Source organism: Sceloporus occidentalis, unplaced genomic scaffold (assembly GCF_023333645.1).
Source record: "Sceloporus occidentalis isolate IW3139 unplaced genomic scaffold, rSceOcc1.0.p SCAF_111, whole genome shotgun sequence".
Lineage (NCBI taxonomy): Eukaryota > Metazoa > Chordata > Lepidosauria > Squamata > Phrynosomatidae > Sceloporus > Sceloporus occidentalis.
The window spans coordinates 439133-511221 of NW_028317091.1; the positions used below are offsets into that span (position 1 = coordinate 439133).

Consider the following 72089-nt stretch of genomic DNA (forward strand, 5'->3'; position numbering starts at 1 on the left):
GGTAGAATAATGATGAATCATGGAAGGTCAGTTTAGGGATTCTTTCACAGAGACCAAACGTTCCAAGAACCACATTTCTCAAAATCGAGACTAGCAGGAAATACCGTTTCAAAAGAAATACGAAACCTTAATGTAGTGACCACAACCCACAAGATTCTCATATTTTACCGAAAGCTACGACCATGTGCCGATTCATTCACGGGACGGACATTAAGATGTCTCCCATCATAAAAGTTGAGAAAAAGGATGAAAACCGTTCAGTGCAGGAATGTATAAGAGTCTATCTGAGCCCGGATAGAGAAGTAATTTAATTATTCATTTAAGAATCCTGTTGTATTAAAGTCACACATGCAAAGGCCTTAAAGGATCTGTCATTCTGCCTGCCATGGACAGACAAGAAGTTGTGACATGAGAATAAAAGGTCTTCAATACGTCTCTTTTTGGTTCTCAAGGACTCAGGTGCTGCCCGTACTCAGGGCCGGCGCTACCTATAGGCAAAGTAGGCACCCGCGACCCGCCGGCTCGTGGTCACTTGATGGGAGGCAGCCGCACGGGCAGTGCAGGCTGCAGCCGCGAGCCGCTATGGGGAGGAGTGGGAGCAAGTCAGCCAGTTAGGAGTGGGTGGGTGTGACAAAATGGGAGGAGTTTGTTGAGGTGGAGTCATGGGGCGGCAAAATTATGTTTTGCCTAGGATGGCAAAAATCCTTGCACGAGCCCTGCCCGTACTTTAACTGCTAACAAGCGTTTTAGACACTAGTTATTAAACGAAGCTAAACAGTTATCATTGAATAGATAATTGTCAAAGCACTTAATACAGGTATTATTGTCACACCTATACAGGGGTATCTGATCACCGATTGACTTCAACCGGCCTATAGGACAACAATTTTTGATGGGTTTTTCTGAGTAGACTTTGGTGTAAATGAAGGCCCTGTTGTTATATCTGCTAAAGACATTTAGCCTCTTGGCAATATTAAAAGGTCCACCAGGCTTGGTACAGAACGCATTACATGGTGAGTAATACGTGTAGAATAAGACACATCCGGCAGCGGGTGGCTTGTTCAGTAGGTCTTCCACTGGTGAGACGTTAGACCCTTCAGGTGGATAAAGAAGACGATGTTCTGCGTGTTCTCGTTTGTTATCACCCAGGTCTCTGTACTTGGCCATTGCCATCTGTGTTCCGCTGTATATAGTCTGGGTATTCATGGCATTCTGAACGGCGTTGATGTCTTCACCATTCAGAGCCGTGGATATATCTTCGTCAGTGAGCTGGGCGCATTGGGTTGACGTGAACTTGATCACATAGGCGTGCTGTCCACTAGTTCTGTATGTTGAGATGGAATTATGTTAAAAAAAAAAAAAGTGGAAAAAAATAAAAAAGCTGAGCATAAAAATTCATCAGATGGTCTCCTATAACATTGGTGAGCCAGAAATGAGGGAAAAAATAGACTATTTAATAAAAACACACAACCCAACTCAGAATTATTCAAGTAGCAGCCATTACATACAAAGCAAAACTTTTAGTTCGAGCTAGAATATTCCTTGTTGTACATAATACCAAATTGTTAGAATTAAAAAAGTGATGCCAACCATAAAATATTTTAAAGGTATGTCCAAATAATATGAAAGCAAAAATTAAATGAAATCAGTTTTTTGTTCATTCTTTTTGCTTTTATATTGTTTTCATATTTCTCTAGAGACAATTTGATATGTGAAAATATGATAATGATAATTGTGACAGGAATCCGGTGCTGAGATTAGTCTCTGGCCATTGAAGAGACTGGTCAGAGTAGCCGCTACAGTCCAACCCAGGAATCTTGGGGGATCTGAATCAAAAGTGAGTTTTTAGACTATCCACAGGCAGTTTCATGGGACTTACTTTTATTAGGGCTAAAACAAGGTCTTTTATATATAGAGAGACAATTAAACAATGGAAAGCGATTTAAAGTAGGGGTTGGAACACTTTAAACAGTAAACAAGGGAAGTTATACAAAGAACAACCAATAATAACAACCTTAGAGTGGGGATAAGGTGGCTCATGGGAGAATTTCATCCCCTCTCCAGGGAAGAGGGTGACCAATAGGAGAAGCACATATTATTCTATAGGGAATGGTGACCAATGGGAGAAGTGCCTACCTTAACTGTGTTATACAATGGAGATCAGCACAGGAAGCCTGGTTGAACCATTATTGAATGTGGCCACCCTGAGGGACCTCTTCCTCTGTTGAGCACACCACGTCCACCAAGGCTCCTCTACACGTCACAATAACATATTAAACAGCTGATCGAGGTCCAAACATAGGCCTTTACCAACCTAACCAGAACAAGTTATTCTTTGCCAGACCCCCGCCTATGGATAAACAACCATTATCAGAAATATGAATCATTGGGGTGAACACTGATAATTAGAGCTGAGAGGACAACTTTCACGCTCATCAATGCCTCCATGGAAACACGAAAAGGTCTGCTTCTGATGATTGTTTTAAGTATGTTGCTTAGCTCTACTGATAATGTATCCTTACCTAAATATTGTTTGGACTTGGTTGGTTGCCCTTTGTAGTTGGTTTGTTGTAAAGCCCGATACTGTCGGAGGGCCACTCCAGTAACAGACCAACAGCAAAAAGATGACTACCTTCTGCCCCTATAATGACAAGATGTTTCATTTACGCAGTACTCAGAAAAGAACAAATCCACCAAAACGCAATATTGTCCTTTCTTTTAGAAGTTTTCTAATAACATGTGCTTCAAATTTATTTACATAGAGGAAGGGTATGAAAAGGCAAAGAGGTGAAAAAGTGGTGAAAGGGTTGAAAGCTTTGATGGCTACCTAGTGTCCTAGATTGTCCTTGAGAGGCCCGACCAAGCATGCAACCCTTGCAACTTTTAAAAAGTCTTACACGGTCTAATGCAAGGCTTCTCTCCCAATATATTAAAGAGACCCCTGGAGACGTATAGGCAGAAGGGGTTGCATGACTCAGCCATGCACTCGGGAAGGAACTGGGGGAGGATTTGGGGTCAAACATTTGTCAGCTACTCAGTATCACCTGGGTGGGATTTATTTTGGAGGGAAAATATACTGTATAAATTATTATTTCAACTGATATACAGAGGAGAGAAGATTAACGCCCTCCCTCCCCGAGTCTAGGAGTTCAGCGGAGGGATGCTGCATTGGATGTTGGGATCTTGCGGAGTGATCCAGAGGTTTTTAGACCTTGATCTAGTTTGTGGTATGGGCATACATTCATGTTGTAGGTTACACAGCCTCTATGATGGAAGTCCTTAGCATGACTTCCATTGGAAGTCAAGGAGAAGTTGGCTGTCTCCCCTATACCACAGAAAGTGTTTCTTCGCAACTGCTTGCATGAGATATGTAGTTGGCTCCTGGGGACTGCTTTGCCCCTAAAATGGGGTACCGTTGTTTGTTGAACGTTGAATTTCATGTCATTGCTAAAATATCTGATGACCAATGCTGGACAGACATGTGTCCTACAGGGAGAACTGTTTTTAAGATTCTTTCTGCTCCTGAACCGCGTGACATTCTCTAGAGAAAGCTCAGTGTTATGGTTTCCCATAAATTCTTATCTAACCAGAACTTATCAGTCTTGAAGCGTATTAATAACCGTAAATGCTCAACATACCGATTACTAACAGCTGGGAAGCACCAAGAGTGAGATTAGCTCGGTAAATGTTCTTTGTTTTCAGTTATAGATATGATACAAATACTTTTAACAGGCATGTGGTGGGGAACATTTTTCTATAAAGTATTTTTTGGTATAAAGTTCGAAAACAGGTCTTATCACCATAGCAACCAATGGTATGTTTATGAATTTTTAAAAGTTTTCTGGCATAAGTTACTAAGGACACAATGTGTTCCCATGTACATAAAGTTACATATGATTACAGCAGAGACTGTCTCAATATAAAAATAGGGGAGAGTGAAGATGAGCAATAAAAATTAAAGTTGACAATACACAAAATGTACAATACTATTAACACAGACTATTACGGAAGGGTAAAGAGACCCTGTGCCAGGAAGCTTACAATCTATTAGTAGATTAAAGAGAATATATGCTGACTGAACTTCTGAACACGGTAACACATTGTGCCAAAGGGGTACTTTACATGTGATGCACCTATGCTCCAGAGAATACACTTGTGGATTCATTTTTGTTCGAACTTATTTTTAACGAAAGTTGCCTATTTCGTGCATTCACACAAATCAACTGACGAAAACAAACTGCAAAAGTTCTGAAAATGTCTCAGGATTCGTCTGTTCGTAGCCACGTGTAGCCGTGGCTACGAACATGTAGGTAAAGTGGGAGGGGCTGCGTGTGGGAGGGTACATATCAATGACTGATAGGGAGAAGTAGCCCAAAAAAAAGGCGGGGATCTCATTGATTGTTATGGCTGTGATTGATGAGTCCAACAACCTTTGGGGGTTTTCCTTTCTCTCTGACCAATCAGCATTTACAAGGGGCGAGGACAAGTATTAGATATATAAGTGAGTGGACACGATTTTAACTTGTCAGCAGCAGCAGTTACACACTGGTGAGAGTTGGAGTGTGAGACAGTGACTACTGTAGTGTATTACAGGAACTGCAGCAGACATTTTCCCCCTGTTCCTGAGTAGAGTTTAGTTGATTAATGCAGTTGCCCATTTATGTTGCCAGCTTTCTATCATATCATCGATTATTCTTCATTGATAAATATTTGAATTTTACATCCCTGTTCACTATAGAATACGTCTTGAAGATAAAAAATCGTAGCACACTAAAATGGATGCAATGCATTACTGGGCACCCAGTAACTGAGGCTCCTAGCGGGATCATGTAGGTGAGTGTCAGCAGTAAGGTAGCCTACACAGAAAGTGTGAGCCGCAGTGAAGATAGTGTACAATGTGATGAGAGGTCAGGAAGAGCTGGCAAGTAGCCTTGATGATAGTGAGAATGTGTGTGTGTATGTATGTATGCATGTGTCTTTTAAAACCTTGGCGAAGAAACTTGTCATGGGTCTGATGTAAAGCAGAGTTTGGGGCATATTTTGACTAAATAGCTAATTTTTGTGTCACAGCTTTACACGGTTCCATCTTAGCAGCACTTTCTCATACAGGGTATTGCCGTGCAACCGGCAGCACACACGCAGCGTTTAGTTTCTGTAGTGTAGCGGTCATCACATTTGCCTAACACGCAAAAGGTTTCTGCTTCGAAACCATGCAGATACAATGTCTTGTGCAGGATTATCTTTCCCGTCCATGCTTCCATTGGCGGACTTGATTTCAGTCAGAACCTTTGATTGTGTAAAATCTGTTTTCCTGTCTTAACTCAAAGATGACTACTTCTTAGCGAGATTCTAGGAAATAAGAGATTCTAAAACCTCAGCACTAGAGGACACAGATACTGACGCAGCTCCCTTGCGAGAAGTGAATTTGCCTGAAAGTGTAAAGGCTTGGCGTGGTTTTATGCTCCAGGAGAGATTGGTACATCTCTGGGCTTGCCAAATTGAAAACGTGAGGCGGTTGAGGGTTTCCAGCACCTTCACATGGAAGATACTGTATGACAGCTTGTGGAATGTGCACCTCAGTGGGGCAATGGTTATGATGGCAGATTTCCACACAAATATTTCCTGTTTTAAATTGGGGCTGAAACAGGTTTTTTCTTTCAAATTCTAAACTGCATCCCCAATTCAATGAGAAAGTCCCATCAATTGGACCAATACATGTGCCTTGTGAGAGGATCCAGTCACCTTATGATTTAAAAAGGGGAAAAAATAGTCACTTTCTAATTATGCCTAAATTGTGAGATATTCTTGCTGTCATCCATTTGTAAAAAAAACTTTAATTTTCCAAGTTCCGAGTCTCATGGAGGGCCTGACAAGGCAGAGTTTTAGTTTCCGTTTGATTAGACAGCTCTTTTTTTGTCATAACTTTATACAGTTCACTCACACAGACACAGTGAACGTGAACCTTCAGCACATTGAGGTTATTGGTGGAGAACTGAGATCCCAGCTGCAGCATGGCTTTTCTGCAGTGTAGATGATCAGCCCTTTGAATCAGCACAACCATGTTTTTATAGAGGGGGAAGGAACATATTAATGAGACAGAACTATGGATGAGAGATGGCCTCACAGAACAGGCAGAACTTGGAAGTGGAATACTATTTGGGTTAGAGAAGGATTTCTAGAGAATAGGAATTATTTGGGTGCCAGGAAGAGGATCATATGCGTACCTGGGAACCCTCTGGGTCACTGCAGAGAATCTCTGGGTCGCATGAGCGGTGATGAGGCACACCCCACTCCTCGACTCTTGCCCTCTTACCATTTACAATATTTATGCATTTGGGCCTAGCCCCATGCACATGAATGGCCCTGCTAACTGATGCCAGCAGACCTGCCTCTGATGTTAGTAGACCTGCCGCCGATGTCCGTAGACCTGCCGCCGATGTCAGTACACCTGCCAACTTGTATCCCGAAAAGGGAGGGCTCCTGGTAGCCGAAGCCTTGATGTTCCCCAGTTATGATGATATGTGACAGAGAGAGATGAGTGGAAGCAAACCATGTGGAATTGAGTGCTGGAATGAGAAGAAGGAGAGAAAGAGGAGGAAGGACTATGCTGGACAGAAGTACGGGCCATGCTGGGAAAGGAATTATGACCACATAATAATTAAATATTCCTATCCACCCATAAACAATGTTCTCTGGAAGGCTAATTTTAACCCCTGGGATGCCAGCGACATCAATGGCTTTCCTATTTACTATGCACTCATAATGCTGTGCAGAACTTAGCAGCACTCTGAGGGTTCCAGCTATTTTCAGCTTTGTTCTTAAATATGAGGATATCAGGAAGGTTGATAATGATTTAGGAAATAAAGAGTTAAAAAAGTAAAGACAGATAGGTCAAAAAGAAGAAAGTCAAAAGAGTAGGGGCAACGCGACAGACAGTAGGATTAAAGGAGAAAGCAGAAAGGCATAAGAGTAGGTTAACTCCTTAGGGTCCATATGCTGATTAACAATGTTGAAACATTCTTCCAGTGCTTTTCCCACTAATGAATTTGGTGCCCCCCCCATCCATGCCATCAGGAATTGTCCGTCTTCTTTTTGTATGTGGCACCCTGTGTCCCATCCCCCAAAACACAATTCATGAAGAATTAGTATTATTTAAGGATACACTTAATCTGGACACCTGCATTCAAGCAGAGATAGTAACCATAACATACTGATGGCAAAAGCTCCAATCATCAGTGCACTGTAGAATATGAAGGAGTCAGTTCCAGACTCTGTGACCCTGAGAATCACGCCGTGCTTGGGATTGCTTCAGTTCACTACACCTACGCAATGGAGGAAAAACTATGTCCTATTGTCAAGACTGTCCCGACCAAAGAGGTAAAGTAGACAGATATAGGTTTGATGATTTATACATTTGCAATTTCTTTAATAGTATATAATCATTATAGGACTTATGGCTCTCTATCTTAAGGAAATGTTAATATATATCGAAGAACAAAACCCCACTGACCTTGTCTTCTAAATTGCGTTTTCTCAGGATATTTAAAGCAGGTTTATAGAGTATTAAGAGTATCACAACACAACAGAAGACCTCTAACAGCAAGATTATCTCACTCACTAAAATATTGCATAGCTATGGAGGATGATAATTTATCTGAAAATCATAACCCACGTCTTTCCTTACAATTATTCTAATTATTGGTGGTTTGTGTTTACAAACAGTGATTTCTTTCATCTGTTATGGGATCAACGAACAGGCTTTTTTGGAGATTTCCATGGCTAATCGTTGCTTCTTAGGCTCAGGTTCACCATTAATTAGTAACCTAGAGAAGAAGAAAAAATATTATGTTATCTTGCAGTAGGGGCCGATCATGTAAAACAACATAACCTGAAACAATAGATACCAGTGCACCCCCTAGTGTTCAGGATGGGTAACACAAAGTGCGTCCAGGCCTGTAATGTTACTACGAAAAGGAGAGAGACGCCTTAGCCCAAGAGAAAATAAAGTTTTCAGTTGAAGTTGATACCTTTTATTGGGCTAAAATTACAAACCTCTGAGCTCCCAAAAGATGAAGAAGTTTTTTGGGGGTGGGGCAAAAAGAAGGACTTCTAGATTGTAAGCTCAATTGAGCAGGGCCCTCCTAACCTCTTGTTTCCTTAACTTAAATTATGTTTTTTCTACTTGTTATGTAGTGTTTACTAGACTTTGTATTCGTCTTCGTGGGGGAAAAAATCTTCTTATTCCGCGAATATTCACCCGTTCCTGTTTTTTGTTCGGGCGAGTATTCGTGTGCATTCTACGTGTTAATTTTTTTCTTCATTTTTCCCCCTGTTTTTTTTTAGAAGGGGTTAATACGGGGTTAACACGGTACGGACTAAGCAGCAGCTTTGGCGCCAGGAGTTTAAATGTCCGTAGGTGCAACTCTATTGGTCGCCTGCAGGGGCCTCCTCTGCCATCAACCAATGAAGTATACCTGTACCAATAGAGTCCCTCGTACAGACTTTTAATATCCTGGCCAAGCAACTTGGCCGGCAGAGCTAGATCTCAAACTTGCACCCAGCCTTGTTTCAAAGCAGTGCTTCATTATGTTATAATTACAACCAATAAAGTCGCTTGTACAGACCTTTAACTGTTATAGCAGGGAGACCAGCCACTGCCGGCCAAGTTAACCCCTGATGGCGAGCCTACGGATTTCCGATCCCGTTATCTCTGCAGCATCGCAGGGGTTAACGGGAGTAGAAATCCATAGGTTCGCCGTCAGGAGTTAAAAAGGCAGTGCGAGTGAGCCTATTGGTCGCCTGCAGGGTCCTCCTCTGGCATCAATCAATTGGTTGATGCCAGAGGAGGACCCTGCAGGCGACCAATAGAGTCGTTTGCACAAACCTACGGCGAACCTATGGATTTCCTCTTCCGTCAACCCCTGCAATGCTGCGGAGATAAGGTAGGCTAGATGGGGAAGGGACCGGGGAGATTAGTAGATGAAGATGCCGCTATCTTCGCTTCTTCGTTTCTTCGGGACGAACATAAAAACGCACTCTTCGTCTTCATTTTCATTTTCGCCCGAAGACAAATGCACAAGTCTAGTGTTTACCCATTATACAGTGCTGCAGAATATGACGGTGCCACCTAAAATAAATACGAATAATAATTGATTGAGAATCCGCTATAGCTTTACACCGTAAGTGTTTGAATGTCTTTTTGTTCTAATGCGTGATTATTAGAGAGGCAAAATATTGGCTCCACCCCTTTTTTAGGCCCCACCCATGTTTCATAGTAATGTGTATACAGCTGCAGTATTTGAAATCCGTCGTTATTGCTAATGATCGCTCAAACATATAAAGCAGCTACAATTCCAAGCACCAGTCCTGGTTCACTTACTGCGTCGACGCACTTTCTTTCGCAGCCGTAGTTGCAGCATTTTTGTTTCCCTTCGCAATCAGCATCAGTGCTGCATTGAGGGGGAAGCCTCTCGGTACAGCCACCAAGTGTCAAAGCTATGGGGCAATTGGCATCTGCGCATGAAGAAATCCCAGTATTAGCGGAATTGCGATCAACACGTGCTGTGTGCATATCGAGCCTAAATGTAGCTTATATCTGTTAATTTAATATTGTGGATAGTGTGGATCTTGGGGGTCGTAGGGTTAAGGTGGTTATAGAAACTGCAGCACTGCAATCACATGATTTTCAGACCTCACCTCGAGAATTGGGGACAGTTCTGGAAACCTCATCTCCAGGTGGAGGGCAACTAAAATGGGCACTGGTTTGCAGAATAAAAATGATCAGGAAAGACTAAGGGATCTCAATATGTCTGCCTTGGGGGAGAGAAGAGAGAAAGCGGATTGGAGCGAAAAGAGAGAGAGATGGGGAGAGAAGAGAGAGAAGGGGGTGGGAAAAGAGAGAGGGGATGGGAGAGAAGAGAGGGAATGGGAGTGGAGAGAGGGAATGGGAGAGAAGAGAGAGAGAGGGGAGAGAAGAAGGAGAGGGGATGGGAAAGAGAGAAACATGGGGAGAGAAGAGAGACGGGGGTGGGAAAAGAGAGAGGGAATGGGAGAGAAGAGAGAGAGAGAGAGAGAGGAGAGAAGTAGGAGAGGGGATGGGAAAGAGGGAAAGATGGGGAAAGAAGAGAGAGAGGATGAGAGACATTTAAATACGTAAAGGGATTTAACAATGGGCAGGAGGGAAGTTTATTTCAAAGGAGGAGAAAAGTTACCAAAAGAGACCAGAATCTAACCCTGAAGGGATCAGAGACTGAGATGAAGTTGATAGAAGTTTTACTTTCCAGCCCATGTAGTCGCCCGTTGGACAGTTGGTCACCCGTCTTAGATTGAGGAGCCCAACGCCTATCCCATGCATGTTTAAATTCCCTTATTACATTTTACGACTTCTGCTGGGACGCTGTTCCATTTATCTACCGCCCACTAAGTAAAAGTGAAAAATATAATTTATGACAGTTTCCATATTATTTTTCATAATTATAATCTGTATGCCACATCGCAAAATATTCATTCCCTGCATCGAATAATCTAGTTAGCACATGCAATAAAGGCAGAGTTAGCACACACATGTATATATTGATCATTTTGTTTCTACCTGGATCATTTGGGTTGTTGTCGCCGGCCCCAAATCTCCAAGCACACACAGCAATCCCCAGAAGGAGAAGGCTTCTTGCTGCAGCCATTGGAATCCTTAAGATCGCGGGCGAGTGTCAGCGAGTGCCCCACACACCGAACCTTATAACGCCAGCTGAAGGAGCGCCGGGGCAGAACGTTTCGTGCGTTATTCATATTAATCTCTCATATGCATGACACTGAAACAATGTCCCGACTCGTGACATCCATTTAACCCCGTATGGAGCGGTCATCTGTAAATCACTGCAAATCCTTGCACCTGCAAATAATGCAGGGAATTGATATCAAATGATGGGATCAGACCGGTGTTAGGGGAATTACACGTTATTTCTGGACTTTAGGGCTGGAAATAGATATTTTCTGTAAAATGGTAGAGGTGGCCTTGCATTAGCTGAAGGATATCTTCCAGTTGAAGATAGAGGATGTGAGTTCCCCACCTGGCTTAATGCATATGAAAGCTGTAAGGTCCCTTTAAACTTTCGTGGAGTCCCCCTTGCAAATGCATGGGTGGTTCTGCATCCCTCCATATTCATTTGCCCGTCACTTGCCCCCCAACTCTTTTTTGCATAGAGGAAATGTGTCTGGCCAAACATACCTCCTCGCACGTGATATATATACAACCAGCAGTGGCTCGGGGAAGGTCACGGAGTGGGTGGGGGATCTAATGAGACTTGCAAAGTACTTTCATATAGACTGATTGTTTAGGAGGCTCCCGGGAGACCGGATTTAGCCTTTAAGTTGGTGTCTCATGGGGGAAAATGTCTAATATAACTTAACCCCTGGCCTTGGACTGTGACTTAGTTTTAAAAACTAAGATCAAATTCCCAGCTTAAGTCCAAACCTACAAATGAATGCTTTTATTAATTTAGGTGAGGCTTTAGTTCTCTCTCTATATATCTTACTATATAAAGGTTCTTTAATTACTCCCCACTTGTCATATATACAGCGATCAGCCATACCATTATGAGCACCGACAGATAATCTTCTTATCATGGCGCCTGTCAGTGGGTCGCATATATGAGCCAGCAAGTGAACATTTTGTCCTCAAAGTTGATGTGTTAGAAACAGGAAAAAACGGGGAGCATAAGGATCTGAGCGACTTTGACAAGGACCAAAGTGTGATGGCGACTGGGTCAGAGCATCTCCAAAACTGCAGGTCTTGTGAGAGTCCCGGTCTGCAGGGGTTGGTACCTATCCAAAGGGGTCCAAGGAAGAAAAGCCATGGACCAGCGACAGGGTCATGGGCAGCCAAGGCTCATTGAGTCACGGGGGGGGGGCAAAGGCCGGCCCGTGTGGTCAAATCCAACAGATTAGTTCTAGACGTTCAAATTGCTGAAAAACTTACTGTTGGTTCTGATATAAAGGTGTCAGAACACGCAGAGTATCGCAGTTTGTTGCGTATGGGCCTGAGCAGACCTGTCAGGGTGGCCATGCTAACCCCTGTACCCCTACAATGGGCACGTGAGCAAAAGAACCAGACCACCGAGCAACGGAAGAATATGGCTGGTCGCTTACCTGGAGAACACATGGCAGCGGGACGCATCCATGGGAAGAAAGCAAGCCGGCAGAGGCAGTGTGATCGAATGTTACTTTGGCACATACCACCTACCTAAGCATTGTTGCAGACCATGTACAACCTTTCATGGACACCGTATTCCCTGGTGGCATTGACCTCTTTCTTGTCACAAAGCAAATTTGAGGAACACAACACACACACATTATATATATATATATATTAGTCTTGTCATGTATTAGTCATAACCATATGCCTATCCCATATATATTTAAACTCCATAACATTATTAGCCTTCACTTCTATTGGGAGGCTGTTTTCTATTTTTTCCCCCACCATCTTTCACCATCTGTAAAACTCCCTTCCAGCCTCTGAATGTTAGATTCCGGCCTCTTTTTGGAACTTTTCTCCATCTTAGAAATAAACTTCCCTCCTGCTGGATTATTTTATGCATTGAAATGTTTCTAGAACTCTCTCTCACTTCTCTCGTCATTTTGTCTTTTCTGGCTACTGGCAAACCATTTACCATTTTGGAATGTTTGAAACATCTATATTCATCTGTAGATGAAGTTAAAATCCCACCACAGAGTCCTTCCTCCAAATACAGATGGGAACTCCACAAGAGATCATGATGCATGAGCCAGTGGTACCCAAATCATTGGTCTACTGAAGCTTCAAGATTTGGCCCATGAGGGGTAGTCAAGATACAGTTTTTGGTGGTCTACAGATGCTTGGGGCTTGGTACGTATGAGGCGGTCTATTACTTAGTATATTATTAGTATATTACTAAGATCGAATAGAAGTCCCATTAGCCCAACTCTAATATGACTGATTATCCCTTTGTTCTGCGGACTTTATTTGTATTTGATGCTTGGTGTACAATGGAGTCCTATTGAGGGCAGCCTGTCCTGTGCTTTTGTAATTGTTAATGCAGTTAATTATTAATTCTACCCACAACTCTTCAGCAGAAGAACAATTACAGATATTTCAAAATGTTCCTTTTTGATATTTCTTTATGATTTCAGTAAATACATGGAAACAAAATATCAGAATTTGGCCATCAACGTGGGCTCGATAGCCCTTCTCCGTTGTCAGATGCTTCGACTATTCCGTGGGTGCTGTCACTATAGTTTTATTATTTGCATTACGCGTGGTCTTCTATAACCAAAGGTGTCAGCGATGCAGGCCTACCATCCCATTTAGTTAGGGATTTGTCACAAACTCTTGAGATGTGTTGTTAACTTACAAGACTTGGGACCTATGAGAAGCCGGTGGGTACAAAATTGAGCAAAAGTAAACAAAAATCCTTCTGAGCACTTGACAAACATGTTTTAATTCTTAATATAAATTCTGTTTAAAATGTGGGGCTTATTCACTAAAGGGAGAGTTGGCTGTAGAGCTGGAACGTCAATATTTATTACGAACAGCCAACAAGCTTTTCCTGCAAGGAGAGCTGAGCTGGCCCTATATTATGGATAACTCAACGTTTAAGGAGACTTTGAAGAAATCTTAGTGAGTTCATTATACAGGGCCAGCCAACTGAAAACTCTCTCGTCAACTCTCCGTTTAGTGAAAAAATCCAAATGTATTCTTCGAAAGCTCAGGCGTCACGTACTCTCTGGCACAGAGATTTTATTAATTTATTATTAATTAACACCATAGATGGGGACATGGTCTTGGATCAGACAATGTAATTGTGAGGTCTCTATAGGATATATAAGAGCTGCATAGGATCATGGAGCTCTCAGGTGTTAATATAAAGTGTCTAGCTTTGTTTATTAAGATCCCGACGAAGTTCCCCGAGTAAATGAGTTTTTATGACACGGGTTATGCATTTGCCTTAGCGCACCACTATTACAGGTCACGTAACATTTGTAACACAAATAGTATGTTATTGGTTATTTTTTATTATTAGTTTGAAATTTTATTATTTACTCTGATGGTTTCTTCAAATAAAACAAAGAGGAAACGTTGTTTTTAAAAATTATATTATAGCATTCTTCGCGGGGGCCTTCCTAGAGCATTTGGCACTTGGGGCAGTTCCTGTCTTCTGTCAAATTCTATGTTTTGTAAACACCACAGGTAACAAGTATAAACTTTTTCCAGCCCCCATAATTTAAATACTATGATGCCCCACCAAAAAAATATGGAATGACACAGAACATAGAAACTGTATGCCTTATACAAATTCTGAAAAAAATGATTGTGTTGGAAACCCAAAATCTTCTCAATAATACCTAAACGTCTCAGAAATGTGAAGGTTGAAATTTGTATTTATTATAATTAAGAAAGAAAAAAAAGGGGCCCTTGAGCTGGAATCAAACCAGCAACCTAAAGATGCCTGATTATATTTTACAACCCTCCGCTCTACCAGCTGAGATATTGAAGGCCATTTTGAAACGTTTAGCAGAATTTAGTTTTATGTAGAATATGGAATGTTTCATCAGATACTTTCAAGAAGTGTTAAAAATTGTAATCTTCTGCCTTGGTAAGGTCTTCTGCTCTGGCCTGGCAGGCATTTACATTCAGGTTTCTGTAGTGTAGTGGTTATCACGTTCGCCTAACACGCGAAAGGTCCCCGGTTCGAGACCGGGCAGAAACACTATTTTGATTTTATGAGAATATTTTTTTTTCACTATTCCCATTTGAAATACAGAACCAACCAGCCAGACTGGGGATAACTAAGCAGCACTCACAGTTTTAAGAATTCCACTCTTCCTCCAGCAATCATCAGAAATAATATTTGATGCCCTTTATGCCCATCCAATGCTGATCAGGTTTTACCATTAATTTTGGCCAGGGTAATTCACTTTTCCCGCAGTGACAGTTTCTATTACATAAATAGAATTTTCTGAAGGGACAAATTGCACATATTACATATAAAACATATACACTATATGTATCGGTAAGCGCTTGAGATGTTGGGGTATACGAATAATGTCATTTAGTTTGACCAGCTGACAAATGCATAGCAACACAGGGTTGAAATAAAAACTAAGCTCCCATACCAGGAGACAAACCCAGACCAACTAGGTGAAAACCAGGAATCCTAACCGCTAGACAATACGGAAAGTGACTTTAGAGGCTGCATCAACCACATGGGACGCCATATGTGATGGAGCTGCCACACATCACTTTTCTGTTCACCTGATCAGATTGCCGCTTTGTGGTACAGGTGAGGTGTATGGACACCTAACAACACCTGTGCCCTGGAGCAATTGGCCTGTTTCTTATGGCTGAAAACTGAACTAACACTAAGCCCAAAAATAAAGTTAGGTTGCAGGGTCAAATAAAAAGCTCTGCTTTCATGTCCTCTAACCACACCCCCTGGAAGAGTATCCCTGTTTTTCACGTGTTGGGAGGTATACTTTATATGAGACAGGCCTACATAACACCATTTTTTCCTCATTAAACAGTGTAAGTAAATTCCTTTTAGATGAAGTAAGACCTCTGCTGTCTAGTATGTTATCGGTTATTTTTTATTATTACCGTATTGGCTCGAATATAGGCCGCCCCCGTATATAGGCCGCACCCTAAAAGTTTGGTGCTTTTTAAAAGAAAAGGTTTTTTTAATAGACATGCTGCCACTCTCCCCCCCCCGAGATATGCTGCCACTGCCCCCCCCGAGATGAAGGTTGAAATTTGTATTTATTATAATTAAGAAAGAAAAAAAAGGGGTCCTTGAGCTGGAATCAAACCAGCAACCTAAAGATGCCTGATTATATTTTACAACCCTCTGCTCTACCAGCTGAGATATTGAAGGCCATTTTGAAATGTTTAGCAGAATTTAGTTTTATGTGGAATATGGAATGTTTCATCAGATACTTTGGAAAGCTCACGGACCTTCAAGAAGTGTTAAAAATTGTCATCTTCTGCCTTGGTAAGGTCTTCTGCTCTGGCCTGGCAGCCTTTCACATGCAGGTTTCTGTAGTGTAGTGGTTATCACGTTCGCCTAACACGCGAAAGGTCCCCGGTTCGAAACCGGGCAGAAACACTATTTTGATTTTATGAGAATATTTTTTTTTCACTATTCCCATTTGAAATACAGAACCAACCAGCCAGACTGGGGATAACTAAGCAGCACTCACAGTTTTAAGAATTCCACTCTTCCTCCAGCAATCATCAGAAATAATATTTGATGCCCTTTATGCCCATCCAATGCTGATCAGGTTTTACCATTAATTTTGGCCAGGGTAATTCACTTTTCCGGCAGTGACAGTTTCTATTACATAAATTGAATTTTCTGAAGGGACAAATTGCACATATTACATATAAAACATATACACTATATGTATCGGTAAGCGCTTGAGATGTTGGGGTATACGAATAATGTCATTTAGTTTGACCAGCTGACAAATGCATAGCAACACAGGGTTGAAATAAAAACTAAGCTCCCATACCAGGAGACAAACCCAGACCAACTAGGTGAAAACCAGGAATCCTAACCGCTAGACAATACGGAAAGTGACTTTAGAGGCTGCATCAACCACATGGGATGCCATATGTGATGGAGCTGCCACACATCACTTTTCTGTTCACCTGATCAGATTGCCGCTTTGTGGTACAGGTGAGGTGTATGGACACCTAACAACACCTGTGCCCTGGAGCAATTGGCCTGTTGCTTATGGCTGAAAACTGAACTAACACTAAGCCCTAAAATAAAGTTAGGTTGCAGGGTCAAATAAAAAGCTCTGCTTTCATGTCCCCGCCTCTAACCACACCCCCTGGAAGAGTATCCCTGTTTTTCACGTGTTGGGAGGTATACTTTATATGAGACAGGCCTACATAACACCATTTTTTCCTCATTAAAGAGTGTAAGTAAATTCCTTTTAGATGAAGTAAGACCTCTGCTGTCTAGTATGTTATCGGTTATTTTTTATTATTACCGTATTGGCTCGGATATAGGCCGCCCCCGTATATAGGCCGCACCCTAAAAGTTTGGTGCTTTTTAAAAGAAAAAGTTTTTTTAATAGACATGCTGCCACTCTGTCCCCCCTCCCCGAGATATGCTGCCACTCCCCTCCCCCCCGAGATATGCTGCCACTGTCCCCCCCGAGATATGCTGCCACTGCCCCCCCGAGATATACTGCCACTGTCCTCCTCCCCACCGAGATATGCTGCCACTGTCCCCCCCCCCCGAGATATGCTGCCACTCTGCCCCCCCCCCCCGACTTACCAGAGCAGACTCCCGGGTGTCTTGCGGGGCCGGCGGGGGACATCTACGCAATACTCGTATACAACTTCCGGTGCCGGCACTCAGCGGATGTGCCGGCACCGGAAGTTGTATATGCGTATTGCGTAGATGTCCCCCGCCGGCCCCGCAAGACACCCGGGAGTCTGCTCTGGTAAGTCTTGGGGGCAGAGGTAAAACGCATCGTGTGGACGTTCACCGGCTGCGGCAATGCGCTTAAACAACCTCCGCTGCCGGCACGTCTGCACAATGTGCTTTAACAATCTATTGTTAATAGACATGCTGCCACTCTGTCCCCCCTCCCCCGAGATATGCTGCCACTCTCCTCCCCCCCGAGATATGCTGCCACTCTGTCCCCCCCGGGATATGCTGCCACTCTGTCCCCCCCGAGATATTTACTCTGATGGTATTAAAATAAAACAATGAGGAAACTTTTTTAATTTGAATTAATGTATTATGCATTTCTTCTTAGCGTTGAAAAAAGAAACAGTACAATATCAGTAACATTTTTGGGGACTCAGGAAATAGAGGCAATAAAGAACATCATGGCTATAGTGTGTAAGTAACATGGGGTTCACGTACATGCAATATAGGTAAAAACTCTAATTAACTAAGTTTTACTTGATAATGGACCAAAAGTCAAAGCAAATCAGAAAAGATTTTCATACCCAAATTTGTCAAATGCAATATAAAGACAGAATATTCTGATACCCAGGAAAGACAAGACGTTTAGCCAAAAAGTTTAACAAAGGCCGAAGGGTCTGCTACATATAGATGTTATTGTGGCATTTTATTACAAATTTGTTAACTTTAGCTTTATGTGGAACTTTACATGAATATATTTTTTTCAAAGGACAAATTACACATTACAAATTACATATACCGTATTTGCTCGATTATAAGACGAGGTTTTTTTCAGAGCAAATGCTCTGAAAAATACTCCTCGTCTTATAATCGAGGTAGTCTTCTTATCAGACCTCAAATAGCTGGAAAAAATGTCCGCTGGGGCCAGGCTGCTTACCGGTGTTTTGGACGTCAGCAGCGTCTCTTGTACTAGCCAGGAGAACAGGAACCCAGCAGTGTCGTCACATGAGTCTGCCCCCCTCCTTCTTCCTCTGGGGGCGGGACAAGAGAAGTTGCAGAGGGAAGAAGCCGGGCCCCTGCAGAAGTCTGAGAGTGAGAGATTTGCAGTTTAGTTAAGGGGGTGAGGGAGGGTTTATGAGCAAGTATGCATGATTAAGGGAATTAGTGAGTATTTAAATGTTTGTGAATGAGTGTGTGTGATAGCATGGATATGTAAGGGTGGTAGCATGGCATAGGGAGGCTGTAATCACACTCCTATCGTCCCCAGGTTCCAGAGTGTACTGGCTGCCTGGACTTGATAGGAGTGTGATTGCTGTTAGAAACTATATATATATATATACCTCCAGAAATGCCCTTTAAACCACTCTGCCCCATGATATGCCTTTTAACCCCCTATATGCCAGAGTGGCATATAGGGGTATAAGGCATATCATGGGGCAGAGGGGCATATAGGGGGTATAAGGCATTTCTGGGGGCAGAGTGGCAAGCCTCGGGGCAGATGCGCATAACTGGGGGGGCAGTTTGGCAGATAAAAGGAAATAAAAACAAAAAATATTCTTCTCAATTATAGCTTTTATTAAATATGAAAAAATAGTTTACATGAATTAACATTTACTGGTAAAACTTTTTTCCTATAGGGTCGTCTTATATTCAGGCTTTTTCTTTTTTTCCTAAATTAATATCCAGATTTTGGGGGGTCGTGTTTTAATCGAGCAAATAAGGTTAAACAAATACACTATATGAAAGTATGTGAACGCCTCTGCTAATTATTGAGTTTAGGTATTGGAGTAATAACTTTGTATGCTTAACCACTAATTTGTCCCTGCTGGTCTCCATACTACTCTGGGCCCAGTACACAAGGATTGGTTGCGCCCCCTGAATATGGCCTTGATTATAGTCTATGGACATTTCCTTCAATCATTTTTTTTTGTCATACACATTAGTAGGTCCCAAAAGATGGGGAGTTCTTTTAAAAAGGACAAATTAGGCCAGAGTAAAAAAAAACAGGGGGGTTTAAGTTGAGGAAAGAGAAAGTTAAAAGGAAGAGAGAGTTAATAAAATGAGAAAGTCAGGAGGGGATAAAAAAGAAGGATAGATAAATCCCAAACAGCCAAAGTTACTGAAATCAGTAACAGAACTGGGTCCACACAGCTGTCTGGCAGCCCATTTGTATCTAGTTGAAAAGAATATCGGGACCTCATGCTCATTAATGCCTGTTTAGCGGTTCAGTTCCAAATATGAGCTGATAATGTAACCCACTTTGGAAATTTTACCTTTTCTCACTTGCATTCATTTGAATAATGCCACATCCCGAGTACATGCATAACGTGTTCACAACTCAGCTTTAAATGAATATACAAGTTCCTGCAGGAGTTGCGGTATGCAATGTGTTACAAGCTACATCAAGTTCAAGGGTTAACATTGCAAAAAGGCTTGAAACTTACTGAATAGACTCGGATGTGTAAAAAAAATGTTGCGTTGGCTGGGAGCCAAACCAGGGTCAACTGCTTGGAAGGCAGCTATACCACCAACGCTGTACGGAGAGATAGGCTTTTAATCTAGAGATGGGAAGGTCTGGGGAAAAAAAAACATGAGAAAAAAAAACATTTTCTTCCCGTTTTTTTCCAAAGCCGTTTTTTGTTTGTGGGAAATGATGTCATATCCCGGCGCTCAGACTCAGCAGCACTCAGAGGATGCTCACTTTCTATGGAGGTTGAGTGATGTTTTCTTTAATTTCATAAAAATGAACCCTGCTGATGATGTCCTGGGAAAGGCTGGGTTTTGTGACCCTTGAGTTTTAGGATAATGTGAGTTAGATCCAGTCTGATATACAACGAAGGTAAAAGAAGTGTGGAACCAGTTTTCACAGAGCCCGATAGATCTGCTACATGGGTGGTTTTAGGAGTTCTGCATATGTAGATGTTATTGTGTCATTTTTCAGCCTTTAGCAGAATTTAGTTTTATGTGGAATATGGAATGTTTCATCAGAACATTTAGAAATCTGGCCGACCTTCAGGAAATGTTAAAAATTGTCATCTTCTGCCTTTGGTCAGATCCTCTGCTCTGGCCTGGCTTATTTCTATACGTAGGTTTCTGCCCCACATGAAAAAGGTCCCTGGTTCAAAACTGGGTAGAAACACTTCTTTTCATTCTTCCCATTTAAAATACAGAGCAGATGACTTCATCAACAAAAGAGGGCAATCTGCTCCTCAGTTTTGTACCAGGTGGTGCTGTTGCCCTAGGTCTTGGCCTAATCAAGAAAATGGTGGTCAATCTACTGATGTCTTTCTTTCAGGTAAATGAAAGTGCTTCACATACTTTTTGCTTTGTTGCATTAGTGTATTCCAGCAATCATCAGATATAGAAGATATAATACTTGATCCCTTTATGCCCATCTCATGGTGATGGGGCTGCCCTGAGAACAAGAGCAGTATGATCAGGTTTTACCATAAGTTTGTCCGGTGTAATTCACTTTTCCTGCAGTGACAGTTTCCTTTTCATAAATAGAATTTTCTGAAGGGACAAATTATACATATTAAATATAAAACATATACACTTTATGAAAGGATGTGGACACCCCTCCTAATTATTGAGTTTAGGTATTTCAGCCACATCCATTGCTAACAGGTGTATAAAATCAAGCACATAGTCGACCATCTCCCTAGACAGACATTGGCATTATGTCTCCCTTTTCCTCTTCATCTGTCTTTGTTCTCTTTATCTCCCAACCCTTTCTCTTTACCTCTCCCTGTTTGTCCACTTTTTCTTTACCGCTACCTTTTGTCACTTCCTCTCCCCTTTTCTTTAATCTATCCTCCTTTTCTTTAATCTCTCCATTTTCATTATCTTTCCTCCTGTTGCTTTTTATATAATCTCTCTAATCTATTTTTCCCGTTTCTGATGTTCCTTGACCAGCCCAAAGAGGTAAGGAATCTGCCCCAGTATTTTGAGGTGGCTATTCAGGTAAGGTGAGCGCTTTAGATGTTGGGGAATATGATTAATGCTATTTGATTTGACCAACTAGCAACATAGGGTTCTAATAAAAACTAGCTTCCCATACCGGGAGTCGAACCCGGGCCGCCTGGGTGAAAACCAGGAATCCTAACCGCTAGACCATATGGGATACGTGTCTACACCCTACACACACCACATGGGATGGTGTATGTGACGGAGCATCCACAGATCCTATAGGAGGTGAACCTTTTTATTTTAAAATACAGCTGTAATGCCTGTCAGTCCGCGGCTGCAGTTGATGAGTTCCTGTTCCAATGATCGTTGTGATATGCGTCAGAGTTATATTTTCCCTGCAATCCCAGGTGATACACTACAGATAGATTCCTCCTCCGTACCCGAGATAGGGCAGAACTCAAATTATAAAACCCCTCCCCACCTGGTGACCCTCTGTCATTGAAAACAGCATTCCTGATTGCCATTACCTCCACTAGGCGCATCACTGAACTATAGGCATTGTCTACGGCAGAGCCTTTTGTTTGGATCTTCCCAGATGAAGTTGCTTTTGCTGCCCACGGAATTCGCAACTTAAGTCCACTCTTCACTCTTCACTCTGTAGGATCAACCTACCATTTTTTTACCCATCTCACAAAAATAAAAAAAAAGCATTCCTTCGAGCCGGAATCGAACCAGCGACCTAAGGATGTCTGATCGTTTTCTACAGTCCTCCGCTCTCCCAGCTGAGCTATCGAAGGTCGTGTTTTATATTGCTGTCCATGCTGATTGTACCTGGAGTAGCCCCTCCCCCCCAACATGGTATGCATTGTGTTACAAGCTACATTAAGTTGAAGGGTTGACATTGCAAACGGCTTGAAACTTACTGAATAGACTCGGATGTGTAAGAAAAATTTTTTGCGTTGGCCGGGAATTGAACCCGGGTCAACTGCTTGGAAGGCAGCTATGCTCACCACTATACCACCAACGCTGGATGGAGGGATAGGGTTTTAATCTAGAGATTGGAAGGTCTGGGGAAAAAAAAACATGAGAAAAAAAAATATTTTCTTCCCGTTTTTTTCCAAAGCCGTTTTTTGTTTGTGGAAAATGATGTCATATGGGTGGTTTTAGGAGTTCTGCATATGTAGATGTCATTGTGTCATTTTGCAGCCTTTAGCAGAATTTAGTTTTATGTGGAATATGGAATGTTTCATCAGAACATTTAGAAATCTCGTGGACCTTCAGGAAATGTTAAAAATTGTCATCTTCTGCCTTTAGTCCGATCCTCTTCTCTGGCCTGGCTTTTTTCTACATGTAGGTTTCTGTAGCGTAGCGGTTGTAACATTTGCCTCACATGAGTAAAGGTCCCCGGTTCGAAACTGGGTAGAAACACTTCTTTTCATTATTCCCATTTAAAATACAGAACCGATGATTCATCACCAAAGAGGGCAATCTGCTCCTCAGTTTTGTACCAGAAGGTGGTGCTGTTGCCCTAGGTCTTGGCCTAGTCAAGAAAATGGTGGTCAATCTACTGATGTCTTTCTTTCAGGTAAATGACTGGTGCTTCACATACTTTTTGCTTTGTTGCTTTAGTGTATTCCTTTGTTTTTCTTGTTTGTAATTTGGATTTTGAGATGATTTTTCCATGATATGCTTGAACCTGTGATTATATCCTTGATATGTTTGAACCATAATTTGTAGGATCAACCCACCATTTTTTTTCCCGTCTCATAAAAATGCAGCAGAAGAGCTGCTTTTCCCTGCTGATGTACTCATTCCCTTCCCCTTTTATGAATAAATTACTTTTTTACATCTCCGTCGTTTCCTGAGGTGGTCATTTTTGCGTGGCCTGCAAAAGCATAGCCGTGTAGGATAGAGCTTGAAGAAAGCTTCCCCTACGTGGAGTCAAACCCAGGCCGCCTGGGTGAAAACCAGGAATCATATCCACAGTACCAAACAGGATTGCAGTCCTTTGTCGGGTCCTTTGTCGGGTCCTTTGTCGGGTCCTTTGTCGGGTCCTTTGTCGGGTCCTTTGTCGGGTCCTTTGTCGGGTCCTTTGCCGGGTCCTTTGCCGGGTCCTTTGCATGGGCCAGAGCTAATCAAAAAAGTGTCAGGAGTGATTATTATTCTGTGTTTAGTGAGGGGTATTGTCAGATATTTTATCATAGAAAATATGTATTCCATATATTCTGTATTTTACATGAACACAAAATGGAGTCAGAGCCATTTTATTTTACTTAATCATGTAGTGATGATTTATTTTTGTGTTTGTTCCCTCTATAATAGAGAACAAAGGAGTATTCATGTATAATGATGTTTCAGTATGTATGATACAATTAATGTTATCTTCCATGAGAAAGTTAAGGAGTAGACGCTGCATATCTTTAGAAATGTAACTTGGAATGGGGGATACGTCGTAAGACCACCAAGGCCTGAGTTACTATCTAGGAGGTAACACCTGGCGATTAGGGTGACCAAGGATAAATTCCAAACACATATGTAACGGTTTTAAGTTAATTCTTAGACCAGAGCGTCTCTCACAGGTAAATTAAGAAATTACAACGGTGTAAATATGAGTAGAAATCCTAATTATAATGGGTAAAACCCACCGTTATGATTGGAGAATTCCAGTCAATAGGTGGAGGCTATGATAATAAGCTCTGTTTTTAAGCTTATGTCTTGGATAATTAAAAGAAAAAGGAAAAGGACGGACTGATTCACCAAATTTACCCCAGAGAATTGGAATCTAAAGATCCTGGCACCATATTTCACTCTTAGAGTTACTTGGAGTCTAACCTATATAACTGGTAGAAAGTTATATTCTTTCCCACTTAATTTCTTGCTACTGAACCTGGATTAATTTCTACAAGGACCAGTTGGACGACAGCAACAAGTGGTGGTAAATATAATTGTTTTATTATTCTGAATAGAGATGAATTTTGTCTTCTTCATATAGAATTCCCTGTTTCTGGGAAATAATATATTGCATTATTGTATATGACGGCTTGTGAGACTGCAGCTTATAACCCGTGATAATAACAATAATGAAAAGGTATTTTTACCTATAGATGAAGTTTGACATCATTTGCATCTATTAGGAATTTCACTAATACTCTTAGACATTATTAAATTACTTTTAATTTGTTATGTTAGTTAAACTAATATTAGAGAGATAGTGATATCTTTATTACTGCCCTGATGATGATTATTTTGGTTGCTGAGTGGACTGGAAATTAATTGTGTGTTAGACTCATAAAATAACAATTCATATTGATAACTATCGATAATATACTGTATTTGAATTGATTCATTTTTGACATGTTTTAAGAACGTTGTGTGTTATATTATGCACTGTGTGACTCATACATAGATTTTATAAATTGTATTCACAATAAATAAATATTTTTGATTGACTATCGTGGCGATATCTATATAATTTGAATTATAATTTTCGGCGATCTGAAAGAATTTAGGATCGGAGATAAAATATAGGGTATCTCCTTAAATTAATATTGTGGATGTGGTCCTACAATATTTGGTAGCGTCGTTATTTTGTGTGACGAAATATTGGTTTTGCCTATTTTGTCTCATTAATATCCCTAACAGTATCAGCACACAGTCTGTAGGATTATAATATCTAACGTTACTTTTGTCCACATCAAATCCGTATTCATCATACACATAACACAAAATGTGTTTGAGTTGCATGCTTTAAGTGGCTCGGATTATTGGGGAAAATATTTACCCAAATGTTTCTGAAACACAGACTTGCTTACTGCAGGTAGCGTGGCCGAGCGGTCTAAGGCGCTGGATTTAGGCTCCAGTCTCTTTGGAGGCGTGGGTTCGAATCCCACCGCTGCCAAAGCATTTTATCCTCGGTAAACAGTGTAATTCCTTTTATGAAAAGTAATACTTCTGCTGTCTAGTATGTTATTGGTTGTTATGAGTCTGACATTTTATTATTTACTCTTATGGTTTATTCAGATAAAGCAATGGGAAATGTTTCTAACTTGAAAATATGTATTATAACTTCTTCCTAGTTTAAAAAAGAATCCGTACAATATCAGTAACACTTTGGGCTAACCAGGAAAGAATATCATGGTTATAGTGTGTAAATATCATGGGATTCACAGACATGCGATATAAGCAAAAATCTAATTAATAAAATTTACTTTATAATGGACAAAAAGTCAAAGCAAATAAAAAAAAGCAAATTTTCAAACCCAAATTTGTCAAATGCAATATAAAGACGGAATGGTCTGATACCCAGCGTGTGAACCCCCAAGGGTAGACAAGCCGTCTACATGGATGGTTTTTGGAATTCCACATATATATAGATGTTATTGTGGCATTTTGTTACTTTATGTTTCTTCAGCACATTCAGAAAGCTTACAGACCTTCAGGAAATATTGAAATTGTCATCTTCTGCCCTGGTCAGGTCTTCTGCTCTGGTCTGGCAGTGGTAGGCATTTTGGTTTCTGTAGTGTAGTGGATCTCTAGATTGTAAGCTCGTTTGATCAGGGCCTTCATTGCCTGTTGTCTCTGTAAGTTAAATTGTGATGTTACATGCTACTTGTTATGTCCTGTCTACCCATTGTACAGCGCTATGGAATTTGATGGCGCTATATAAAACATTAAATAATAATAATATCTCACACGTGAAAGGTCCTCTGTTCACGCCGGACAGAAAGATATGTTTTCATTATTGATTATCCACCTCTTGTTACCATAGGAAGGATGATAATCAATCTTTTAATGCTGTCTGGTGATATAAAGCACAAACGGAGAATGTGATCGACAGTCTTGTAGGATAGAATGTGTTTCATCCTAAACTTCCCAGAAATTACACATTTTCATCTATTATAATTAAGAAAGAAGCTGTCGAAGGCTACAAGAGTGCATACACACAAACATAATCAGACACAGACACACATACCTATGCACACACCGCTTTTCCTTAGTAAATACTGCTACTTTTTTTCTTTAAATATAGCAAATTCTGCTGTTCCTTTAGATAAATTAATTTTGCTCTCATGGTTTCATCAATTAAATCAATGTAGAATATTTTTACTTGTTAAGACTCAGAGCCGGCCTTAAGTGTTCTGGTGCCCTGTGCGGACTACTCCTCTGGCGCCCCCCCATCCCAAAAAAAGGGAATCTCACTATCTACCCCCCCTGCCCCTTCTCACTGCCCCCCCCTCTGCCCCTTCTAACTATCTACCCCCTCTCCCTATCCTTACTTACTTTGTCCTGCGGTGGGAGCGGGAGGCGTCCGTCTTTCCGATCTGCCGCGGTGCGCGCTTCACAGCTGAGCGCCAGAATAATTCCGGCGCTCAGCATGAAACGCTGGCACCGCAACGGAGTCACGGAGAGTGAGGGGCGCCGAGCTGTTGCTGAAAACTTCACGAGCAACCGCTCAGCACCCCTGCCCGGTACTTAAATTAAAACACCGGGGTTTTTTTTTTTTAACTTTATTTAACATCCTCCGTGTTAAATAAAGTTAAAAAGACTTTATTTAACATGGAGGATGTTAAATAAAGTTTAAAAAAAACCCTGATGTTTTAATTTAAGTTCCGGGCAGGCGCCCCGTTGCCATGGCGCCTGTTACGTGGAATCAGGCACCACAGGTGATGGACCCACAATGCAGGAATGGCGAGTAAATCCGATAAACAAGCCGGGATCGAGGCAGGCAGCACAGGAGCGTAGTCAAAAAACAATAGCCAAGGTCGGAACGGGCAGCACAGGATCGTAGTCTAAGAACAATAGCCAAGGTCAGGACGGGCAGCGCAGGATCGTAGTCAAAGAACAATAGCCAAGGTCTGGTACACAAAAATAGCAATCAAAAAGGCACAAGCGAAACAAACACCCCGAGAACAATGATATGGACTCGTTGAACGGGCAAGGAAACACAGGACCAGGAAGTTTAAATAGGACCAATGGCGGGAAAGCAGGTACGATGACGTCATCGCGACCGGCGCAAGAGAAGCGTCGTCGCGATGGCAACAAAACAAAACAAACCCTCCTGACTGTGGTACCTCCGCGAATGACGCGGAAGCGCCACACAGGCAGGAGAGGAAGGAGACAGCCACCGTGGACAGGCAGCGGCGATCGAACACTCGATCTCCGCCGACATGCCCGCGGCGGCTAACCACAATGTCCGCAATGCCGCACATGTCGCACACCCCTAAGGCCGGCCCTGTTAAGACTTCACTTTCTTAGTCTAACTAGTGAGTTTAACTTAGTTCTTATGTTTCTTAGTTTAACGCAAAGAAGTAGTACAATACCGGAAACATTTTGGGGTAACCAGGAGATTGAGGCACATGAGGAACATCATGGCCATAGTAGGTCAATATCAAAGGGTTAACACACATTAAGTCTGTAAATTGTGCTAGACCTTTGTATTGATCAGGGAGGACAGTCACTTTCTGTAAAAGTGAGCTTTCAGAACAATCGTACTCCAAAAAAAGCGCACATATTTATGAACCAACTTCAATTTAAAAATATATATATATTTTTTTTTGTTTTAGGCAAATCAAAATGTTGAGATGGAGAAAACCCCATGATATCTATTTCCTTATAAGCGAAGCATTTACCAAACTGTCAATGTTAAACCTGTTAGACCTGATTCAGGGATTTCCCAGCTGTACTGTTACATGCAGACAAAGCCCATGGCTGACATTCTATACCATTCCAACACACACTAACACACTAACACCGACATTGACATTAAATGTTGAAATAGTACATTAGATTGTACCATTCATGATATGAGGAATTTCACTCTTAGAACATAATTTAGGAGGCACAAATAAATACTGTAATTGGGAAAGACATTGTTTTCTTTAAAAAACCGCAAGCTCCTTGTACGCTATGGCATAGAGAGTTAATTTTCCATCTAAACGTCATGGATTCAGACGTTTCACCAGATCAGAAATGGTCTCATGAGGACTTGTAAGAGATCCATAGGATCATGGAACCTGGAAGTCAAAGATAATGAAGACTCTGATTAAGTTCCTCTAGTGAAAAATGATGTTCTTCTAAAAGCATTTTTAATGTAATACTTAGAAACTGGAAAATGTTCCATTATTTTATCAAGAGCACATACATGGGCATGGAACATTCCCCACTTGGGCGCTGCCTGGTTGTCTTAAGAGCATGAGAGATGTCGTCTTAGTCTTTGTTGGTGTCCACTATATTCATAAGATGCCATATTCTAGAGCTCACACCCAGCCCCGAGAGTATTGCCCAGTGCGCCAAAGATCTCGACCATTGACAACATATATACAGTACCTGCTCCATAGTGTCATGGGGCTCCAGACGGTAGACCCATCACTTTTATTTTCTGTACATTCTGCATTCTACATTAGATAAACCTATTTACTATTACCGGAAGAATAACAAGAATTCACAACGAGTTCAGGGTAAGGATCAGTTTAGCCATTGGGCTTAAAAGGGCTGAAATGCATATTTATTGCTTAAAAAGCATTTCTTTCCCCTGCAGGGCAGAAGATGAAGATCCGTACCAAGTTCCTCTGCAGTTACTTCAGACCTTTTTTTTTAGCCTTTAGTGCTTCAATCAGTGTGAGGCTCGTAGACACTCTGTTTGGAGGAGAACATGATTTCAGTCCATGGATCCTTTGTTTTGGTAATCGTTATGAGCATTCTGGATTCAGATGCGATCATGATTGATGGTGAGTACCTGGGATGGAAAATACTTCAGCATCTCTCAATGTGGTTATAAGTATGTATGTTATGACAATAGGGTAATAGGGCAATAGGGTAGAACACTCAAGAGACGTGATTTTTTATGTTATCTTTTATGTTAGAATCACAAAACTGTATTGTGCTAATTAACATCATTTTGAAGAAGCTACGTTCCTACTGTCTTAAAAATTCTACTTTGTCTTTCATTTCTTTTTCAGAATAGCTATTAAATAACTTAGTACATACAACTTTGAACTTGTGCTGCCTGCCCTGACCTTTGTGCTGTCTCCTAACTTAGAATCTGTTCTGCTTGACCTGATATACTGTGCCGTCTCTAAACTCCGAAGCTGTGCTGCCTGCCCCAACCTTTGTGCTGCCTTTTAACTTAGAATCGGTGCTGCCTGTCCTGACCTGTTGTGCCGTCTCTACAATTTGAACCTGTGCTGCCTGTCCTGACTTTTGTGCTGTCTTTTTTTTTAACCACATTAAAGCTAGATTTGTGACGTCTGTCATACAGGTCCATATTATTGCTATTACATTTTCACACATTATAAAGTATAAAATAACTACAGGAAAATGATGTCACAATGTTTTCAATTGACAATTGGGCAGGACAACGTTTGTTTTATTCTTAGGTATGGATCTAGAGCTGAGATTCACAATACTATTCTAAAGAATCCCAATTCTTTGCATTGTGTTGCAGAACCTGGCTATATTGTAGTTGATACAAGTCGCTGCCCACTGGATATGGACTACCCCAGGTGTGGTATCGATCCTGTGAGCGGGGAATCAGAGTGCTGGACAAACAGAGATTGTAAGAGAAGGCAGAAATGCTGTTTCTCTGGATGTAGAAAACGGTGCCTTGTTCCGTTGAAAGGTATGGCCAAGGGTAGATCCCTTTGGGGGTCCACGATTGACTATTTTTTGATAAGCGTAATTAAAATAGAAGAAACTTCTGTTTATGATGAAAAAAGAGAAACCATGAAAACGGGTGAAACAAATGCAGTCAGTGGGCAAATATTTGTAATCCAATGAAATAACGCCTTTTCAAAAAAAAAATCTGGAAATAAGTTAGAAGTTCCATAGTGAGGTCTGTTCACTAAAATGCAAAAACTTGTGAGTTGGAAAAGAATGCATGTATGCAGGTGCTTTTGGGCAAATTTAGTAAAGCCAACTCTCCTTAGCACCCCCCAAAATTCATAGCTTGTAGACATTGATCTGCAGGAGAACTGAGTATATGTGAGTGTGGGAGAGTTCATCAAAGCAGGCAACTCATACATTTATTGCCTTACATGTCACAATTGCGAGTTGGAATCAAGCGGCGGGTGAGCACAATTTGTGAGTTTCAGACGAGGGTATGCAAGTTTAATTAAACTAAGCCCTTGTCTTTGCTCGCATACGCTTGCAAACAAGGCACATTTCTGTGAATCTGCAGGTTATTTTGTGAATGTTAGCATTTGAGGGCAATATCTGTTCAGATGCATGGATTGACCCAAATTAATTTTCAATTCATCTCACTTTTCATGTGGTCCACTTGTTGAAATATATAATTCCATTTTCAAGTGTAATTCTAGATCATGTGTGTTTCATGAATGAACATTATAACCATATAGTCTCCTGTTTTCACAGCAAAAACTGGTTCCTGCCCTCCCTTTAATCTCTCATTGTGCAGCCATGAGAATTATTTGCCCCATGAGTGTAAAGACGATGAGCAGTGCCAGGGGTCAAGCAAATGCTGCAAGAGATGCAGATATGAGTGTACCACAATGATGGCTCTTAGGTGAGTAGGCATCTCTAGTTTATCCTGCACCTTAGCGAGAGGAACCCTTGAATACCCCCACAATGTCTGTTAAGTGATAGGTAAGCTCTAAATTAACCTCTGATGCTTGAATGGGTGATTCTCCCATGTGCCCAACCATAACTAGTCACAGATGTTGTACCAATAGAATATTGTAGCTTACATGAAGCCAGCATGCTGGGGGTAACGAGAAGGAATACAATGATGATGGGTTCTAAGGCATGGAATCCAATATTGGAATATCTTATTGATCACAACAGATGGTTCCATTGGGACATTGAATTCCTTAAATATCGAGTCTACCGAGTTTGTATCAAGCTATCTGTGTCATCAAGATAAAGTAGAAGTTTTACATTGGAGGGGGAGTACTTCTATGTAAAAAGAGAAGGAAAGGTGCAGAGTAGACTCCTTTCAGTGTAGCAAGAGGTATAGAGCCTTAAAAAAGAGTACTAATTTAATTTGCTTTGGTAACAAAACTCATTCACCATACAATAATAATATTATTAGTCAACCCCCCTTACTTGTGTACATTGACCACTCAACCACAAGAAAACTCAAACTTCCATTTCCTTCATACCTCTAAACACAATTAAATGCTTTCTTTTAGGTCTAGGAAATAATCCCAATGCCATCCCCTAAAAAAGTGGAAGGAATCCTCATCACCTCTGGAGATTTCTTGCATCGTCGATGTAAAGAGTTTACCTTATAGTATGTGACATTCAACATTTCCTAATAGTTTTTTTCTTTTAAAGTCAGTAACATATTGGAAACTATGACTTTACCATAAATAGTAAAGTCATATAAAACATAGATAAATTCAATGTTATGCATTTTGTTGGGAGAAATCTGTTTATGAGATACCTAATGCTTTCCTTTAAGCAGGTACTTTCCAGTGACTTCATAATTCAATGATTGCCAGGAAACAGTGGTTAATTCACGGACGTTTCACATACTTTTTGCTTTGTTTCTCCAGTGTATTCTTTTGGTTTTCTCGCTTGTAACTTAGATTTATTTTCATGATATGTTCGTTACGTCTGAATCTGATTGGGAACTTGCTGTATAAATGAAAGAATGGCTCCCTGGTCAGTATATTGTCGAGCTATAGAATCTACAAAAAATATTCTATCAATAAAAGTTTATAGTGTTTTAAATGCTCTCAACGTGTAATTTGTCTGGCTCGCCTCCTTTAAGTGATCAGGGCTGGACTGTGGATAACTAATCTGCCCTAAAGAGGAATTCCACCCTTCTTCCATCAGACATCAGAGTGGAACATTGAGCAGCACAGGCTCCGTTCGTAGTGCTGTGGTGTATTCTGGCCTAGGCCGAGCAGAGGGCAGGTTCAGGGGAGCAACAACCCCTCAGCCACGTAAGAGCCAATTGCCCTACTGGGTGACCGGGGTGCCTGTAGCGCCGCTACTCAATAGGTTGGTTAAAAGGAAGATCACTGATTTTCACAATCATCTCATTAACACTACGGAGAATTGTGCAGAGCCGACACAACCTGTATAGCTTACTTTGATCCGGTGCCACATGTCCATATAAGGCGGAATGCAGGGATATGACATCATATCCCAGCACTCAGAGGAAGGATGATGATGATGCGCGGGGAGGTGGTGACGCTGCCCCGAATTTAAGCTAGGGCAGCACCAAAGATGAATATGTCACTGAGCAAGAGCACCACGTTTGGGCCTTACTCCGCGGTACTGAAGCATAGTATTTTCTTTAAAGAACAAATTGCACATATTACACATAAAACATATAAAAATATATGCCAAATATACATATTTACACGTTTTAGATCCGCAGGCTTTTACAGCACGATGGCAAGCAACCGGGCCTTTTACTTTTACTCGCAGAGAAGCTGGCAATCAGTAGAATTCTCTTTATTTTGGAGGAAGCCTCTAAACACCCGGCTTTCCTTTTTAGTGGAAGACTCCCGTGTACGGTCAAACACACAAAACCTAAGGTGGGAAGACAAGGAGCAGATGAACAGAAGAACATAAAAGACACAGACCTTATTCCCGTATGGTGTAGAATGTTGGCCCTAAGCACAAATATTTACAGGCTCCTTATTCATGGAACTAGTGATGAAAAGACCATTTATACATAAAGACTGCGTTATGTTTGATCAAAACATGCATTGGCGCCACAATCCTTCCACATCGGCTGAGGGGAGCTTTATGAGTAATGGGCGCCTCTGAGGAGACTGCGAAATAAGATGATCGTCCTGCCAGTTGTACCGCACTGCAGAATATGATGGTGTCATGTGCAGTGGCGCATCTGTCTTTGGTGGCGCCCCAAAGCCTGGGAAACGCCAACCACCGCACCCTCCCCGTCCTGACTGCCAGGATATGATGTCATTTCCCAGTGGAGGGTAAGGAGGCCAGCGATAAGATAAAGGATCCGGGAGGTCTCATCAGCTGTGGATAGATAACACAGTTTGCCTAGAAATGCACCACAGACGTAAGCAAGAGAGAGTTGCTTGTCTCTCCACCCCCCAGTGACTAATTCACACACCGGGCACAATGCCACACAAGCTATAACATATACACATACAAACACACACATACACACTAACACACATATATACTTTAACACACAGCTACACGCTTACACAGCTGCCCCCCACCTTCATTTCATCGACAGTCCCAACTCTCCCTGACTCAAAGACGCAAATACCATGGTATAAGTGGGTTGGCTGGGGATATCAAAGCAGGGGCACCAAAACGGCAATCTGCCCCCCTTAGTTTCGGGATGGTTACTGTGCCCCCCCCCCGGAATTGTCACCCTAGTCAGCCTAGGCAAAGAATAATAACACACATACTAAATGTAACACATACACACACTCGCTCTCACACACTTAAACCAGATTCACTTACCAGCCTGCCCTTGGAGAGAGGTTCCTGATCCTGTAGCATCCATCCCTCCAGCATTCCCTATACCCCAACGGATCCAGGAAGTAGAGAATAGAACTTCCTGTGCCTCACTGCTCCTATCATGTCCATGGGGATCCTGTTGGATGTACTATAATTCCCAGGATTCTCATCCAGCCATAGTCTTATGGTGAACCTCCTAATCTGAAGCCTAATGGGGCGATTACGAAAGATATCAGACCTAGTCAATAAAATGACTTCTAGGAAATGTTATGATGTCATTGCTATGAGAGATGCCTTTTATTGTAAAAGCAATTTAAGCAAAAAAAAATAAGTTTTTGAAATAGATTTTACTGTTGGCAAAAGAAAAACTAGGGATGGACCTCTGAAAATGGGGGTCTCAGCTAAATAAATGGGGAATTTCTAGAATGCCCGTGCTGGTGAAGGGCGTTGAAATCATTTGTGGAAGTAAGAATATGATGTGTCTGAGAGCAGAGTTCTGCTGCTAAAATAAGTAAGAAGAATGTTCTGACTTCTTGGAACACCGAGTACAGTGTGAGTACAGTGTGAGTACAGTGTGAATACAGTCTGACTCCGGGGTGGCTCCTGTCCCACTCGTTTGGCAGGTCTGCGTCTCCTGTCTCTATGGCCCAGGGGCCTATTCAATTACTATTACTATGTAGATGTATTTTAACCTCTTCTCCTCCAGAGGCATCTGTCCCTTTATTAGTTTGTTAAACTAAAATTCATAAAAATAATATATTCAGATTCATGGCTTCTTTGAGCTGATCCCTGGGACCTTCTCCCACAGGAGGTATAATGTATAATTAAACCAGCAAGCCAGTCCTGTATAATGTTTAGAGAAACCAGCGAGCCGGCCCCTGTATAATGTATAGATAAATTAGTGACCGGCTCCTGTATAATGTACAGATAAATCAGTGACCGGCCCCTGTATAATGTATAGATAAATCAGTGATCCTATTGTCTAAAAAAAAAATTCTGTAAAATTGAATAGAATCTAAAACTCCAGCACTGAAACCCATCTTGAGACTCCTGGACTCGCCCTGAATTGTTTGAGATTGTGTTTTTAGGTATACAGTTCCCAGGTAAAGCTGGTATTACAGATAATAATAATATGATAAGATGTATTCTTAACATTGGACCGATGGCTTGTGCATCGGATTAATCGAATTACTGGAGACAAATATTTCCTGGTTGTGTTTGTTTGGTTGTAATATTTCCCACTAAGCGGTTATTCTGGTTTTCATTACGGATTTATATTATTCCTGGAATTTGATGTCAGAATCAAGAAGTGTTAAAAAGGTAGTTTGTACATGGAAGAAGTACATTTGCCGGCAGATCAGACTCATAAAAGTCCTTTTGTTTTTAAGTTCTTCTGTATTAGTGAACATCACAAAAAGGCTAATTTCCTCTGTTCCTTACGAGTCTCTGACACACACACCGCCCCTGGATATGGAAATATAAAAGTGAGACATTGTTTGTGGCCAGGTGGCAAATATTGCAGCAAAACTCCTTTGTGGCTACTAGACAACTAATTGACGAGTGGACGTTTCAGTCCAAAAAACACAGTCAGTGGACAGACTTATGGGCGCTGCGGATGACTATTGGCCAGTACAGCACTTCTCCAAATAGGAACAAACAAAAAATCTCTTGGAAACGACCAACTCTTTGGTATGGTGATGTCCAGCTGTTCCTCGCTTCCATCCTGTGTTACCCGTTAGATCTAAGTTTCAGCACCGAAGTGCACATTTTCCTAACTTCGCTTCACAAATCACCCCAGCTGGTCTTCTGTGTCTTCTAAGAAAATCGTAGGTGACCTGAAGAAATCCTGAATGTAGACATTGTTGTGGGGAATTGGGGGTCAACGAGAAGGTCTAGGACACAGTTTTTATTAAACAGAATAGAAAGGGGAGATTTTTTTTCAGTAGTTAGTATGCCTTCCATTGGAGGACATTCATGGAAGACACAAAACACCCTACCATCTCCCCATGTCCTGGCCAAACCTGCAGCACTTAAGGGTCCTAAACCTTGAGGACCATGGATGATTCATCATGAACTCCTTCAAAAAGTCCTTCAAAAATGTATCACAGTTATCTACAATATCACAACGTGATGTTTCATTCCTGCATGGTTAAAAATCAAAATCATATATCACACAAGCGTGCATTTTCACTGTTCATCACATTTCTCCAACTTTTCCAGGTCCTCCAGAGATCCCCTACTCCATGGAATTAGCCGGTGTGCAGATTCCGTTACTAACCACCAATTACAGTTTATTTCACAAGGCCTGGTGGGACGCAGACCCTATAATTAGGGGAGAACCGATTTGTAATTACTGAGCGTCTCATTATAACCAAACACAGTTATTCATTCCCTGTCTTGGGTCTTCATGAGACTCAGAGGAATCCATAGGAGGAAAACGAAACGATTAATTGCAAGGTTACACCGTCCACCAAGTGTCAGGGTCCCGTCTGCTCCCCAGCTGGGCCTGAGATAAAATTTCATATTTAAACACATGCATGTGTTCTTACATGTGCACACGCAAGCAGCCGCCAACAGGACAGAGAACATAAAAAATATATATATATATACGTCATTCCACTTTATATATTTGTGCAAATTAAAGAAAAGTTCATTCTTAAGTTCTAACGTCTCAGAGATGAAATCCTTCCACAAGTAACACTCGAGAGACGCAACATTAAGGAAACTCGCGTTCATCTGGGTTCATGGAAGTCATCGTAGAATCTCTGACCGCTGGTTCTTTCCAACACTGAGGGTATAGCCAGGTAAGTACTACTTTATATACTAAGATAGATATACTATCTGTTATCTATTACCTGTTATCTATCCATCTGTTATCTATCTATCTATCTTTTTATCTATCCATATATTATCTGTCTATTACCTATCTATCTATTATCTATTATCTATTTATTACCTATTATATATATCCATCTATTATCTATCTATTACTCATCTATCTATCCATCTATATATCCATCCATCTATTATCTATCTATCTATCTATCTATCTATCTATCTATTATCTATCTATCTATCTATCTATCTATCTATCTATCTATCTATCTATCTATCTATCCATATATCTATTATATATCTATCTATGTACAGTATCTCACAAAAGTGAGTACACCCCTCACATTGCTGTATATATGTTATTATATCTCATGTGATAACACGGAAGAAATGACTCTCTGCTACAATGTAATGCAGTGAGTGTACAGCCTGTATAACAGAGTAACTTTACTGCCCCTCAAATATACCCCAACACACAGCCATTAACCCCTCAAATATACCCCAACACACAGCCATTAACCCCTCAATATAACCCAACACACAGCCATTAACCCCTCAATATAACCCAACACACAGCCATTCACCCCTCAAATATAACCCAACACACAGACATAAACCCCTCAATATAACTCAACACACAGCCATTAACCCCTCAATATAACCCAACACACAGCCATTAACCCCTCAATATAACCCAACACACAGCCATTCACCCCTCAAATATAACCCAACACACAGCCATTAACCCCTCAATATAACCCAACACACAGCCATTCACCCCTCAAATATAACCCAACACACAGACATAAACCCCTCAATATAACTCAACACACAGCCATTAACCCCTCAAATATAACCCAACACACAGCCATTAACCCCTCAATATACCCCAACACACAGCCATTAACCCCTCAAACATAACCCAACACACAGCCATTAACCCCTCAAATATACCCCAACACACAGCCATTAATGTCTAAACCTTGGCAACAAAAGTGAGTACACCCTAAGTGGAAAAGCCCAATTCGCCATTTCCCCTCCCCGGTGTCATGTGACTCGTTAGTGTTACAAGATCTCAGGTGTGTTAAATTTGGTGTCATCGCTCTCACGCTCTCTCATACCGGTCACTGGAAGTTTAGCATGGCGCCTCATGGCAAAGAACTCTCTGAGGATCTGAAAAAAAGAATGGCCGAGATTGCCAAGACCCTGAAACTGAGCTGCAGCACGGTGGGCAAGACCAGACAGCAGTTTCACAGGACAGGTCCCACTCAGAACAGGCCTCGCCATGGTCGACCAAAGAAGTTGAGTGCACGTACTCAGAGTCATATCCAGAGGTTGACTTTGGGAAATAGACATATAAGTGTTGAAGGGGTGTGGGGTCAGCCTGTCAGTGCTCAGACCATACGCTGCAGACTGCATCAAATTGGTCGTCCCAGAAGAAAGCCTCTTCTAAAGATGATGCACAAGAAAGCCCACAAGCAGTTTGCTGAAGACAAGCAGACTGAGGACATGGATTACTGGAACCATGTGCTGTGAGGAGTACAAAGACAAGTGTGTCTTGGCTACAGTCAAACATGGTGGTGGGAGTGTCATGGTCTGGACCGGCATGAGTGCTGCCGACACTGGGGACCTACAGGTCATTGAGGGAACCATGAATACCAACATGTACTGTGACATACTGAAGCAGAGCATGATCCCCTCCCTTCGGAGACTGGGCCACAGGGCAGTATTCCAACATGATAACGACCCCAAACACACCTCCAAGACGCCCACTGCCTTGCTAAAGACGCTAAGGGTAAGGCTGATGGACTGGCCAAGCGTCTCTCCAGACCTAAACCCGATTGAGTATCTGTGGGGCATCCTCAAACGGAAGGTGGGGGAGCGAAAGGTCTCTAACATCCACCAGCTCCGTGATGTCGTCATGGAGGAGTGGGAGAGGACTCCAGTGGCAACCTGTGAAGCTCTGGTGAAGCTCATGGAGCCCCAGAGGGTTAAGGCAGTGCAGGAAAATAATGGTGGCTACACAAAATATTGACACTTTGGGCCCAATTTGGACATTTCCACTTAGGGGTGTTCTCACTTTTGTTGCCAAGGTTTAGATATTAATGGCCCTGTGTTGGGTTATATTTGAGGGGGTTAATGGCTGTGTGTAGGGTTATATTTGAGGGGTTAATGGCTGTGTGTTGGGTTATATTTGAGAGGTTAATGGCTGTGTTTTGGGTTATATTTGAGGGGTTAATGGCTGTGTGTTGGGGTATATTTGAGGGGTTAATGGCAGTGTGTTGGGGTATAATTGAGGGGTTAATGGCTGTGTGTTGGGGTATATTTGAGGGGTTAATGGCTGTGTGTTGGGGTATATTTGAGGGGAAGTAAAGTTACTCTGTTATACAGGCCGTACACTCTCTACTTTACATTGTAGTCATTTCTTCAGTGTTGTGAGGGGTGTACTGACTTTTGTGAGATACTGTATCTCCTTTCAGGCTTATCTCCATCTATTTTTTATTGTACATGTTTCTCCTACTCTCTCTCACACAATTTTAACCTGGCCCAGAATGGCAATAGAAGGACTCGCCTGGCACTTTAAGGCCAGCAGCATCCTAATTGCATAAGGGTGCCCAATGGCTTGATATGCGTGGCATTTGCCAGGTGGCCAGTCCGGGCCTTACCTGTACAATGTTTGTTATCTGTAGAAGATGCCATCCGCTTCATCATAAGAGCACAGAAGCAGAAATAGTATGTTTTGGCCTCTGTTTTTCTTCTCTTATTGGCCTTGGTCGCTTCAAGAGTCATCTCTGGGCAAAGAAAATGTGTTAACTCTATCATGGAGAATTGAATTATAGCCATTGAAGTAATAGCCATTTTGTTGATGTTTATATTATTGTGTTGTTACTGGGGTAACAAGCAAGAAATTTAGTCTCCAAACCAGAATTACTAACCCCGTGACAGGCAACTGTATAAGAAAGTGTTTATAGTTAAGCCTTTTTTTTTCCATTCCTCTTCCAGTTCTTGGTCACACAATTTTCCCCATTCTGTAAGACTATGCACTGGTCTGTGATCTAAGACAGCTGGTCTCTATGAGAAGGATACTCCAGGTCCTGGTGCTGCTCTCCTGTCTGGGTGACGGACATCCAGTCCCAGGCTGCAGCCTCCAGGGATGGGAGAGTGAGTCCTTCACCCAACCTGGAGATTTGTTGATTGGAGGAGTCTTTGTGATACACTCTGGATTTGTGAACCCGGAGATAACCTTTCAGGAACGCCCACGGCTTATTTCGTGTGAGGGGTAAGTTGTGTTAATTATAAATTGGGTTTTAAAAAAAAAAAATTAAAAATAGTTGTTGATCACTGGTGTTTGTGGGTAAGAAAAGTCAATCAACACTGATTTAGGCCAATGTCAGTCCCAAGGATTGGAAGATTTTATTTTTATGTAGTACGTTCAATGCCTCTTCCATCTTACGCAGACTTCTGTAGTACACGTTGGAGAACTCCGTCGAGGTGTCAGTATGACCTGCCACCACAATGCGCTGCCGGACAGTTGTACCCTACAGCCTGCCCCATGACATTTAGGGTAACTTGCCCCTAAACACAGGAGAGGACATAGTGGCAGCTGCCCTCACCACCAGCTTAGTCTATAGACAGATACCTTGAATGACTAGATGTGGTAGTGCCGGCCCTGCTTTTAGCACAGATAACTGGTAACCAACACATAAAGCTGCCAGTACCACCCGATAAAAAAAGTTGTTGTATGTCTCAGACATGTTGAGTGATATCTGGAAAGTTTATTTACTAATCAGCCCACAAACTCTTCGTGAAACTCGTTTCAGGTTCCATGTACGGTATTATAGGGACGTTCTTGGTGTGATGTTCGCGATAGATGAAATTAACAAGTCTCCGGACCTGTTGCCCAATATCACCCTGGGATTCAGTCTTTTTGACTCGTGTATGTCTGAGCTCCGAGCCATCTGGGGGGCCTTGTCCATGGTATCAGGGACTAGAAGCCCGATCCCTCGATACAACTGCCACAGCCCTTCTCTTATGGTCGGTATTGTTGGGGAATTGGTATCCGCCTTATCGCTTCCAATCGCCCGAATTCTCAGCGTTCTCCATTTTCCACAGGTACTGCATTCTCCATTTTCACACAGAGGATTAATAGCAATAATTACTGAGACCACACCTCCTCCTTTCACTGTCCCCTGGTGTTATTATAATATTATTATACTATAATTCAATAACAACATCGACATAAATGTAATATACATATGTATTAACCAAACTTGCCCGATATAAGAGATGAACCACCCAAAAAAGGCCCTAAAAAAAGCCACCCTCATTCACACAAACCTATAAATATATTTTTATCTTCCACTTTTATATCAATTATTCAATTTCCCATCCCATATAATAAAATCCCTTTCATAGTGCATAATATCATAACTAAGGTCATACGTTTTGGCTGGAGACCCAGGCAAAATTAAGAAATCTGCTCGATTTCCCAAATTCCCACAACGTATGGACTTATTCTGAGCAAGTTTGAAGAAGTAAATGCTCATATTGAAATGTTTTCTTTTAGATAAGCCATGGAGCCACGCTGTCGGCTTTGAGCAACAAGAAGGTTTTTCCATCCTTCCTTCGCACTGTCCCCAGTAATATGTTTCAAAACATTGCCCTTACTCAACTCATCAGCCGCTTTGGTTGGATGTGGTTAGGGATGTTGGTTGTTGATAACGACGTCGGGGAGCAAGGAGGTCAAGTCATCCAAGCAGGGATAGAGAAAAGTGGGAGTTGTGTGGCATTTCTCGAGAAGATTCATTTGAGCTACTCCATGAGACAGATCCAGAGAGTGGTGGACGTCATCGAAGCAAGTTCTGTGAAGGTCATTGTCCTACACAGCCCTGAAGTTCATGTTAAAGCTCTGCTGGACGCATTATACGACAGAGAGGTGACTGGAAAGGTATTTATTTCTTCTGCTTCTTTTGGGTTAACTCCTGGTTTATTCTCCAAAAAGGCTTGGAGTGTCTTGAATGGGACCATTGGGTTGATTCCTAAAACAGGAAAAATGCCAGGATTTGAAGAGTTCCTCTACAGGTTACATCCATTCGATTCCTCCAAATACCCTTTCATGGGGCTTTTCTGGGAGAAAGCTTTCAACTGCCAATGGCCAAACGAGGGTAAAACGCAAGGATCGCCTATTCAAGTTACAGCGCAGGAGCTGGAGCTGTGTACAGGGAATGAAACACTTGGTGAAATGATGTCATCATTATTTGAGATCAATGACCTCAGCTACACATACCATGCCTACCTAGCTGTATATGCATATGCCCACTCAATGCATGCCCTACTCAAGTGTCAAACAGTGAGAGGACTCTTACAGAATAGGACGTGCGGGATGATGAATTCAATACAACCATGGCAGGTAAAAAAAAAAAATCTTTAGAAATAAATATTTGATAATGTAAAATATGAAAATTTTGTATTTTTCTATGTTAGAAAATGTAAGAATCCAGAATTCTTTAAAAACAGATCTACCCATGTAATCTATTTAGTTTGGGTCTAAGAAATTTGTTTTTGGCAAAAAGTAAAATGAAAATGATCAGCCATAAAATATTTCTTCATTAATTTATTCACAAAGATCCTTCAGTACCTCAAGAAAACGCCTTTCCGAGCCAAGACGGGTGAACTCATTACATTTAATGCAGACGGGGACATCCCCGCATCTTACGACATTATGAACATTCAGATTCTGAACAATCATTTTAACCTGGTAAACGTCGGAAGATTTGACCCGGAAGCCAGGCAGGAGGACAAAATCACCATAAATCAAAGTGCGATACTCTGGGGTGATCAGTTCTCACACGTGAGTCGTTACAGTGACAAACACATGATTCTGATAAAAAATCATTCAGATCCATTTTGTTGGAAAACTGAAATTATTTTCCACTCTTCCATCTTATCTTTTCTGCTCTACTATCGTCTTTTTTCCCCTCCCTATTGCCCTTTCTCCCTCTCTCCTTCTTTCTTATGGCTTTTTCGCAATCTTTTTTTTATTTCTTTCTCTCTCTTTCTTTCCCTCACCTTCTTTCCACCTTTCATTTTTTGTCTCTCTCTCCTTTTTCTTTATCTCTCTCCCTGACTTTGTTTTTTTCCCATCTCCATGTTACCTCTTAATTATTTCTCTTTCTTTTTTCACTTCCTTTCTTCTTACTCTTCTCTATTTTTGTATTTTCTTCTTTCTCTCTCTTTCCTTTCTTTCCTGTCTTCTCTCCTATCTTTTGTCTCACTCTTTCTCTTTTCACCTGTTCCTTTTTTCCTCTCCCTCACTCTTTCTTCTCTTACTTTTTGCTCTTTCTTGCCCCTTTTTCTTTGATACTCTCTCTGTCCTCTTGACAGTATCACTCTTTTTTTCCCTCCATTCTCCCCCTTCATTTTTTGGACACTTGTCCTCATGGGATTTGTAATGCTGGTCGGGACGGGGATCGTAGTGAAATGTGTGCACTTTGATAGGACCTTACTTTAAATTCCACCCAGAGTGATCAACATCTCCCACAGGGGATAAGTCAAATACATGCCATATATTAGGCACAAGTCATCTTCTGACGAGTTACTGCTGAAACAAAACCAAATTATTCCGACAAACTGGGATGTTTCAAAGAGAGGTCAACCATTTTAATTTCTATCAAACATAGAGGTAAATGCTGACATGGAGGAATTGCTCAGTGAACTACTCTCATTCTCTACTCTCTCCAAAGTACTTGGTGGACCTCTGGTCACTGTGTTCTCTGCCACTCCAAAAAGACACCAGCTTTTCCACATATTTTATTCACATACGTCTATTTTGACCTAACGGGAACGCTTCTCCCTGCAGGTTCCGCTCTCTGCGTGCAGTAACAGCTGCCAGTCCGGGTACCGGAGGTCTGCTCGTCAGGGGCAACCTATCTGCTGCTTCGATTGCGTGCCATGCTCCACAGGTGAGATGGCCAACCAGTCAGGTACGGTCAGCCGCAATTCAACTCAATTCAACAGAAATGTAAATCAAAAGATACATTCCACAGGAGTCAGTGTCATTGGTACTGGTTTGAAGGCAGGGGTGTCGCTGGACATAGTTGTCTGACTATGGCTTAAAGTAACAGATCGATTTATTTCAACTAAACATCCAGTGCAAATAATGGGTGTTATCGAAGAACACTTTTGGATGTTGAAAAGAAAGAAAACATGAAAAAGGGAATTATTTCAGGCTATGTGGGAATGCAGTGATTTACTAAAAAAATTCCGCAGCCCCCCCCCCCCTGCAAGACCTTCAGTGGGGTCCTCAAGCTCCTTCTAAAACACAACTACATACTAACACACACACTATAACATACTCACACACAATAACATGCTAACATAGGCACACACTAACATACACACAGTAATACACTTACACATACTCACACACACTCAGTAACATACAGTACTTACACACATAGTTATATAATTGGACTCACATACTCACGCACATTCAGATCTGTGCACACATGCAGTAACACACTGTAACATCTACACACATACACACACAGTAACATCTCACACACAGACTCACACATAAAGCAACATACTTACACACACGCTGACACACACAGTAACATACACACACGCGCAGTAACATACTTAGACACACACTCACACATCCTTCTACTTTTGCCCATCGGACAGTATCTTCTCTGCTCACTCAAGGTCCTTCCTTGCATGCAGTCTGAGTACTGAAAACTGTTGTCATATCCCAGAGTTTAGACTCAGTCAGTGTGCTAGGACTAAGGAAGTGAAGCCCAGAGGTCCAGCAGTATGCCCGGACCAGGGTGCAGGAGAGGCTTGGCAGTGCTGGAGCAATGTGGAGGCCTCCATTGGGCCAGCGTTTGAAATGTGGGAATATAGTGCAAATATACTTGTGCTAACCCTGAAATCCTGTCTCCTTTTCTTGCAGATTCATCCGAGTGCTATAAATGCCCTGACAATCAATGGCCTAATGAGATGAGAGACAGCTGTGTACCAAAGGTAAAAGAATTCCTCTCATACGAGGAGCCATTAGGCATTATATTGGTGACCATGGTCATTATCTTCTCATGCCTGACCTTCTGTATATTGTTTATCTTTATTAAACACCGGGAAACTCCAGTAATTAAAGCCACCAATAGGGAGCTGAGCTATGTCCTCCTGGTCTCTCTCATGTTCTGCTTCCTCTGTTGCCTACTGTTCATTGGTCTTCCATCCACTTTTTCATGTCTCCTGCGCCAAATCTGCTTCAGTATTGTGTTCTCCATCAGCATCTCTTCCGTTCTGGCTAAGACTATCATGGTGATACTTGCATTTAAAGCCACCAACCCAAACAGCCCCTTGAAGAAATGGTTAGGACCAAAGATACCCCGTAACGTGGTAGGACTTTGCTCTGTGATGCAGACTGGAATCTGCTCAGCTTGGCTTCTCGTGTCTCCTCCGTTTCCGAGAATGAACACAGAGTCTGTAAGCCATAAAGTGATATTTGAATGTGATGAAGGACATAACCTCTTCTTTTACATGGCAATGGGCTTCATGGGCCTCCTAGCAATGGTCAGCTTTGTGGTCGCCTTCCTGGCGCGAAACCTGCCTGGTAACTTCAACGAGGCCAAGCTCATCACATTCAGCATGTTGGTCTTCAGCAGCGTCTGGGTGTCATTCATTCCTGCCTATCTGAGCACCAGGGGCAAATACACAGTGGCCGTGCAGATATTTGCCATCCTGGCATCCAGCGCAGGACTTCTGAGCTGTATCTTCATCCCCAAATGCTACATTTTACTGGTGAGACCAGAGAGGAATCACAGAGAAAAGTTCACGAGCAACAGAAAGTCAAGACATATTGGACAATAGAGATCTTCCAATCTGGAAAGACATCTTGGCTACAGGCACTACTGAGTCCAATGACTTAATGCAGCTTTTAATCCCGACTCTCAATCTTTCTAAACAGTGGAAAATCTGACTATTTGCATGTTCCCTTGGTGAACTTAATATACATGCACCTTGTGTGTTTTTCCTTTCTATTAGACTTAAAGAAGTCTCTTGTGTTCTGTTGTATAGATTATATTGATGTAAATCGAATTGTACTTAGAAGGTCATCATAATGTGTTTACTAACATATTACATATTCTTAACCACACATCAGTACACAGCCCTGCACATCCAATCGATGGCAGAAATGAGCAAGGGACACGAGACAAGGGACGAGGCCACTGATTAATACACTATTTGGACATCTAATTAAACAATATACGTTGTACCCTGCGACCTTGAGCGCCTTCAAATATTAACACTTTGATAGCCCATCACACTGATTCTATTATATTGACTCTCTAATGGTGGCAGTCAAATGGTTCCAAGAAAAGCCTTTATGGAAACCCTGACTTGTCAGTGGGTAAAGATATTCTGAATGAAGTCACCTGTAGTCAAGAAGGGATGGCAAACTGATCTCATCCTTTGGCTTTCAATACCACCTGTACGCTGATGATACCCAGATCTATCTACCCTCCCCTGATCTCTCTCCCTCTGTCTTAGATCGTGTATCTAACTGTCTCGCCTCTGTCTCTAGCTGGATGTCTGCACGTTTCTTGAAACTTAACCTCTCCAAAACTGAACTCCTCATCTTCCCTCCTGCCAACGCTAAGATTCCCCCATCTATCTCCCTCAGTATCAATGGTGCCATCATCTCCCTGTCTACTCATGCATCCTGTCTTGGTGTCACCCTTGACTCCGACCTTTCGTTCACCCCCCACATTCAATCTGTCTCTAAAAACTGTCGCCTTCATCTTACAAACATTGCCCGCATCCATCCCTTCCTAACACAGCATGCCACTAAGGCTCTTGTCCATGCCCTGATTATCTCCCGCCTTGACTACTGTAACTCTATCTTAGCCGGTCTCCCTCTTAACCGTCTCACCCCTCTACAATCCACCATGAATGCTGCCGCCAGACTTATCTTCCTCTCCCATCGCTTTACTAACGTCTCTCCCCTCTGTCAGTCTCTCCCCTCTGTCCGTCTCTCCCCTCTGTCAGTCTCTCCCCTCTGTCAGTCTCTCCCCTCTGTCCCCTCTGTCCGTCTCTCCCCTCTGTCAGTCTCTTCACCGGCTGCCTGTGTGCTTCAGGGTTCATTTCAAAATCCTCGCTCTTACTTTCAAAGCCCTTCACAGCGGTTCCCCTCCCTACATCTCCTCTCTCATCTCAAAATACACTCCTAACCGCTCTCTCCGCTCATCTCTAAATACCCTCCACACCAGTCTCTCCTCTCTCATCTCTAAATACACTCCTAACCGGTCTCTCCGCTCATCCAATGATCTCCTTCTATCCTCTCCTCTGATTTCTAGCTCTCATGCCCGCTTACAAGATTCCTCCAGGGCTGCCCCTATCCTCTGGAACGCTCTCCCCCGGTCTATACGTCTCTCCCCGGTCTATCCGTCTCTCCCCCTGCCTTTATTCCTTCAAAAAATCCCTCAAGACCCACTTCTTTAAGGATGCTTATAATATTGCACATTAACGCCCCCATATTACTTTAGCTTACCTCTCTTAGTCCCTCTCCTGCAATACTTACACTAGTGTGGCTGCTCCATTCCTTACTATGGCACTTTAACCAATTGTGTAATACACCCAACTCCCTCTAGACTGTAAGCTCCTGGGAGCAGGGCCCTCCTCACCTGTTGTCTCTGTTAGTCAATTTGTTATGTTATATACTACTTGTTATGTCCTGTCTACCCATTGTGCTACGGAATTTGATGGCACTATATAAAACAATAAATAATAATGATAATAATAATAATATCAGCACTGATTGGGATGTTCGGATTTTATTATTTCAGAGTAGAATTTGATGGTCAGCTCCAGACTCTGTGACCCTGGGGAATCATCACCCTGGGGTAAAAACACGAGACTCCACGTATCCCGGTGTGATACTTAGAGGTTCCTGGAGAGTGGGCGCAATATATTTCTGCTATAGCTAGCGACCAGCCCTGTGTGCCCAATGAAAAGGTACTGGCGATCCTGTATAGGAAGTTGCCTTTGGGAGTTACTCTGCTCTGATTACTTAGGTACTTCTTATAACAATCAATCTTCAGAAAGAAAAATAAGTAGTGAACATGCAATTCCCTAAATATATATTTCACATCAATACAATATAAACTTCTATTATTAATGACCGATGGGAAGCAAATAAGGTTTTAACAGTGCTATGTGCTCTATTACCACTGGGTGGCACTGTTGTGTCAATATCTGATCAGCATATATAATACAATATAACAAAATAATAAATTCTGAAATATATACATTCTATTAAGCAAGAATATTCAATGTTTATGTTACCTGAAATCTAAGTAGCACGAACATTATTGTGTATTAAACCAGATCCTATAGATATAAGGGGTAGTAGAAGTATTATTAAACACTTTATATATATATGCAAATATATATATATACTGTATATATACACACATTATATATATTGTAGAAGTAACACATTGTAGATATAATTATTTAGCACAGTATGCTACATTAACTTTTTTTTTTTTATATATTCCATACTGTCCTAGCCTATGGCTGGTGGGGGGAGGATAAGATTCACAATCAAGTTCACAGGCAAGTTTTTTGCACATTTGAATCCGATATGGCATTAGATTTTTGAGCTGGATATAATATAGTGGAGTCAGGTCCACAAACACTCAGCTTTTGGTAGCGGTGGGTTGTGCCAGGGCCGGCCCTACAATGGAGCCGAGTGGGGCAATTGCCCCAAGCGGCACTTATGAAGGGGCGGCACTTTGCCGCCCACCCCCCGGCATCGGCAGGGAGGGGGGCCCTTTTTTTAAAACTTCGCCCCAAGCGGCATTAAGTCTTGGGCCGGCCCTGGGTTGTGCCTTTTGGCTGTCCCTTAAATGGTAGGACAGTTTAATTAATATATACATTGTCCGGGGTTGTTATCATGTCCCTCATTTTTTTACTGAATTAGATATCTTTTCAACACAAGTTGTACTTTTTTACTACTCCGTAAAGATGAGGATATATTTATATATTTGTAAAATGTGTACTGTATACGAACATATTAATTTATGTACAATGTTTTTTTCTTCATTTTTAAAGTATTGGCCCCTGTTTTGGGCGACGTGATTGAACTATTATCTGGATGTTTTCATTTGATTTTTTTATTTGTTTATACGCTTTAGTTTTTCTTTTAATGGTTAATGAAAACCCATGGCGATTTTCTGAATATCGCGCCACTGGCAGAAGAGGGAGAAAAGAAGGGGTTAATGGAGGAGAGATTTTGGCAATATACTAAGGGGGGGGGAGTTCACGCCCCCGCCCTGTGTCTGGGGCCCAATTGCTGAGCTGTCACGGATCAGACTTGTTTTGTTCACTGAACTCTTCGATGACGCTGTAGGGAAGGTCATTGCCTGATCAGCAGCCAAACGCAGGAGCGGCGCAGCCGGGGCGGGGGGGGGGGGAGTGTAATAGTGCAACACACTCAGTAATAGTGCAGCGGGAGCGTGAAACACTTTCATTTATAAACTGCTGTTTCTATACACATTATTGGGGCTTTTAGGGCTGTAGAACCCTGCAATACCCTCATACCCTAGAAAAGAGGGGCATCAGGGGAGGAGAGAGGGACAGCAGAGGTTTGGGCTCAGAGAGGGACTGGCCAAACGAAACAAAGGACATTTGGGAAGTATGCTCTCACTAATATTCTAGAGCCAATCACTACATTCACTAATATTGTGAACTCAACATTTCTACTCACTAATGGTCCTATCCAGTTGCAGATCAGCGGACGGCTCCAGCATGACGACCCAAGATATATTTGGCAGACAGCATTCTCAGTGAGAGCCACCCAATACCCAAAGGAGCCCAGAAAGGATCCAGCCAACGCCTGTCATCCTCAATTGAATTGGTAAAAAAAAAAGACAATCAAGTGCATTGTGAAGAAGCCTGAATAATGAAATCGGAGCAGTGTCCACTAACCCTCATACTCACCGGCGGCTCTTCCATGGAAAGCTTTCACTGACATTTCCAAAGATAAATGTGATAAGTTATTGTGAATTTTATTTATTTTTTATGGGCAATAAATGTAGGAAGGGCAGCTGTGACATTACGCTCATGTGCACGTTAGCAGGGATCGGTGTTTTTCCAGCATGCCGTTCAGCTGTTCTCACGGCAAATCAGGTGGCAGCATGCTGGGACTTTTATGTTTCTTTTTAACGTCATTGGTTGTTATGATGAACGCAGCCATGTCCGGCTGCCCGCTCCATAGACCAATGAAGGTTTTGTTTTTTTACTTTCTTTTACTCATTTCGAACCGAAGATCGGTCACACACTGATTGGTCATTGAAGGCGATTGCCTAGAGCAGGGCTATATAAGAGATAGGTTGCTGGCACTCTAGGGGTTAACCTATGTATATACAATGAATTCTTCTTCTAAATGTCTTAGTTACATATAAAAGATCAAAAAAGAAATAAAAAGTCCTAGGTTAAGCCCGGCCCCCAGCCACGCCTCTAACCACACCCTTAAATGGGAAGTATAACAATATTTGCTTCTCAGGCGCCCAAGCGGTAAATTTCCGCAGCTACCTGGAAAGACGTTACCTGTGCATGCGCAGCAACGTCTTAACGGGACTTTCCCAGCTGGCCAGGTTCATCTAAATCACTGACACAAAATACATATTTCTTAATGTTAAACATTTACCTGCTTTTCAATTATTTCTGAAATAATAAATACATTTGTCTTTTTCCGATGAATTCGTACTTTTTTTTTTGTTTCCTTTGTGTTCCTGGCTTTATGTGAAAAATGAAAAGCGCAGAGTATTTTTGCTAAGTCGGCAGTTTGCGGGCTCTGCCTGTGAGATTTGGGATAAAGGTAACTCCGGTTACGCCTGCCAAAGTACCCGTTCTGCTCGTTAACAAAAACATGCAGGGCCAGCCACCACCTGTGGGGGTCCACACTGCAACTGAAGCTGGGGGTCTGCCGTGGGGCCCGGCTATATTCTAGCTGACCAGACTCCAGGTGGGGGTCCACACTGCAACTGAAGCTGGGGGTCTGCCGTTGGGCCCTGCTATATTCTACCTGACCAGACCCCAACTGGGGGTCCACACTGGAGCTAAAGTTGGGGGTCTGCAGTGGGGCCTAGCTATACTCTAGCTGACCAGATTCCAGCTGGGGGTCCACACTGCAGCTAAAGTTGGGGGTCTGCAGTGGGGCCTAGCTATACTCTAGCTGACCGGATTCCAGCTGGGGGTCCACACTGCAACTGAGAGACCCCCTGAAACCGGGGGTCGGCTCTGGGGACTAGTTATATTCTAGCTGACTGAACTCTAGCCGAGAGACCCCCTAAAGCCGGGGGTCCTCACTGCAGCTGCTTTTTCTTATCTATCTATACAAAGGTTCAATTGAATTAAAAAATCCAGCTGATGGATAGAATGTAGCTTGACATAATGGTGTCTAATATATATATATATTAAAAATCCATGTTATGTATATAGCATGGTAGCCGCCATCTTAAACCCCCCCCCCCATTAAGTTATCTCTCCCCGGTCATTAAGTTGCTGATTTCCATCGGTTGGTTTAGGCAGCCATACGGGAAGGAAGAGGATGGGATAATGCTAGTTTTGGCTACTTTAAAATGCATTGAAGACAAGTGGTCCCATTTAACCCGCTGAATTGCCATTTTACCCCATCCCTGAGGACATGCGCAGCTCCCGGGGAAGTGTGCCGCTAATACACATGAGCTGGCATTTCGGGATGTCTGGCCAGACCGGTCGTACGTCATCACAGCCTAAAAAACACAACTTCACGGCAAATCCAAGCAGCGAAGGTGACCCGTCCGAGGGAAAAAAGTCCCCCCCGGCAGAGTCCCGTACGGCCTGTTCCCTGCGCCCCACATCATAACAGGACTGGCAAAAAACATGCATTTTGGGAAAGGATTCCAGAGTCTTGTTTTATATCCCAAATGCCCCTGTGTGGTCATCTTAAAATCCCCCAGTCTCGGGGTCAATGGGCAGATTCTCAGGGGTTTTACCCCGGTCCCAAGGTCTAGGGGTGAATGGGCAAATTCTCAGGGGTTTTTCCCCGGTCCCAAGGTCTAGGGGTGAATGGGCAAATTCTCAGGGGTTTTTCCCCGGTCCCAAGGTCTAGGGGTGAATGGGCAGGTTCTCAGGGGTTTTTCCCCGGTCCCAAGGTCTAGGGGTGAATGGGCAGGTTCTCAGGGGTTTTTCCCCGGTCCCAAGGTCTAGGGGTGAATGGGCAGATTCTCAGGGGTTTTTCCCCGGTCCCAAGGTCTAGGGGTGAATGGGCAGATTCTCAGGTTCACACAGTCTGGGGCCTCTGATTTAATGATATCGAAGCATCCCAATTCGTGCTTTTCTCCCCTGCTATACACCTGCTTGAATACAGGTGACTACAGGTAATATTTCCTTTCTGACAAGTCATGGTTTCCACAAGGACCTTTATGAGAAACTATTTCCTCGATCAGCCGGAACCTTTGTGGTACTTTGGGTTATGAAAGGGTTAATGTTTTTTTAAAAAAGAGTCCACCATCGCTGATGTGACTGACCCACAACAAAGTGTCCCCGGGATATATTTATCAGTGACGGTGTTACAGGTGAATCCAGTGCAGGTATGGAGGCTGTTTTTATGAACTGGGTGGTAGGGGAGGAGGCTTGTTTTTCCGAGTCCTGCAGCCAGGACGGACTGACGGGGAGAGCTTGAAGTTTAACCAGGTAGATTAATCATTAAAGAGCTGATATGATAACAATGAGACAAACAAGGGTTCCTGGGAGAAGTGGCTTAGTGAGAGAATCCCTGAGTGTCTGATGGTAAAAGGACGTTAAATCAACGAGGCAGCCAAAGTGAGTATTAGAATCCTGTAGAAATGTGAATTGATATATGGGTGGGCCGGGTGGTGGGCTTCCATAACGGTAAGCCATAGGAGATGTTTCGTTTTGCATGTTAAGTGTCTAAGTACAGCCGATATCTTCGTCTGGTGAGTGAAAGACTCAATTTCTGTTAATGAGAAGACATGGCCGACTTTTGAACAGGATTTATGATGGTTCACAGCAGTAAACTCATTCTAGAACTATTCTAAGGACCCTTGGGCTGACAGGTGGACCTCCAGACGGAATAGACTTTTTGGTGGGCTTGGAGATAAAAGCAGCTGCCGGAATATTAATCAACTTGATTCTTTTATGCGAGCTCGCAAAGGGCAGAGCCTTCTCCTCCAACCAGTAGTAGTCCTCAACGTTTGTTTTGTGAAAGTCGTATTGTGATTGTTCATTTTCGGCGCCCCTCTGTTGTAATGAAGCTCTATAAATAAATGCCATGTATCGTGATGTTTTTTTCAGCAGCGTGTAACGTTCCAACCATGAGAGGTACCAGGAGATACAAACACGTGATAGAAACTCCGGATCCTGGGAAATGGGAGGTAAATGTCTAACATAATCATAATCATAAACTTCTGTGAGTTGACCCAGGGTCTCGTCATTAAGAGTGATATTCCAACCCTAGAGGTGATGTTCTTGGTATCATCAACCGAGGATCCCTATTATAAAGGACCTTGGTCAAAGAAACTTTGAATCTGCTGGCACATCAGCCCCTTTTGGCCCCTGTCTAATCTGCCCATTCTTTCTGCTGTAAAAACCCAAACCCTAATCAGGTCATGTATAATTCCCTCACTGTATTACCCTCTACAACTTCTGCTGGAAGGATGTTCCACTTTTCCGCCAACTTCCAGCAGTCATAGTCAACAGCCAAACCTAGCTGAAACAATGTCAGTTTGGACCATACCAAATACAAGGGACTTTTTGTACAAAGAGTTGTATATCATCTAAAACTCATGTAGTAGACCCAACAAAACAGTAACCAAAATGGCTTGAGAAGATGATTTGAGAAAACACTTATGGCGTTTTATAGTCATGTTCATGGCAGACTATGTGTTAAGTAACCCATGGTTTATTCCAGCTAGCTGGATATGAGGAAACTCTGCCCATTAGCGAGAAGTCTAACCCCATCACCCGGGAACTGGATAAAGCCGACCCCAACCAATTGGTCCAGCTCTTGAGAGACTGCGATGCGGAAATATTCCAGGAAGAAGATGAGACCATCATCAATTATCAGGTGAGACATGGAGGTGTGGGGTTATGATCAGAAATGCTGGGCTTACTGCCGGAGGATCTTCTCAAACTAATCCAGTATATTTTTTGGGGCTGAGTAACTAAAAAACATAGACCGCTGAGGAGCAGCAGATATCACCTATCTACATGTCACTAAGGCTATTGACGCAGTCACTCATAGAAGACACATTGATAAACTGCAAGCTTTGACTTTTGGATGGTCAAATAGTTGAATGGAGATTTGTTATTTCGCAGATTTCGCAGATTCGCTGAAATTAACAATTTTAATGTGAAAATATTTATGATAAACATCTCGGCGTGCAGTGACAAAGGTTTCGCTTGTCTTTTCAGAGACTGTACAGTGATTCGGCCTTAAAGACGGTGGCAGACATTGCAAAGAGAGTGCAGGAAATATTAAAGGTGAGTTACGAGGTCCTCCGTGATGTCATAGCCACTTCCACATTGGGGCAAAGATTTTTTTACATTTTGAACTAATCTTAAAAAAAAAAATACATTTTACATTACATTGTATTTATATATAGTGCTAACCAAAGGCGGAACCATAGGGGGCACAGCCGGTGCAAGGCATCACGGTCCACTCCCCCCAAGGGACCCGCTGACGAATATCATATGATCTCCCATCACTTGTATAATGGAGGTCTCTGCATTGCGAAGCCCCCTGTCTAGTGTGAGCCCCCCAACACCAGCACCTCAACCCCCCCCATGGCTTTTGCCTCACTAAGTCTGAGTGCCGGGATAGGACGCTATTTCCCAGTGCTCAGATTTAGTGAGGACCAAAAAGTTGGACCAAAAGGGAGCTGTCAGCAAAGGATGTGCATATGTTAGTATGTGTGTGTGTGTGTGTGGAAGCATGTTAGTGTGTGTGTGAGTAAGTTAATGTGTGTGTGTGTGTGTGTGTAAGTAAGTTAATGTGTGTGTGTGTGTAAGTGTGTATGTATGTTAGTGAGTGTGTATGTCTGTTTGTGTGTGTATGTTTGTGTGTTTATGTATATTATTGTCTGTGTGTGTGTGTGTGTGTGTGTGTGGAAGTATGTTAGTGTGTGCAGATTTATGTTTGTGTGTGTGTTTGAAGAGCATCATGTGTGTATGTATTTTATTGTGAGCGTGGAAGTATGTTAGTGTGAGTGTGTTTGTGTGTGTAAGTATGTCAGTGTAAGTATATAAGTGTGTGTTTGTAAGCGTGATGTGTGTGTGTGGAAGCATGTTAGTGTGTGTGGAAGTACGTCAGTGTGCACAAGTGTGTTAGTGTGTTTGTGTGGATGTATGTTAAGGAATCTTACAGGCCGGGAATTGAACACATGCAGAAATAACGATGAGGTGTAAAACAGGGGCGAGATTTAATGGGGAGGGTTAAAGCAACACAAGAGAGAGAGGGGTAGCTTAATGATGAGGAGAGATGTGAAGAAGGGAATAAAAAAAGACAAAATTGAGCAGCAAAGAAAAAGTTTAATACAAAAAAAGTAAATTGGAAGAGGTAAAAAAAGTGAGTGAGAAGTAAAGGAAAATAAAAAAAAGATACAGGGAGACATCCAGGTGGAGGTTAATAAATACTCTCTGGGAGAGGGGTAACGGATGGGGAACGGGGTAACAGATGGGGAATGGGGTAACAGATGGGGAATGGGGTAACAGATGGGGAACGGATTTCATGAGAACTGAACCCAAAAGAACTGAGTTTGGAAAATCTCTAATTCAGCTTTTATTCCAACATAGTTTTCAGTCGCCGGTCTCGTCTTAGATTCAGGAGCCATATGTCTATCCCAAGCATGCTTAATACCCTCACTGTATTACCCTCTACCACCTCTGCTGGGAGGCTGTTCCACTTATCCACCACCCTCTCATTTTCAGAATCCTGAAGATGGTCTAATAGTCATCAGCGGATGTGGGACATCAGGGAGATTGGCTCTCCTCCTTGCGGTGAGCACCTTGACTTTCATCACTTTGTTATAAACCGACCACCAATTGGTGAGATAATAAGTCAACCATTGGATCGTGGAATGTTCTTCTGTAGAATCTTCATAATGGGCTATCTAAGAGTTAATATTTCAATAGGCAGCTCATTTCGAAAGTTCCCAGGTATGCAAATACCACGCTGATAATCTCTTTACAATTATTATTTAATACATCCCCTAAATTCATACAGAAGAATCAAAGGTATCGCTAAATCCACTGATAAAAAGAACCAATCGGGAAACAAATAACTTCATTCATTTTAAGAACAATGAGGAATCCAAGTATATCAGTTAATAAATGACTAGTGATGATTTTTTTAATTAAAAGGTTTCATTAAAAAAAAAAATCAAAAAACATCCAACAATTATAATAACAACAGAAGCAGCAACAAAAGCATCCTCCCCCCGACAAAAAGGGTCAAAACAAAAGATATCCAAAAGTCCCTTTTTTCTGCATTTTTTTTTTTAAAGCCTGGCCTATTTGATTTATATAACCATGACTGGTAGCCAAATTAAACGAAAAAAAATTAAATAATGAGACAATTTTTTAAAAAAAATCCTAAATTTCTCATAGATTTTTTTTTTTAATTAAAATTTTTTTTACCTAATTCAAGTATAATTCCATTTGACGATGTCAGCATTTATTACTTTGGAACATTTCTAGGGAAAAACCTAAGAACGCTTACCCGTTTAACAATTATTAACAATTATAAAGCTTTTCTATGAACTGTTGACACACGGAACAAAACACGCAAACGAAACATGATATTTGTGCAATACTCCAAAAAACAAACAAAGTGTCCGTCCTGCTACTGATTGTGTAAATGCTGATTAAGCGACAGACATTACTATAAACAGTCCTTAGAGGACATGTTACCAAAACATTTTCCGGATTTTTCGATTTAAAATGTACAAAGTTCTCTTAGAAGGGCCAGTAGTGATGGGAAGTCAGTGTGAATTCTTTTTAGATCATATAGAGAAATGTATGTAGATCTAGCCCAACTTGGAGAAGACAAAAATGTCTGTAATACACCTAAGTCAAATCCTTGTTATTAGTTATGTTTGATGAACATTCACGATAGGGTGATTGTTCTTTGAGGAACATTCATGGTGGGGTGATCGTTTCTTGAGGAACATTCATGATGGGGTGATTGCTCTTTGAGGAACATTCATGATGGGGCGATTGTTCTGTGAAAAAAAATTCATGATGGGGTGATTGGTCCTTGAGGAACATTCATAATGGGGCGATTGTTCTGTGAAAATAAATTCATGATGGGGTGATGGTTCTTTGTGGAATATTCATGATAGGGCGATTGTTCCTTGATGAACATTCAAGATGGGGTGATTGTTCCTTGAGGAACATTCATGATAGGGCAATTGTTATTTGAAGAACATTCCTTTTTTGTTAATATATATTTTTTTGTTTTTGTTTGTGATACCTCAAAAATAGTAAGAATGGTAGAACTTGTTGACATTTAAGACTAAGAAGATGCTTCGGGTGATATTTAACATAGAGAAAAGTTGGTTTACATCATATCCATGGGTAAAAAGTCTTGGCTCCGGAAAAGTTATGTCAGAGGAAGGATTGTACGTATACTGTTCAGGTCAGGGGACGTGTTTTTTGGGTAATTTTGGGGTGTAACAACAGCCTGTAGTGTTGAATTAGGTGATAGTCTTGTCCGGGAAACGTTCACATGGAAGGAAGATCCAGGGTTGGAAGAAGTTTTCTTTGGTGTATGGTTGAGTTCTGCCCAGGGGGTATTCAGTGTGCAGGTCACCTTGTCAACGGATGAACTACATCTTTGTATAGATTCTCAGCCTTTGGGAATCTTTGGGCTTTTCTTAAGATGTCAGTCAAGGCGTAGACCTCCTTGCTCACAATACTTAGAGGGATGATGACAAATGCATCTGGGGGTTTGGCTTCCATGTCACAGAGGTCTTTAGGTCTAGGTGCCCTACATGGATAACTTTCCCCCTTCAGGGCACGTGTGAGCTAAGATTTATGACTCTCTCTAGCGTGGACTCACTTAAGGGTGAGCTGTGTTAGCCGATCATTTTGTTAACACACTATCAAAGGTCAAGGTCTAGCTTGGGCAAGGTTTGTCCGAGGTCTTGTTTAGTATATATTTAACATGGAAATCCTTGCTTGGGTAAAAGGAAACTTACGAGTCAAAGAAATACCCACTAGCCACATTAACTCAAATCATACGCTGAACTATTGCAACATTTTAACTCATTGGCACGAGACACAAAGAATACATGAAAAATATGGAAGAAAATGTGCGGTACAGCGTCGGTGTCAAAGTCTAAACTTTTTCGCATCAAACATTTTCCCCAGGACGGTCAAAAAGAAGATCAGTAAATGAAAATACACACAATCGATGACATTTGCAATGGATAGTTATCTGCAGAAAACCTGCACAAAAATATATCCTACGTTGTCCTTTCTAACGCACTCTAGATGTGTCTAGAAATGGTGCTAATCCATGTATACATACGGTTAGTGGAAGCATTATTATTAAACACTCATCTACAGACACCAGTATACAGTAATATAACCCCCAGCGCTGTATACAGTAATATAACCCCCCAGCGCTGTCTACAGTAATATAACCCCCCCAGCGCTGTATACAGTAATATAACCCCCAGCGCTGTATACAGTAATATAACCTCCAGCGCTGTATACAGTAATATAACCCCCAGCGCTGTATACAGTAATATAACCCCCAGCACTGTATACAGTAATATAACCCCCAGCGCTGTATACAGTAATATAACCCCCAGCGCTGTATACAGTAATATAACCCCCCAGCGCTGTATACAGTAATATTACCCCAGCGCTGTATACAGTAATATAACCCCCCAGCGCTGTATACAGTAATATAACCCCAGCACTGTATACAGTAATATAACCTCCCCAGCGCTGTATACAGTAATATAACCCCCCAGCGCTGTATACAGTAATATAACCCCCAGCACTGTATACAGTAATATAACCCCCAGCGCTGTAAACAGTAATATAACCCCCAGCGCTGTATACAGTAATATAACCCCCAGTGCTGTATACAGTAATATAACCCCCCAGCGCTGTATACAGTAATATAACCTCCCCAGCGCTGTATACAGTAATATAACCCCCCAGCGCTGTATACAGTAATAGCCCCCCAGAGCTGTATACAGTAATGTCCGTTACTGCTTTATGGCGATGCCAATGAAGTCCGTTCCTCCATAGACTTTCATTAGTCAGAGTGGCTGGGTGATTAAGACTGAGACATTCTATTGTTTCCCACAGGCAGTATGATAAGGAGTCGGGGTGTTTGTCTAGTAGATTGGGCTCAGAGTAACAGATACTGAAAACATTATATTATGGCGCAAAAACAACATTTATTATATTACGGGCAGGGGCGGGCTGGGCCGGGGGGCAGGGGGCAATTGCCCCCCAGGCCGCCCAAATCTAATCTAAACGGCCGCTGGGTGCTGATGCCGCCGGCCGGGGCTACTTTAATACTTTTTTTTAAAATTGAATATGGCAAGCCGGATAGGCTATTAAATGAAAAAAAAATAGTATTAAAGCAGCGCCGGCCGGCGGCATCAGCACCCAGCGGCCGTATTCGATGGCCGCCAAGTGATGGGAGCAGCGTGAGGGGTGAAAGCTCCGCCCCCTCGCACTCACCTTTCACCCCTCACGCTGCTCCCATCACTATGCGGCCATCAGATTGTTGGAAATCAAATCTAAACGGCCGCTGGGTGCTGATGCCGCCGGCCGGCGCTACTTTAATACTTTATTTAATTATTTTTAATATGGCAAGCGATCCGGCATATTAAATAAATAAAAAAAAGAATTAAAGTAGCTCCGGCCGGCGGCATCAGCACCCAGCGGCCGTTTAGATCAGTTTTCCAGCAGTCTGATGGCCGCATAGCGATGGAAGCAGCGTGAGGGGTGAAAGGTGAGTGCGAGGGGGCGGAGCCACTTCACTTGACTTGCCCCCCAGGCCTTAGGCTGCCAGCCCTCCCCTGATTACGGGGTTAATTTGTTTGTCACGCATTTTCAGCAACACATTTTTACTTATTACAGAAAATTTACTGAAAATAAATTATGTTTTAGAATTCTTTTAATCGGATGTTAAAAGGACTTCACAAGACGCCGTGTTACACTTACATCATTTCAGGAGGAGACAGGTAGGTGCCGATAAATTTACCTGCCCCCTGACCCAGTCCAGATCTGCCTTTATCAGTCATGGTGAAACATGGGGATGGATAATCACCAGAACGGTTAGAAGGGAGCCGGGGGTAGGAGTGCCCGGTAGGATTGGGGGGCAGTTTGGTACACAGACCAGGGGTACTAATACTTGGGGCAATTTGCTCATGCACAAGGTGTGTGTCTGAGATTTTATGATATCTTATAAGACCGCAATATTTATTTTTCTTTCTGAAGATCGATTGTGACATCACAGGAGACACCTGAGGACAATCCCATAATGGGAGCAGAGGAACTAGAAAAGGTAATGTCTTATATGGGAAACCGCCTCTTCCTACCTGTAGACACACGAGAAGCTATCAGCCCATGAAGTCTGGCCCATCGTACGCACGGGGGCCGCGCCGGGAGCGCCATATTTAAATCTCCAGGATCTACCAACTACAAATGTTGCTCCACCGTGGGGTTCTTACTCACTTGAGTTTTCTATAGTCTCAGGTCGATGGTCACAAGCATTTGACGTAAGTTTGTATTTCAGGTTTGTGAAGGGAAGAAGAAGGTGGTTTACATCGGAATATCCTGCGGCTTGTCCGTGAGTATAATATCCTCTCTTAGGGTCCTCGCACATTTATTTAGTGATCCTCGCTTGGTCAAGCAGGCCATGGTCCATGGTCACCTGGATAAATTGTAACGTTTTGTCCCCTCACAGGCTCCGTTTATCGCTGGCCAGCTGGATTTCTGTTTGAGGAACCTGGACGTGTTCCTGCCTGTCTTGGTGGGATTTAACCCTGTAAATATGGCCAGGTGGGTAGAGATCTACATTTGTTACCAACAGCTAACTACAAGCCTTGCCCATTTTCTGACCATTTCATTGTCATCCTAGGAATGACAGCATTGAGCGATGGCAGTCAACGTTCCAGGAAGTGGCCGAAAGGATGCAGAGCCTACAGGATACCCAACGGGCCTTCATACTGAACCCAGCGATAGGTGTAAGTGAACCATCCTCTCAGAAAATGTATGTCTTATAGACACTTGTGCCTAGAGGGACACCAAGGGGACCCCACTCAAAAGACCCATGAAGGCCAACTTGTCTTCAGTTGTTGGTTCCCTCGTGCAGAGGAAATTTGCCCCGTATTTCCATTCTGGGCCGGCCTTGTGGTGGGATCCGACTGATACGTCGATGGACGGTTTTCCACTGTAATGGCGGAAGAGAGCTAAGTCTTGAGACGCAGCATAGAGCATTGTATCTGTGTATACTTTGCTCATAAGAGAACCTTGTATTATTTATTGAATATATGTCGATATATTGTTCAGAGGTTAGGCACTGACCATGTCTCATTTGTCTCAGCCTGAGGCAATCTGTGGATCATCGCGCATGAAGGGTGGGAGTGCCACCAAAATCCTGTTGGAGACGCTCTTCCTGGTTGCCCATAAAGCAGATTCCAATGTGGCCGTGACGGAGAAGTAAGAGCCGCTATGTCATTTACAGCACTTTAATGGTCTTGCCTTGTCCGAGTTTTACAAGGCCGTCTGAAGAAGGGACCTCTGATGTCCCAAAAGCTTAGGTATCGCCCATAACCCATGTTTGGATTTAGAGTGACCTTATTGTATAAGGCGGGGGTTCCCATTTCAGCTTTTTGTAAAGGCACATGTGTAAAATGCTCACCATGCGCTCATTGTGGAAAGAAAGATCTGATACGATGATATTCATGTTTATTTCAGGTGTTTGTTGGAAATTCTCAGGACGTACGAGAGAGCGCACAAGGTGACATATTCACAGAGCAAGAAGATAGCCGGGCTCATGAAACAATCCGCAACTAGGTTAGTGCAGTTAGGAGAAATGTCCAACAGGTGTCAGCAGAGCTCCAATAACCACAAGTTCTCGCGATATTATCTACGCGTTACGTTTATTATAAATAATGTAATAATAACCTTGGCTGGAAGGGCTGAGCCGACCCAGTGTAATGTCAACTGATTTTACTATACATTATATAGGGCTGCCATAGTCATTGCTCAGGATTTGGAGGATTATTCCTCCCCGTTAAGTTATCTCTCCTTTGCTGGAAAGTTGCTGTTTATCACTGATTGGTTCAGGCAGCATTTGTGAGGGTGGTGGGAGGAGAAACTTCAGGACAGCAAATGGATTAGATAATGCTGGCCTTGCCACAGGCTGCTTCCATGGGGGTTTACATTTAAAAGAATTTCACCCCCAAAAGTTGAACTGTTTTGCCAACAGCACAGGTAGCTGAAATACATGAAATTAGTTGTGGGTAAAGTCAAAGTCTGACCGTCCCCAAATCAGTTGAATCCCCCTGTATTCTACTATAACCCCACTAACAGGAACTTTCTGTCCAGCCTACAGAAAAAAGGGCATTTGTACATCCTTGGCTGGGGAACCTTGGGGCTGATGGGAGTTATGGATGCCGTGGAGTGTGTCCCTTCCTTCCATGCAGGTAGGGAATTTGATATTTTATTTTCACTGGCTTTCAGAAACACATTCCCACCAACCCCATGTCACCCCTGATGCCCCCGAGATCTGATCAGCCTGGACCCTGAGCAGGCCACACAGCAGCCTTTGTGTCTGAACACAGGAAGTCTTTACTTTGACTTTGACATCATGCCTCCATTTCAGATGTAATTCCGAGTTACATCATGGCAGACGGGGGTTTTACGTACTACCTTCTTATTATTTTGGTTTTGCTTCCCCAAGTTTGCCTACCATATAAGGGGAGACTTTCATGCATATGATGGCTGTGTGGTCCCTTTTTTTTGTGGGGACCCCCTTTATGATTATTAATTTTATTTAAAAAAAAATAATTCTGAATCTGATTCCCTTCCCTGCACGTTACATGGTGATCATAAGGTAGGGCACTGCAGCCTTTCTCTCAGACATTCAGACCATCTCAGAGCAGCCAGCACTCACACCAAGCACTCTCCCATTGAATCTGTCAAATGATGGCCAGCGATACTCAATATATATCAATACTGATATGATTATTAAAGGATGGCCTTCCGAGGGTACATGTTTATGGCCAATTGTGGAAATCCCACCAAAATATTAGCCCAGAATGCACAGTGTAGCATTTCCCGCAGAGTTTGATTTACCGCAATGATTGGAAAACGTATTTAAACGGAATCTTTTTTCATTGTGACAGATTGGAGAGATGTCCGCGGGTTTATTAATGGTGGCTATAACACCTTGGAGAACAAGGAAGGGGATATCAGTTCTATGGTATGTTCTGATGGCACCTGAAGACATTCATGACACATCTGATGACTAGCTCAGATAGGGCTTATCGGAAGGTCCTTTTTCCATATCACGTGATCATATCATAGGGAACGCATTGTTTCCTCAGATCCAATTTGGGGCTTTAGCTGTGATCAGACACACTTTGTGATTATCATCTGCATGTCCCTCAGAAAAATTCCACCAGCAGACCCTGATCATTCCTGGTTAATCCATAGAAAATTCCCAATATAAAGAAACAGAGGCTACTATCACATGAGATGCTGTACTTCATGGTAGCCACTCGGTACTCACCAAAGTAGCAATGAAACAAGCACAGGGCCATTTGGACCGAGGGGGTTCTATCAGTTTATCCACCTATGTCACAAAGTTTAAAGGTTCCATTGATGTAAGTCCTACAATAGAGCTCAATGTTCTAGCCGTGTACTTTATTATGTTCTCAGGGTCCACAGTTTGCTATCTCCCATGAAGACTTTGTGAAGAACGTCCTCCCGTCAGTGACAGAAGCCGACACCGTCCTGTTTATATTCACCCTGGACGGTGAGTAAATCGCGTTAAGGGGCAGATGGGAGTCGCATATGGAGTGGTCACTATCTATTAGAATACCCAATGTACCCAGGCCTGTAAAACTCTATGGTATTGGAGGTCTACAACGATCATCAAAACTGGTGGTTCCCATGCAGAGAGCTCAACAGACTAAAATAAAGACTGAGGTGCACAACTATCTTTAGGCCTTACCCCATACTAGCAAGAAAAGATCATAAAACATCTTATCATTTAATCTGTAGGGTTATGAGTGTGGTTTCAATAAATTCCTTTTCATTTCTTCCTCATAATCAATGCTGTTAATTCTAGCTATTTTCACCAATTTATTATCACCCCAGGGAGCACTTCTGTTTTTAAAATGTTTAACGTTACGTTACATTAATTTATATAGCGCTTTACAATCAGAGTTGGTAGGATAAATTTACACAAACAATAACAAAAAAGAGAAGAGGGCGCTGCTCCCGAGAGCTTACAATCTAATCACGTTTAAGGCATAGGATGTTTATTCCGTGTAGGAGACAACTAACCTTTAGAATGCCAAATTTCTGCTTTAAAAGCCCACAAAAATATGAATAATTCTCTTGTCCCCACGGTATGGGCCCCTTCCACAGAAAGGAGGTTCCCTGTGTCCACCATCATTACTGTAAACCAGTTATTCCCCCGACCGCATCATTCTAATGCCAGGAATTGTCTTTTTTCTTGTTGATTATTTCCAATCAGATGAGCTCAGCGAGGTAGAGAAGATGGCAACACAAGTAAAGGAGAAGACATCTAATGTCCATGCAATATCACACGCCACAGCGGGCCAGTACATGCCGGTAAGGCTCTACTCATCGGTGTGTGAGGGACTGACTATTAATAACCTTAGCTGTGAGCTGAGACGGGCTTGCCCGACGTAAGCAAAGCCCATTTAACATGTAACATGTACATGTACGGGCTCAAAATGCATTGTTTCCAATGGGTTTAGGGACCGCCCATTGTCCTTCAGGGGTTAAAGAAAGAAAACCAAAGCTCATGTAATGATCCCTTTAACTACATTGTTCCGGTCATTCTTTCTTTCTACATATTTTTTCCTTTAGAGTTCCACAAAGAAGATTATTCCAAATATTATTGGCATCACGTGGCCGATACTCTTTCTTGAGTATGAAGGAACTTTTATACAGGTAACGGAGACTTTTCACTCTTACTGTGATGGGAATATTATCTATTAAGATAAAGACCAGGTGTTTATTCCTTCCAATGGCTGAAGGAGGTAATCGGTCCTTCAACCTGAGATATCCAAAGGTTCCTTAATTATTAATGACTAGAAGTTGGGGAAAACTTTTAGCCGCATTCTAACTACGTAGAAAAATATGTTTCGCCTCTTGGAGAATTTATAGACAAAAAGTATTCTCGCCAAGAGTTCCTGTGGTCAGTGAGGTCATGTCCTTCACGATGTGTGCATGTTGAAGGAAGTAATATTTCAGGAAGTAGGCTTGTCTCATGGAACGTTATGTCAGCGATCGGATATTTTGAGTTTCTGCACTATTTTTGAAACCATCCACAATGCCACCGAAGCATTTGTAAGAAATAAAAGTTAAGGACTTTCTGCCTTCTTTTATAACAATCCTCTTAGTTACGGTGGCCCTACTCCACGCTAACCACAGTCAGAAGAAGAACAGGTTTTTTTAAAAATCCAGCAGTCTGAAACTGAGATTCTCGAAAGGTATCGACGTTGGGTTTCAATGTTCATACAGTCCACGTTAGAACGTGTCAAGCTCGGTGGAACGTTCAATCGATGTTCTTGGTTGTTTCATTCGGTCGATATTTTTAACTTTAATAGAATCGTTATTCTATTCTTTAAATACTTTTTAATACCACTACATCCTGGACTTGTGCACATGGACCATAAATGATTCGGAACCAATTTTTCATTTTGTTTTTGGGCAATTCATTTTTGAACAACTGCCTCTTCAGTTTGGCCAAAATTCAGAAGGTTATTTTATTTAGAAACGAAATTCGTTGTCACTCTCCCCCACGCACTCTCACTCTTTGCCATGCTATGTCACACTCTATCTCGCTCTCCCACTCTCTTTGAATGTCTCCCTATCTTCTCTGTGTCTCCACGGCTCGGCGTCTTGGTTTTCTGCTTCCTCTCTGCCTTATTTTTGTTCCTGTTCTCCGTTTTTTCAGTTGATCTCTTGCATTACCCTGGCCTCCTGGAGCACTTTCATATCAGGGTGGAGCCTTGGGATCAACCTCTTCTCTGATTGGAGGTTGTCCAAGTGGTGTTCGAAAGGCTCCACCGTGATGCAGAAGTGCTCCAGTAGACCAGAATAATGCGGTTGTCAGAGACAGAGAAGTTCAGACTCACTAGAGAGACATTGAAAGAGAGAATGTGAGAGAGTGTGATGGACGGTGACAAAGAGTGAGTTGTTTTTATTGGCTTCTTTGAGGCCCTTCCTCATTTTTGGACACTCCTACCAATTAAAAAAATTTGCCAAATTTAGTTAAAATGCGTACAAATCTACTACATACGCACCCTTACTGTGAGTCTGCCAAAAGATGAGTAAGCAGAGGATCGCGTTTATACGCTAAGTGCTAGATATTTGCTTCGACTAAGTATCTAAATGTCCTCATGAAAAGAGTTAAAACATAATCCAAACTTCCATGTATTTTGGTACGCAAGCTGTTGGTCGGACTGACATCATCAGGCGTCCGTTGGCCTTAAAGTGCCAGGGCCTCCTAACCATCGTCAGTCCGGCCCTGGCCACAAGTTACGTTGCTATCTATGAACAATCCTAAAACTTGAATCTACATTGTAGATGGGTCATTGAATCAAGTGCACTTTACAAACATCAGTGTCTTCACCTGAATTAAAGGCAACGCCTAGCGGCCAGGACCTTCTATACCTCCTGCCTGGGCTTGCCCATGTTTACGTCTGTATAACCCACTTTACTGACCTATAGTTTCCTCTGTTGCCTTATCAACGAACAAACCTCATACCAGATGCTTCTCCTGGGGAACTTTACACTCAATTATGTTTTATTATTTACAGAAATTTCAGAGGGAGCTGAGTACCAAGTGGATTTTGAACACTGTCACCAGTGGAATTCATGTACTCAAAGGAAAGGTCTTCAGAAATTTTATGGTGGACTTTAAGATAAGCAACTCTAAACTCTTCCACAGGGCAATGTCTGTTCTCCAGGTAAGAGATTACGTTGCAATAACAAAAAAAAACTACATTCCATCGATTTCAACCTTTCCAGGATATTAACCCAAGGACAGTCAACGACAGGTCATGGATACTGGGTCTGGAATCAACCAGGACCACAAATACCTTTCATGTTTAATCTCTAGCATTTACAGTCCCATATAGCTTAAAATGTGCAAATGCATTACTTTACATTTATCAACGTTGTGAGATAAAAAATAATGAAACACTGAAAAGACCAAGAATTGGCCATCTGCATTTAAACTGCAACAACGCCAGGGCAATTCGCTTTATAAAACCCCCATCATTCACCCAGGATCACTTGGGAGGTAGGCTTTTAGGAGTTGGCCTTCTATGCCCTAACTGAGCCTCTGGATACCCGATGTATCAAATGTAATTTCAAGTTTCCCATCATCTTAAGTGAAATCCCCTATAGTTTGATGCCTCGCTATGGCCCCCAGGACAACTGGCACTCGGCCCCCACATCTCAGCAAATGTTCTGGCATTGGGAGTCTTCACCCAGGAAAATACTCCTACTGCATACCAGTGGCAGCAGCGACATCTTGGTTATTCTGTTGCTAGCACCAGTTATATGAATTAAACTTTGGCCAATAAAAACATTTTGCTGGCTCGGCAGAAGTGTCACGAGGGAAGGCTGCTGTCTGGTAAATCATAAGCTGGGAGTAAAAGGAAACTCTGTGGGAAAATTCAGAGTACAGAGTACCGTATTGGCTCGATAATAGGGCGCACCCGGTTATAGGCCGCACCCTTAAAGTTAGGTGATTTTTTAAAGAAAAATACACATTAGTGGAATAGTAAAACAGCATTCTAACTAACACGCTGTATTTCAACATTTTTGGTATCTATTATGCAGTCAACATATGTTACATACAGAGTGCAATAGCCATTTTAATGCACCTTACTTATAGCTATTCCCCATTGCCCCCAGATATGCCACGCTGCCCCCAGATATGCCTCGCTGCCCCCCCAGATATGCTGCCACTCTGCCCCCTAGATATGCCCCCCCTTAGACTTACCAATGCAGACTCCCGGGTGTCTAGCAGGGCTGGCGGGGGACATCTGTGGGATCCGCGTGGACAACTTCCAGTGCCGGCACCTCCGCCGTGGAAAGTCCCAGCAAGGGAGATTGTTAAAGCGCATCGAGCAGACGTGCCGGCAGCAGAGGTTGGTTACGCTCGCATTGCCGCTGCCGGTGAACGTCTGCGCGATGCACCTCCTGTGCCGGTACGGTATATGTTTCATGGAAGGGATACTGGAAGCTTCATACACCACTGAGATACAGGGACACTGGAAGGAGGTAGGCAGGAGGTCACATGTGTCCCCCGGTGAATGCGGACAGAGATTAATTTCCCATAATGCCTGTTGCGCTGTTAATAGCTTCAGTATAAGAGCTCTTTATTGGTTGTGTGGCGTGGCCAATCCTGAGCACTCCGACTGTCCGGATCGGTGGAGTTTCTATTCACATTATTGGGGCTTTTAGGGCTGTAGTCAGACATAAATTATCATCAACTGCGGTTTTTTTTTGGGTGTGCTTCTAACAGAGGCTGAGCGGCAGCTCCCAGCAGCGGTGCCGGGACGCACTACTCCAATCCATCTATGGAGAACAGACCCTGTCTGACCAGATAAAGAACAGCCCCATTTCCAAACACGTGGAGGAAGCCGCTTCCAAGGAAAAGGTGAGAGATAAACCCACGTCACAAGAGGGCCCCTGCAAGGGCTGGTCTAGGTGAATGGGGGGCCCTGCACCTGTTTAACCTCAATAGAAAGTACTGATGCCTAGGGGTCCTACAAACTATAGTGTCAACCTTTTATAGGTCATAATATATAAAAATAGCTATTGGGTGCGAATGATAAAAGATGGTGATATCACCATAGTAACAGGGGTTTGTTTCGATTGCCCCAGTTTCACCATTTGTCACCAGAATTGCACTTTATATATAACTGATTTCATCTCGTTGACCCGTCACATGGTTTAAATCACCGCCTCGCCCCAAGATATCTGTGGTAATAGCTTTACGGAGGCTGGAGGCAATCTCTAGCGCTAGAGGCTCATGCGCCGTCCGCTGAAACAATGCAGGGAGAGAACAGGAAGTGGCTTCCTACTTCCTGTTATGGCTAAAATGGAGGATTTCACTGTAGTCTGCACTGAGGGGTCATGGGAAATGGAGGAAAACGTGCTGTAAAAAATATATATTATAAGTAAAAAAGTGACATTAAATAAAGCTAATAGTAACACTAATAAATATATTTTTATTATATCCTCCCTGCAGGATTGTGACGCAGAGCTTCAATACCCCGCATTAATTCATCGTAATATAAAATCAAGGAAATGAGGCCATTAGTTGATAAATTCTATGAATAGATACCAAAATATCTGACTATTGCAGCAAAATTTGAATCCATCCATGGCTGAGTGCAAGCGAATGTCGCAGCTGAAGCCGTGTGCCGCCATGTGGCAGCCGCAGCCAGGGTTAAGAGTGGAGTACAGGCGGGACAAGGGGACATTTCGGGTGAAACGGAGCAGAAAATGGCCGCCCACTCGCGGCCGTGAGGGACCAAAGCCCAATGGTTCGGACTCCACAAGATAATTTTTTTCTGTGTCTTCGATACTTCTGGGACGTCAGTAATGGGAACTCTTCTTTGGTGTCTCCTGCAGGTCCTTCCTACGGCCATCATTAGCCTCCTGCGTAGCTGCACCATCTCAGAGTCCAAGGAGCGGCTGGACGCCTCGCCATCCATAAGGGCCGCCATTGAATTGTCTCTCATCGTGCCGGGGAGGAAAAGGGGAGCAGAGAGTTCAGAGACGGAGGGACGTAGCCGATGAAAGTCATGTCAACCAACACCCCCCCCCCCAGTCCGCAGCCGCCATATCAGGGCAGGGGGTTCCCTGAACCATCTGAGCAGCGGGCATTATGCATTAAAATGTTATTAAAACAACTTTTTACACCGTACTAGAAAAATGTGCGAATTTTACAGTAAAAATCCTCTGTCATACTCTTATCTCTAAAAAGTGCTACTGACTTGGACCATGGTGCTTCCAACCTGTGAAATGTGGATAAAAAAAACCCAAAAATTGTGATTTTTGTCTTTTATCATTCTTACATCCAAAACCCATTTTGACCCCTTTATTCCATACACAGAGGCAAAAACAAGCCTAAAGGGGCCAAAAATCCCAGCACTTTTTATACATAACCCCCGATATATTGACTGTCACTTCGAAACCCCCATCAACATCATTTTTATATCGTTTTACACCGAATTGTGCATATATTTTAATAAATATCATTTTTTGAATACAAATGTTTTGTGCGTTTGATTTCTTTGTACTTTTCATGATTAAGGAGAAGTCCTGCAGCAGCTGGAGGGCCGCAGGTTGGACGCCCCTGCCTTATGTTGACGCTGTGACATAACTGTGGCCTGTTTAATAATAATTATTAATATTATTTTTTTTTAAATGCCTCAATGAATCAGCACACTTTGAATATCCTGCTGGTGCATCATGGGGCATGTGAGGTAACCAGGCATGGAAGTTGGATGAAAGCATTTTTTTTTCCTTAAAAGTTTCTATCGGAGTGGTAGTTTTTCCAAGGAAAGCCTTCCTACAGAGGAGGTGGAGGATGCAGGAATAACCATTTTAAGTGGGCAGAAGAACGGGTACGTCAGATGGTCCATTCGGGTTATGACTTCTCCTCTGTACATCAAGGGCCAAACTGGCCAAAAATTTGAAGTTTGAAGAGTCTACGAGGGGCGAGGCCACCATCCACGGTGGTGAAGATTGACTATCTAGGCCTTTCTGGACCTCTAGACCACGGCGTTCAATTCGCTCATTTCCACCCTGGATTTTTTTTTAACGCCGTTGAGTGCGAAAAAGCAGCTCGGTCGCATTCTCGGGTGACCTCATACGCTGGAAGGTGTTTCAAAAGTATTTGAAGAGCATTAGCCATGGAACGCGACCCGAAGGGAAAGCCAGCTGGTACAAGCAGGAGCCAGCCGAGTCGGATTTGATGAACTATAATGTCCCGCTTGAAGCTGGACCAGTCCTGTTTGAAGAACTTGGACCATCCTGGTGGGAAATTGCCCGTCCCTGAACAGAATGGGGCAGCCAGTGGGACACGGTGCTACCAGCAGAGACAACAGCCCCCCTCTCCAGAAAGGCTAAGAGGGTATAACGACCTCAGACGATATGGATAACTGCCCCCCATAACCTCTTTCCTGTTCTTAGTGCCTTGGAGATGTGATCCATGTCTCATCTCCCTCACCTTCCACCATAGGGACCATGATCAACGTCATTTATTAAAATAGTTAGGCCAGAATCTAACACTGGGGGCTCAGAGGCTGAGATAGAATGGAAGGAAGTTTTAGTTTACTGAGAGGATGGTAGATACATGGAACAGCCTCCTGGCAGAAGTGGTAGAGGCTAAAACAGCAAGGGAATTTGAACGTGAATGCGATAGGCATGTTTTCTCCCCGTTGTACAATGAGGAAGAACTTGTCCAAATTTCATAAATAAATAATTTCTTAACAAAGTGCTCGATAAATGCATTTATTTGCTTTATCTGGGTTTAATTTACTCTGTGATAACAGATTTTTTTAATAATTGTACGTAGCGGTCATGACCCTTGCACTGCCCATACCCAGGAGGTTCCCCATTTCTCAAACCCGAAATAAGAGACAGACACCAGCAGGATTGGATTTAGAAAAGGCCGAGACATTTATTTAACAAATGTCTCGACATAACTTTATTTAACAACATATAAATTATTATAAAACACTTTAATAATAACTTCTGTATAAATACTATACAGTCTTCTGTACACCTGTGTACAAACAGCTGAGGGTTCCCAACCTAAACACCAAACAATGGCTTCACACTACCCCTTCCGCCGGATACCACAATCGCCCAAGCGACCGCGGGTCGGATAGGGGAGCTCCACCTTAACGCTTTGTTTAATCCTGTACAGGGAGGGCATTAACTCTAACCTCTAACCAAAACCATCAACTTGCCACTCCCATTATCATTCAAACTTCTCCAGGGAACTCCTCCGCCACAGCAAAGAAAACGGATCCTGCAAAAAGAAAGAGGGAAAGGGGGAAAGAAAAAACACACAAAGCCAACACAAAAAACACAAAGCAAAAGACAAAAAGAGGGAGGGCGGGCGGGAAACTGCTCCTGTGGTGTTCAGTAATTGCCCCTTGCACGTGTGCT

General features: G+C 42.4%; 2 protein-coding genes and 6 non-coding genes across 8 annotated transcripts; 5 read left to right on the plus strand and 3 right to left on the minus strand.

Annotated features, from left to right (window-relative positions):
• The first annotated feature begins 14671 nt into the window (after positions 1-14671).
• TRNAV-AAC (transfer RNA valine (anticodon AAC)) lies at positions 14672-14744 on the plus strand. Its single transcript has one exon. It is a non-coding gene; the product is annotated as a tRNA-Val (tRNA).
• A 1319-nt stretch (positions 14745-16063) lies between these two features.
• TRNAV-AAC (transfer RNA valine (anticodon AAC)) lies at positions 16064-16136 on the plus strand. Its single transcript has one exon. It is a non-coding gene; the product is annotated as a tRNA-Val (tRNA).
• Positions 16137-21468: 5332 nt separating this feature from the next.
• TRNAE-UUC (transfer RNA glutamic acid (anticodon UUC)) lies at positions 21469-21540 on the minus strand. The gene has a single exon. It is a non-coding gene; the product is annotated as a tRNA-Glu (tRNA).
• Positions 21541-22037: 497 nt separating this feature from the next.
• Positions 22038-22123, minus strand: TRNAY-GUA (transfer RNA tyrosine (anticodon GUA)). The gene is given in 2 exon segments: positions 22038-22073; positions 22087-22123. It is a non-coding gene; the product is annotated as a tRNA-Tyr (tRNA).
• A 158-nt stretch (positions 22124-22281) lies between these two features.
• TRNAG-UCC (transfer RNA glycine (anticodon UCC)) lies at positions 22282-22353 on the minus strand. Its single transcript has one exon. It is a non-coding gene; the product is annotated as a tRNA-Gly (tRNA).
• Positions 22354-25142: 2789 nt separating this feature from the next.
• TRNAL-UAG (transfer RNA leucine (anticodon UAG)) lies at positions 25143-25224 on the plus strand. The gene has a single exon. It is a non-coding gene; the product is annotated as a tRNA-Leu (tRNA).
• Positions 25225-41280: 16056 nt separating this feature from the next.
• On the plus strand, positions 41281-45449 carry LOC149282673 (vomeronasal type-2 receptor 26-like). The gene is made up of 4 exons (XM_089497941.1): positions 41281-41523; positions 42202-42333; positions 43435-43558; positions 44530-45449. Exons 1-4 carry the CDS (start codon positions 41281-41283, stop codon positions 45447-45449), a joined length of 1419 nt encoding a protein of 472 aa, XP_089354067.1.
• Positions 45450-52963: 7514 nt separating this feature from the next.
• On the plus strand, positions 52964-69707 carry GCKR (glucokinase regulator). Its single transcript, XM_089497942.1, has 19 exons — positions 52964-53023; positions 53560-53715; positions 54063-54131; positions 55578-55646; positions 59787-59860; positions 60117-60183; positions 60415-60468; positions 60586-60680; positions 60760-60865; positions 61225-61340; positions 61599-61697; positions 62232-62329; positions 63032-63108; positions 63567-63663; positions 64390-64487; positions 64749-64832; positions 66707-66856; positions 68425-68559; positions 69540-69707. Exons 1-19 carry the CDS (start codon positions 52964-52966, stop codon positions 69705-69707), a joined length of 1872 nt encoding a protein of 623 aa, XP_089354068.1.
• Positions 69708-72089: the final 2382 nt, after the last annotated feature.

Excerpts from the sequence above, each read along its gene's own strand:
- LOC149282673 (XM_089497941.1), top strand. The coding sequence starts at position 41,281 with ATGTTGGTTGTTGATAACGACGTCGGGGAGCAAGGAGGTCAAGTCATC. Across the intron at positions 41,524-42,201 it reads ACAGAGAGGTGACTGGAAAG|ATCCTTCAGTACCTCAAGAA; the intron begins GTATTTATTTCT and ends TTATTCACAAAG. Across the intron at positions 43,559-44,529 it reads TGAGATGGCCAACCAGTCAG|ATTCATCCGAGTGCTATAAA; the intron begins GTACGGTCAGCC and ends CTTTTCTTGCAG.
- GCKR (XM_089497942.1), top strand. The coding sequence starts at position 52,964 with ATGAGAGGTACCAGGAGATACAAACACGTGATAGAAACTCCGGATCCT. Across the intron at positions 61,698-62,231 it reads ATGAAACAATCCGCAACTAG|CCTACAGAAAAAAGGGCATT; the intron begins GTTAGTGCAGTT and ends CTTTCTGTCCAG. Across the intron at positions 66,857-68,424 it reads GGGCAATGTCTGTTCTCCAG|AGGCTGAGCGGCAGCTCCCA; the intron begins GTAAGAGATTAC and ends TGCTTCTAACAG.